Below are 72089 nucleotides of genomic sequence, written 5' to 3' on the forward strand. Positions count from 1 at the left end.
TTTCAAAACTCTCATGGACACTTTAAATCACAGGATATTACACCTGCGGTGAGCGGCGGCAGCCACACATACAGTGATACCTCAGTTCACAAACTTAATTTGTTCCCAGAAAGTGCGTGAAAGATGGAAAGTTTGTCTGCCCAACATTTATTTCCCATAAGAAACCATTATAAAATGAGAATAATTCGTTCCCAGGTCCCAATAAAACATAATTTTCTACTAAATAAGCCTTAGAACTACAGAAAATATACGTTATTTATTTATGTATCATAAATGTGCTATCGGATTGTAATCAAAGAAATAAACTGTACTGTATAATAGTCGTTTTATTTATGATGGTCGTTGATGTCGTTACCTCATGATGTTATCCCAGTGATGTGGCCGTGCTTTCTTGGCGAAAGTACCCTCACTCACACGGTCCCCTGCTAGCTGATTTTCGTTAATCCAAATCAACACAAGTTTTTCAACCTCTTCTGTTGCCTGAGACCACACTGAAACACCCTTAGCATACTGTTACTGGGACAATAAATCACACAAATGCACACCTCGTTCGTGTTTTTCAATGATCTCCTTCTCCTGCTCTTTTCTGATGTCAGTTAGGAAACAAAAAAGTGATGTCGGTTGTCCTTTAAGCGATAATGTTTCAGTCTAATAATAAATATTCATGATTATATCTAGCAGATGATAGGTCCTCTCCAAAGTGACATCACTCCTGTTGTCTATATCTGCTTGGGACGTGCTCTGCCTCAGGCTCTTGTCTCTCTCTTTTGGCTTTGTTCCCTCTACCCTGAAGAACATTCTCTAGCTGCCTGATAAATATTTTGTTTATCACCTTGCTTCCTGCTGATTGAACAAATGAAGAACTGAACCAGGAGAAAAGAACAAGATTTAACCCAACACAATCCCACACTTGCGTACATTATTGGCAGAGGTCTAACACGTGATATTCTAGATAAAGATTGGCTATGCGGTTGCTTGACAAACAAAACTTGTAATTGTCTTTTGTTGTTGTTTAATTTAACAAGGCCACTATTGTGGTTGTGATGAGAATTTGGGGGTTTGGCCTCTCCAAACCGCCATCACAGAGTAACTTTGGTGTACTCTGAAACCACCTCCCTGGCCATCGAAGTATATTCCGGGAATGGATTTTGGTTCAAATGACAGTTTCCAGAAATATTGTGTTCGTATGGATGTTTTTTATGTATTGTGTTCTGTTCTATTGTTGTGATTTTATGTTAAATGTTCTATGAAGTGCTTTGTTACAGCTGCAGCTGTTGTGAAAGCGCTATATAAATGAAGATATATTGTATCGCATTGCATAAACCACTTTGAAACAGCAGGATAAAGCAACATATTAAAAGAAGGCAGTAGCATAATAATAATTAAAAAGGAATATGAGTTTCCTTTTTTTAAAATGATCTCAGCGGTACTTGATGATCGTGACGGATTTTCTGGCAGGCGCAATGAAAAGGCAAAAAATGTCTGTAAACTCGCGCGCTTCTGCGCACATGGCATCCATCCGTCGCGAGAAATGTGATTACAAATGAGATTGTGAGTGAGTGAGCCGAGTGCCACAGCTGGCATGGCATCTGGCTTGGCATATCACTGCTTGGCCTCGCCCACCGCCTGCACGACGTTCTAATGTGGATGTCGACAAGCACATTAAGAAGCCATTACTAAATGCTCCATCTCTGCTAAGCCTTCCAGCGTAGGCCCGCGGGAGTCCCAGCGGCATAGACAGTGTGGGAAGACCCAAAAGGGAGAAAATATGCATGGGTATTATTGTACATGTATTGTACTTTTGTCAACACACAAATTGCACTTAAGGTAAAAATGAGAATTATTGTCTGTCAGTCTTGTGTGAGATGCACCATGTTAATCATTGTTGTAGATAATGAAAACGCAAAGTCAACTCATTTACTGCCATTCCCGAATTTATTCGGGAATTTAAAATATAACGTAGATCTTTATTACCAAGTATGTAGAACACATAAGGAATTTGTCTCCGGTAGAACACGCTGCACTAGTATCATCCCCCCCCAAAAAAGTTCGGTTCTGGTTCTTTTTGGTTGGGTGAGCATAAAGCGCTGGCCATACCTCTGGCAATGTTTTTCCGTTTCCACGAGGGGTCAACATTTTCGTTTTTGTTCATCTTAGCACTTTATTTTCCTGCTTCAGCAGTTGTTAAAGTGCTATATAAACCAATATGTATTTATAGCATTGTATTTTGGACATCTACCCTCATTTCAAGCTCATATAACTCCAGACCCATATAATTTAAGAATTAGCTTTTTTTTTTCCTGATGCAAGAACGAAGTCTAAGATTTCTTACATTGAATGTTTATGTCATCCTAAAACTCAATATTCTGTGGGTCCTGGAATTGGAGTGAAAATGACAAAAACCCTGGCACTGGAGTGGACACATTTTTGCACATCTGGCAGTGAATGAGTTAATTCATACCACTCATATTTGGTCATATTTTTTTTTCTCCGTCCCTTTAATTGTCCTTAACGGTGTTAAGCATGTGGTGTCAGGAGATGAAATAACTAAACCAGAGTGGAGCCAAACTGCGTCGACAGACATCCAAAAAGCTGAGTGTATTGCACTATGTCTCTCAGTACCCACCCACCATGCTGATGGCGAGCACATTTAAACATTTGTATTCTTCTTATTTTATTCTATCATAGTATATATTTTTGTGTTGTGAAATACTCATGTTTAGTTGCTTATCATTGAGACATTAAATTAATGTCTCATAAATAAAACATTATTTTGTTTAAATAGTGGAGAATTTTATCGGTAGTGCTATGTGAATGTCGGTCAGGTATTAATCCCGTCCATCCATGCAATGCCTCTCCCAGGTTCTTGTACGTATGTTTTTTTTTTCGGGGGGGGTCCGGCACAGAAGCACTTTAAAAGGACAAGGACGGACGGGGACAGAGGACAATTATATGAATAAGGATGGAGAAACTATGACGGAAGGGTACCCAGGTCGCAGACGGATGCCCGACAGGCAAAATAGTGTAAAGTGCTCATCTCTGGTTCTAACATTAGATTTTATGACCGTATTCAGTTCCTTTCTCATCCATCTCTGCAAATACCCGGTGAGTTTGAATGTGAACCCCGACATAGCAACACAATATGAAGACACCAGGAAGGCAAACAAAACAGATGTAAATAAAATTGGATGAGTTTTGTACTCTTTTGAGCTCTGATTTTTTTTATTGCTTTTGGTAAAGTGTTGAGTGCTGAATCTGTTGCATGGTATCTGGATGCTCCTGTAGCTCTGTGAACGTGACAAGTGAGGCTGGATCGTGATCTACAATAATAGCTCTCCTGTATGATATCATCATGCAACAGTCGTTGTTGAGGCCATTGAGGGTTGGTGATAGCTGATCCTGCTGTGCCATCTGTGAAGAAAGTTGAATTTATTGGATTGGATTAGCCTTTATTAGTCTCATAGTGGAGATATTTACATTTCACAGCTGCAAAGTGATGAAAGTAAGAGGAAAGGAAAGGAGTAGAAAAACAAAATACAGGAGCACTCTCATACAGCACTCTCACAGTGCCATCTCGAAGTCAAAAAAACAACAAAAAACTAAAATAATGTGACACAACACGGAAGACACAGACAGCAGTTCAATAATAAGCACTTTCTGCACCTTCTTTGTTGCATGAAGCAGTTCTAGATGAAAAAAGAGAGGATCAAAGCGTTCTTTTCAACAGTGAATCAGAGACGTCATGGTGAAATGTGTACGTCTGCTACAAGCTAAATAAATGTTGAAAGCAAACACGAAGCTGTTGCATACATTGATGAAAACAGATTGTATCACATCTCCTGACCCACGTAAATTCGCTTCAATTCCAAGCCGCGACAAAGAAAAAAACCAATCAAACCCCATCAACCCTATCTCATTTCCTTCCTATTATGGTGAAACTGCAGAATAGCATATGGTGGACATAACCCAGCCCCACATCCATCCATCCGAATCCGTACTGTGCCCATTTTACAGGACGTCAGGGTGGGAATGTTGAAAATGGGGCATTGTAAAGGGTTACCTGAACATCTTATGTTCTATATTCGGCTGTTCATTTGTCATAATAATAATAATAATAATAATAACAATAATAATGATAATACGTTTCATTTATAAGCGCCTTTAAAAACTGTCATAGTCATTGTGTTTCTGTTTTACCCGAAGATTATGTTTGTTCGATTTTGTTGCGACCTATGGCACGACAATGTTGTTGTTTTGATCCTGAGGTGAAAATATCAGTCGGGCTTAAACTCTATACTATGACTGGTGGCACAGATTGCAAAGCAGACATCACTGTTTTGAGTCTTCGGAAGCTCATGTTGATGATTCTGTCAGTGTGTGTGTGTGTGTGTGTGTGTGTGTGTGTGTGTGTGTGTGTGTGTGTGTGTGTGTGTGTGTGTGTGTGTGTGTGTGTGTGTGCGCGCGCGTTTCTTAGCATGCGTGTGTAAATGAGAGACACCAGAGTTGCTACTGGAACTAAGCGAGGCTCTTCATCGTGGCTGTAATGGGCAACATTACCACCAGATCGATGTCAAGGTTTCTTCAGCCGTCATCTGTACTTCTTTGAAGGTGTCGGACATTTCGCTTCTCATCCAAGAGGCTTCATCAGCGAACTAACATTTTTTCTGGTAGCTCTGCAGTATATATGCACCTAAAATGAAGCAACCACTCATTTGACGACAGTGAGGTTAAAATCTTAGCAAAAGAAAATCGATGGTTTAAAATGGTAGTAAAATAAGCTATTTTTGTAAAACAGCAAAACCCTTCACTAAATTGCCATGGTGGTGTGAGGTTTACTTTGGATTGTGCTTACAACACACTTCTGAGATCGTTACCACACAGGCTTAGTTATGCTGATGAGGTGATACTAGAGTAAATGGGGTAATCAGGCCAGTCATAAACCATAATCTCAGGGAATAGTCCTCTGCTCCCCCCAACCTTAGAGCAGGGACCTATCATAGCAGAAGTCTGGCACCGCCATATATATATATATATATATATATATATATATATATATATATATATATATATATATATATATATATATATATATACACACACACTCAAAGAGAAGGCTCCAACGGATGATGTACTCAGAGAATGTCTCAGACAATGGGGAACAGAGGATGAGGTGCTGGAAGACAGACAATCATGGGAGGAAAAGCCCCTACACGGGATGTACCACCGAACCATAACAGAAGTGGCTGATCTCAAGAAGTCCTATCAGTGGCTAGAGAGGGCTGGCCTAAAGGACAGCACAGAGGCACTCATCCTGGCTGCCCAAGAGCAGGCCCTGAACACCAGAGCCATAGAGGCAGGGATATACCACACCAGACAAGACCCAAGGTGTAGGTTGTGCAAAGAGGCACCTGAGACAATCCAACACATAACTGCAGGCTGTAAGATGCTGGCAGGGAAAGCCTACATGGAGCGCCATAACCAGGTGGCTGGCATAGTCTACCGAAACATCTGTGCGGAGTATGGACTGGAAACCCCAAGGTCAAAATGGGAAAAACCTCCCAAGGTGGTGGAGAATGACCGAGCAAAGATCCTGTGGGACTTCCAGATACAGACCGACAAGATGGTAATGGCCAACCAACCAGATATCGTGGTCATAGATAAAGGGGAAAGGAAAGCCGTTGTCGTGGATGTAGCGGTCCCGAGTGATGGAAACATCAGAAAGAAGGAACATGAGAAAATCGAGAAATACCAAGGGCTCAGAGAGGAGCTGGAGAGAGCCTGGAAGGTAAAGGTGACAGTCGTGCCTGTGGTGGTCGGAGCACTCGGGGCAGTGACCCCCAAACTCGACGAGTGGTTGCAACAGATCCCGGGAACAACATCGGATATCTCGGTCCAGAAAAGCGCAGTGCTGGGAACAGCACGGATACTGCGCAGAACCCTCAAGCTTCCTGGCCTCTGGTAGAGGACCCGAGCTGAAATGGTGGACAGACACCACCCATGGTGGGTGAGACGAGGATTTTTTTTTTATATATGTGTGTGTGTATATGTATATATATATATGTATATATATATAGAGAGAGAGAGAGATAGAGAGAGAGAGTCAGAGCTCCCAGCAAAAATGTTAGTTCGCTGACAAAGCCTCTTGGATGAGAAGCGAAACATCCGACACCTTCAAAGAAGTACAGATGACGGCTGAAGAAACCTTTTCATCGATGGACCACTCCTGTATGACTAAGAGCTTACACAGACGTATTACCACCAAATGAATGATGAATTCCTGAAACTGTTAAAAATTAAATACATGAATTTACCTCCTTTTTTTACGGTGTTACACAAAAAAAAACAATAACAAAAGTACACACAAAACCATAACCAGACATAAAGGCACCAAATGGTGGTAGCGTGAGGATTACCATATGCTCTCCGAACCGATCTTATACAGTAACAAGACTTGTGATGCCAGGAATAAAAATATCAAACATGTTCCTTGGCGTGTAAAGAGCTACAGACTTGTAGCTCAGATCGCAATACGGTAAGCACAGATAGTTTCCAAATGACAAAAAAAAATTGCAACGTGAGTGTTCCTTGTAAACGATTGCAAAGTTTTGATGAAGGACAAACTAATGTCAGAGACTGAGGCTGTTGGAATTTACTGCTCCGCGGCTAGCACATGCGATCCCGCCTGTCACTCACACTCCACGGCCGTGACAATCATCATAGCGCCGATGCCCGAGGGCGGAGACAAGCCTGTCCTTGGAACAAACAGTGGCCCTCCGTGATCTGACGTCCACAACTTCCATGAATGGAACCAGTACAAATAAATAGACAAACCTAACAAAAAATGAACTACGATCACATGAATCATTTTGGGAACCTACCCAAAACTTTGATAGATCACCCATCTTAATATTATAGGCCTTTTCTTCCTTGGTCTTTATTTTAACATAGACCAAAGCATTAGAAGCATGTCATAGACATATACGGGTGTATCCATGCATACATACACGTCTTCATTACATTTAATGGATGCAAGTGTGTGAGTGGTGGGCTCACATATCATTATACTGTATGAGCGGCAGAGAAGTGAGAGTGGCATAGGGGCACTTGACATTTTTTTTTTTTGGGGTATGTGTATGTGCCGCCGTGTGTGCCACAGGGCAGGGAGCAGGGACTTGTCAAGCTGTAGAAGAGATGGCAAAGTAGATGGTGATGTCAGCCCACTGTGACAGCTCTTTCAACGCACACACATGACCAAAAAAAAAAAAAGCAAGCTTAAACCCCACCCTCAAACCTACCCTCGTGCGCATTCTATAGCTGTGAAAATTGGGATGTAGCAAGAAAACAAGACTGGTGGAATCTGCCTCGAACTGGAAGCCGATCTGTGTGTGTGTGTGTGTGTGTGTGTGTGCGGAGACTGGAAGGGGATGAGGTGGGCTTCCGGGGGAGGGAAGGCAGGGGTTCAAAATGTCACATCAATTTGTGGCTGTGCTGTTTCTGAAAGAGGCTAACCCCCCCTGCCACTTAAGTTTAGCACAACAGCACAAGGCATACTGGCAGACAGCGCGCATAGTTTACACATACACACACGAACAGTTTAATTGTATATCGGCCATTAACTGTTTCAGTGTTACAGAGACAAAAAAAGGACTAAGACATTGGTCCAAATGTTTTGCACCAACACTGATTGGGATTCTGAGCTGTTCCAAATTCCTTTCAATGTGTTGAAGTTCGAACTGAAGAAGAAACGTATCATGTTGACACCACCGTGCGTCACTGTAGCCATGTTGATCTTATGGTTAAAAGTGGCATTGACTTTTTTTGAGGTGGCGGAATGATGGCAAAACACCTCAACCATTGATGAAAAGGTTTCTTCAGCCGTCATCTGTACTTGTAAAGGTGTCGGATGTTTCGCTCCTCATCCAAAGAGGTTCGTCAGCGAACTAAAGTTGTGCTGGTAACTCTGGCCCTATATACAGTGATATCTCATCTTACGAACTTAATTGGTTTCCAGAAAGTGTAAGGCGAAAAGTTCATCTGCCAAACATTTATTTCCCATGAGAAACCATTAAAAATGAGAATAATCCGTTCTCAGGTCCCCATAAAATATAATTTTCTACTAAATAAGACTTAAAACTACACAAAATGTACCTTATTTTATGTATAATAAATGTGCTATTGTATTGTAATTAAAGAAATAAACTGTACTATATAATAAAGTCGTTTTATTTACATTTATGATAGTAGTTGTCAATGGATGGTAGCAATGGTCGACTTAGCGTAATGGTACTGGGACAGCTAAGTCACACAAACGCACACCTCATTCGTGATGATCTCCTCCTTCTGTGTGAGCGTAATTTTCTTTTGTCTTCTTCAGTTTAACACTAGCCTGTGGTGGGGTCTTTTTCAGTCCCATAATAGCAAATGTACTCCACTCGACAGCAAACCACATCTGCACTCAAAGGATGCGTGGAAAACTAGTCCGCCAGCACTTTTCGACCGTGTGGTTTGGTGTTCTTCCGCCGAAAACTAGTCCGCCATCCACTGTGTCGCTCCGTGTGGTTTGGTCCGTTTGCCGAAAATGAGTTGGTATGCCAAGATTATATTCTCACGAATTAAATGTTCGTAAGGCAAAAAGTTCATAAACTAAAGCATTCGTAAGCCGAGGTATCACTGTATATAGCTCTAAGAGCACGGACCTATCAGAGCAGAGGTCTGGCACCGCCATCTCTGCCCGTTAGGGATATATATGTACGGCCAGAGTTACAATTTTAGTTCACTGACGAAGAAGCTCTTCGGATGAGGAGCGAAACGTCCGACACCTTCAAAGAAGTACAGATTGAAGAAACCTTTTCATTGACGGACCACCCCTGTATGACTGAGAAACGACACAGACGAACCTCAACCATTATTTTATCAGACCAAATCATATTTTCCCAGGAGGTAGTGTCAACACACACATAAGTAGCCAATTTAAAAAAAAAAAACTTTCACATCCTCTCCTGATAAAGATTTAGAAAAAAGAGAGTGGTTGGCTTGACAGCAAGTCCTGTATTTTGTTTTTCTACTTCTTCCTTTCCTCTTACTTTTATCACTTTGCTGCTGTTAAATGTAAATTTCTCCAGTGCGAGACTAATCCAATCCAATCAAAAAAATGTTTGGTGCTAATGGTTATGTTGATGTGAAAAAGTTATTTTGGTCTCATTTTTATTTTCAATCAGAAGATATTTGCATTTGAACAATTCTTTGTCGAAGAAGTATAGCTTTTAGAAATTATATAATTATAATAACATATAATAATATATATAATGATAATAAAATAATAATAAGAATTTCTGCAAATCTATGGAAGGATCTTCAGGTTGGCTGCTGGAAAGCAACCTCAGGGGTGACCTGCAAGGCCTCCACAGCACTTCAACAACTCGTCTCCATTAACAGGCTCCTGGTTATCATATCATGGGGGGGGGAGGGTATGTGAGCGTCAACCGAGTATTAACCCTCATGTTTCTTTTTATCTCCTTCAACTTTGCCACACGTTGCTCCTCAGCAAAAAAAAAAAAAAAATATGCTGTGAAGAAAATATGGCATCGATTTATTTGTTTCAGTGTTCTCTGGTACGGACTCCTCTCCCTCTTTTTCGCCTGCTTTTTCGCTCCCTCCTTCTCGGCAAACTGAAACCAATTAGAGAGCAGAGCACTTGTAACGGAGAATGTAGGGCAAGCGCGGAGTAATAAAAAAGTATTGACTTTTCAGCGACTGTACGCGGCGTGAAAGGGGTGCCGCGGCCTTGTCCGACATGAAAGGAGCTCCATTAATTTCACTTATTTCACTCGGGCCCCTGTCAGGAGGTCCTAATGCGTCCCATGCACGCTTTTTACATGCAGACACCGCTCCGAAAATGCGACGCAGTAGCTTAGCCAGTTTACCAAATGAGCTTGACATTAAATATCCGGGCAAGATAGTTCATCTGAAAGAGAAAAGAGTAATTTAGAATCACCTGCTTGAGACGCAAAGCGAGGCCTTTCATAAGAAGCTAATTTTTCACCTCCTCCTATTGATTTCTATTCTCGCGGGAAGGCCTGCTTTGGTGGAAATTGACCTACAGTACCCAAACAATGACACTTTTGCTTTGGCTTTTCCTCATTAGGAGCCAATGAACACTACCTACTATTGGTCTAACACTTTCCAGACGACTGCTCCAGGATAGTTTAGGAAAGCATTCAAATGCTTACAGCTGCGAACAACTGTTGGTTAGACTCCTGAAGTATGTTTGCACAACAGATTTTAACAGAAAACAACTATATTAAATATTAGATTACGAGTCACTTGAAATGGAAGCGATTGCTGATTAACACGTTACTCAGAAAATGCATTGTTACTTGGTAACCCGACAATATGGTGGGACATGCGTGATTGTTTGCATCCATTCAGAGACAATGGCTATATATGTGTGAGCGCCTGTCTTGGTGTACTTACAGGAAGGAGTGAAGAGTGAGAGGCTATCTTCAGACAGAAACTAATCAGTGTGTGTGAGATAAGAAAGCAGCTTTTATGGTGTATGGTAATCACCACGACGACCACCACCACACCACCACCCTTCTTGGCCTGCCACCACCATGCATAATCACAGCGACTTATTCACATGATTGATGAAATATGCGTCTGTGAAATCTGAGCTGCTTTTGTTATCATCTTGTTTTTTCTTATATCACCCCCAACACCTCCCCTCCTCCGTCCATTGCATCCCTTCCCTCGTGTCTTTCCATTTCTACCAATCTCACTAGTCTTGCTCAACCTCTCTACATATATTCTCGTCCCGTACAGGGCACAAAGAGAGCTAGAAATATGTACAAACAAGATATTACACACACAGCATGGGGTTCACTTCAAGCCATGTTCATGTGCACGTGCACACACACACACACACACACACACACACACACACACACACACACACACACACACACACACACACACACACACACACACACACACACACACACACACACACAATGCAGTGTTACCATGTATTAGGAAAAAAAGGAAACATGAACTTAAAAAGGGGAAAGATAAGTCAGAAACTCAGTCAACACATTGACTAACAGGACGTGTTGGTCAAAGTGAAGGTGGGGGCGAAATGAGATGGAGAAAGAGCCAGCCTTTGTCATTGAAACTTAATCATATCAATACAAGAACAGACAAATAGTCACACATTGTATGATTCAACACACAGAAACAAAGAGGCAGAAACCACTTGAACACTAAGGAACAGTTAGCCCAATCGAGAAAACTGAGTGACTATTTGCAGCGACAGACACACAAAGAAAAACTTCTCTCAGATTGATTTGATATTTTATAGAGTTCTGATGGAAAATTTTATCAGAAAAGCAACCAGTCAAACAAATGTGGAATCAGCAGTACATTTTGCCGGTATGCAATTCATCAGTAGCCTGGGACCCGTCGGTTCGTCACTATTTTATGCCAAACCGAAGTGTAAATATCAGACCGTCATCATGATTTTAACAGTGTTTGCATCATCCCAGGCTGTCAAATGTCAGTCCATTATTCCATTAAAAAAAGAATGGAGTGCCCTATCGTATCTACATCATAAGGTGGAATATTTATTTACCGTATTTTACGGTGTATAAAGTGCACCCAAAAGCCTTGATTTTCTTTTTCTCATGGTTGGTATGATGCAAAATCTCCACAAGGGAGAAGTGAATCAAACACACTATTTTGAAAACTACTGACTGCTTCACTGCAAGACGGGAAGGGTTGCATGTGGCATAAAACCCCAAGTAAATATAATTTATATTACCATATTTTTCAGTGTATAAGGTGCAAAAGCCTTGATTTTTTTTCCTCTGCGCCTTATACGTAATATTGAGCCACAAGTCTCGCAACTACTGTCAGCAGCCACCGACTCCATTTCCTCCTGTAGAACTAGTGCTTAACCCCAATGTAGAACACACAAGGAATTTGTTTCCAGTAGAACACGCTTCACTAGTATAATCATCAAAAAAAGTGCAAAGAGACACTATACAGTTCTATTTGGGTTACTGTTTAAAGAGTTAATGGCTTGGTGGAAGAAGCTGTTTAAATGTCTGCTGGATTTGGTGCGCATGGATCAGTAGCGCCTGCCTGAGGGGAGTAGCTGGAAAAGGTGGTGGGCAGGGTGCGGAGGGTCCAGTAGGATTTTCCGCAACCTTGTTTGGATTCTTGCAGTGTGCAAGTCCTCGAGAGTGGGTAGGGCGGTGCCAATGATTTTTTTCCGCTGTCCTAACTGCAGTGTAGAAATGTTGGCAGCCGTGGCAGGCCATGCTTCTTTAGCAGCCTCAGGAAGTACATCCTCTGTTGGGCCTTTCTTATGATGGAGTTGGTGTTGACCTCCCACTTCATGTCCTGGGAGACTGATACCCAGGAACTTGAAGGTCTTGACGGTTGACACGAGGCAGTTGGATAGTGTGAGGGGCACCTGTGGTGTGGTGTGTTGTTTTTTTTCTTTCCATTATTCATTTTTTAAATAATTAGTCACACAATTGGAACAATAGTCATTTGAGACTGGACAGATTAAAAAAAGTCAAACCAACCTCAAGTTCTGTCACAGATGAATCGGAGATGTGAGTACTCTTAGAATGAAGGTTGCAAGAAGGATTTTGAAGAGACTGCACATTGGGGGGGAAAGATCGAGGGGCAGAGACTGACGTTTAGATTAAGATTGGGGTTGGTGAATTAAGGACCCTAGCCTCCAAGGTGTTGTTACACATCAATAATGAGAAACTAGAAAAAAGAGGAGGGGTGTGGGGATCTTGCTTTAGATTAAATATCCACAATTCCAATGCAAAATGGGATTGGAACGCGCCAGGCCCGAGTGTACGTCTAATCCCCCTGCGCTGGAGTTGTTTCAGGCAGGGTTAACAGGCTCATCAGTCAACACAGACTGCTTAACACAGGACATCAATGCCATTTGCACATTTAAGTGTTTGTGATTGCGTCGCTTTGCAGGTCCCATTGTCGCCGTTACTATGCCACCCCCCGAAAACACCCGGTGCTGACTGGCAATAACTCACGTGTGCACATGCATGAACGTACACTTACTGTATAAAACATTTATATACTTGCCAATGTAAAAATGCAATCTTCCCATCAATAGTTTGACCACCAAGTATAAAAAAAGCAAAATGAATACATAATCAAACAGATATTTCAAAGAAAGATACATTACTTTGTTGAAAATGAAACGAGCCATCTGTCTGCCTAAAGCGAGCGAGAGGCATTTGACAGCACATACTGTAACATGTGCTACACAAAGGGGATGTCAACTCAAAAATGTTCTTCAAAAATATGTTCTCTGTAGCCCCGGTAATCTAAACAGATTTGAAAATTAGAAATGCATTTTTGGAATATGAATTAAGTGGAAAAATGCAGTGGCAATATTTATATCCAAGCTCAAAAAACAGCTGAGCCGTGATGGTCATTTCATGTGTCCTTTGGCATTGTGATGTCATTTTCAACCGAGAGCAAGTGGCAAAATGGCAAGCTGGTTAAGAATGTCTACACTGCGAAAAGTTAAATGTTATTAAGATAACATTTCTTAAATATCTGCAATGAATACTTGTCTTTCTTTTGTTTGACAAGACAATATTTCTTATTAGGAATTACATACGTAAGAATCTATGACTTATTTCAAGACAATGTGTCCTTACTCATCTTACAAAGTCATGTCAGCTAGCTTTTTTTGTTGCTCGTTTTAAGTAATTCATGCCTAAAACCAGAAACACTGCAGGTATATTGGTTTTACTACTACTACTAATAATAATAAAAAAAAAATACAAATAATGAAACCATAAATAAAATGATAAATAATAAAATAGTTTTTTTTGTTTGAAGTAGTTCAGATAGATAGGGGGGGCAAGGTTATGGATGGCTTATTTTGAAATCAATTGTAATCAATACCGAGGAGTATAAAGTTGCTTGGTCAAGGATTAGATGTCTTGTTTTCAGCATGCTACTTTCGTACGCCTCCTCTAATATTAAGAACATGTGCTTTTGCTCGAATACATGATGTGTTTTACCAGAAGGGAATTGACTTGAGTTGACAATTTCATATTGAGACTCCTGCGGCTATGTAGAGCATATTAGCGCTCATGTGAAGCACATTTTCGCTTCCTTTGTAAGGCACAAAAATGCTTACTTGCCAGCCGAAGGAAAGTTCATAGTTACAAATCTCTTCAAATAGGTTGCTTTTAGCAAAACAAAAAAAAATGTGTGAAGAGAACCCTAAGACTGATGTGATCAAACGGCAAACTTTTTCACACTTGGGTACCCTTATTTTATTTTTTTTAGATCAAAAAGTTGTCATAAATGGGCCATCATTTACTGTAATGTAATTATCGATTGGGTGCGACCATCATGTGCTGCAATGTAATCACAAAGTGGAGACTGGACGGGGTTGCGTGTGCGCGGCCATAGTGGAAATCGGCCCTTCGGAAAAATTCACATATTTTCCTGAACTTCCTGCACGGCACCCGACCCCGAGTTACAGTTATGACCCAACCTAATATGTCCTTGCTATGGTCAACAGCCTCAAGCATAACTTCAGAACTGAACTCTTATTATGTCATCCATTTGACAAGAATGCATCACTCTTAATCAATTAATCGATATGGCATACTCATGAAAACCCACACATGCATGCTTGGCTGTGATCGTTCTTCTGCGTGCTGAAAGGCCTCTCAGAGTAAAACGCGCCATAATGGAGGCAAAGTGTGGGCTAATTGAAAAACACAGAGTCCTGAGTGGGACGGAAAATGGCAGGGGGAATGTTTTATGACTGTGCAAATGAAGGGGCTGCAGAGTTTTACGCATGCTGTAAAATTGTTATGGAGAATTAACGTTCTTTTTTTTCCCACCACCGTAACCTATACACTTATGCGGCATAACGGATGATAGATAACAGGAACTGCATACAGTTCCAGATACGTTGAGAACTTCAAGCATTAGGTGCCCCTTCCTGTCCTCCCAGTGTATATTATATGCACTTGTATATCATTTCCAGGGATTAATTGCACAGGAATATTGCTCACATTAAACGTAACCTGCGTGCATTAGTTGCGGTGAATATAATTCTGGCAAGAAGCTGGGAGGAAAAGGGTGTTCCACCTATTCGTAACATGCAGACTACCGCCTCAATAATAAACTTTTTACATTAATAGAGCTTCCTCAAACAAAAGTGACCATTATTAAGGTTGTAGCGACAGACATTTCTGACTACACTTTGCAGGATTACCATATGGTAGCCGATCAGGGTAGCTGTAACAAAGCACTTAACATGGACAACTCACAGGAAATAATGCAGTCACAAGGATAGTAGAAAGCACGAGGGAGTAATGCTAAGATGAAGTCTGAATCATTCTGAATCAAATGCTAAAGAGTGAAAGTGAGTTTTGAGGCGGGCTTTAAAGATGGGCAGCAAGGGGCCTTGCCGAATGTTAAGTGGCAGGTCAGTCCAGAGAGTGGAACCTGTAACGGAAAAGGCTTGATCCCCTCTGAAGATAAGATCGAATAATATCTGGTCAGCAGACCTGAGGCGTCGGGAAGGTGTGTAGGGGTGGATGAGCTCGGAGAGGTAACAAAGAGCGAGGCCGTTTAAAGATTTGAAAACAATCTTGAAAATAACTCAAAAATGTATAGGGAGCCAGTGAAGGGATGCCAGAGTGGGAGTTATGTGCTCCCTCTTACGAGTTCCAGTCAAATAGTGTATAAGCTGGTACATGTAAGCTAGCAAAGATTTGCTCTCGGATGCTCCAGAGATTGCATTTCTTAACAGTGCATGTGTTTAGATTTGCATTACAGCCACGGTCCTGGTCCGACGTTTATGTTTCAAAGTTGTGATGAGTGGCAGTCTAATATGAGGGGAAAGATACGCTGGGAGCGCAAGCAAACACAGACGTGACCACTCAGTCTAGTGTATGTGATTTGCACGTGGCCTCCTAATTAGCTATCTTTTATGGTTAAAGGCAGTACCGCTGGTGACGTGGCTAATAACGCAGCTACAAAATTAGCCTGGACAGCAAAGGCTTTCCCATAACTGCATTTGAAATTATTCATTATTCATAGGAGTTGCAACCACAAATAAAACAACTAGCATGCAATGCTATCTATCAGAAGTCCAGTATTTGTTGCTTGTCCTCATTTTAACTCAGCTTACTTTTGTCTTGAATTCCAAAATGTAGCAATGTTCCTTACAAATAATAATAAAAGCCGGTTTTGACTTTGGATATATAATTTCCAGACCAGAGTACACCTTGCAATTAAATTGAAGGAGGCCCTATCCATTACATTGAGCAATACAAAATGTCGCTCAATTATGTTATTGTTTTTATGTTTTCTAAATGGGAGGAATGTTGGGAAAGTAGTGTTGGGTAGACTGTAGCCACTGCAGATAACTACAGTCCAGATGAGTGGACAATAATCCTTGGAAAACCAGTTTGAATTTGATGTTCCATCCACCCAGCAAAGGCTGAGGTCATAATTTTCGCCCGTGATTGCAATTTGCATTTGAGGTCATAAAATAGAAGAGTGCCGACTAACAAGAAGGTGATCGTTAGAGTGGGACCCGTGTAATGAGGGCAAGGTCACATGGACGATAGATGAAGGGCGAGCACCCCTCGGCCTAAGATGGTGAGGGGGTGGGCATTGAATTCCTGGAGAGGTGGGCACTGTCATCAGTGTGATTATGTGTGGATGGCTGTAAGTCGCGACATGGCACACCATATTAACACTGACAGCCTTTCTTGCTGTGACACAGATGGGTATGGTAAATAAAGGTCCAGGAGTCATGAGCTATTTCCAGAGCTGTGATGGCCAAGCCAGGGAGGCAGAGTATGCAGCTAGCAAAAAAAATTGGGATATGCTAATGATGGGACTTGAGGCTACAAAGCAAGGCTTAAGGTGATGATTACAAGCAGAGCAGGGTAACGTGGCAGGGTGGGTGATAGGGCTTCGGCTGGGATTTGAAAATAATTAGGAGCGTGGCTGGATACCATAGCCAAATAATGTGGCTGCGGGGGAAGCATGGCCCCGGCACAGTATGAAGATGATGAGTATCAAGGCTGAGCTGTCCACTCCATCGGCCCTCTGAGCTGTGACAAAGCTCTCCTGGCTGCTGCTGTAGCTGGGGGTGCTTCCAACGATAGGCCTTACGCGCTAATTACCACACAGGCGCAGAAGAGAGCGCAAATAGAGGTAGAGAGGCACACAAGGATGAAGCAACAGACTGAAATGTGCTCAGAAGGGTTGTGACGGCCAGCAATATAACAGAAATGGGCCAAGCATGGGATAACAGTATACTGCCGTCGAGGGAGGGATGTTTAGGTATAGGATGGGGATGCTTGTTTCATGACATCACGTTTGCTAATCAGCTACTAGCTTCGCAATTAGCAAACATCGCATGAGTTAGAATCCTTCACATACTTTCAATATTTCCCATTGTGTTCAGGTCACATGTTGTGCGCCACGTCCAGTCACGTCATAAATCGGGAGGCACCTTCTTTCTATTGGCCTATCGATCAAAGAACAGACTCACTATAAGTATCACACAATATGTAGGACTACACAAGCTACTGCGCATCAAGACATTTTAAAAGTGGATATCAAAATGTCTGTCAAAACATCAATCAATCGGCTGCTGGGTCCGCCTAATCTTAGCCTTTGTCTCGTTTTACACAAAACCAAATGGATTCATTGAGCAAGTGTGCACAAAGCGACTTTGGTCCAGTCAGTCTTCCAAATGGTGATGTTAAAATTGCAGTTAACATTGGAATGTAGACATATGTACGTATATAGTCCCATAAATATTTGGACATCAGAACAATTTTTATCATTTGAGCTCTCAACACTATGACAATGGATTTAAAATGAAATGAAGATGTGCTTTATGTATATCCAAATAGATTTTGTATCAATGAATACAATAGAAGCCCGGATAAATACAGAGGGTTGTGTCAGGAAGGGCATGCGACGTAAAAGCTTGGCCAAAACACATATGTGGATCAAACCTCTGAAGATGGAGGACACTGATTCGCTGTGGCAACCCCTTGAAGGGAAAAGCCGAAAAGAAAAGAAGAAGAATACAATAAATATAATCTTGTAATAAATTAATATCATCAATACAACACTCACTTTTTTCACATAAATCGTTTTTATATTTTAGAGAGGACTGAGCCTTTTTTTCCGTGCATCACTTTAATTTCAGGATGGTGTCTTAAACGATGCATTCCAGAGGTGATTTTTTTCCCCTTCTGAATTTTATGAAGCCTGTGTAGACCACCTAATCAAAACAGACCGTACTCGTCCAGCCCTAGTTTTCAGCGGCAACAGACCCCATTCACCCACCCACTCAATCACCATTCTTATTTATCTCCACTTCCTGGGGCCATGTTAGTTCATTCCCGTGACGCTGCTCTCTCTCCTTCTCTTGCTCTTCTCTCTTTCTCCACGCTTGTTTCAATCCTTGTTTCTGGGCAATTGGGTTTTGGCGCTGCTGGTAGTGGGGGGTAAGAGGTTGAGCTGGAACTGCTGGGAACTTTGTGTGTGTGCATTCACATATATGTATGCGTGTGCTTGCTGGGAAGTGAGCTCATAAAGGACGGTGATCCATGAAAGGCCTTGAGCAAAGACACAGTCAATTACCTAATGCCTGGACCACACCGCAGGGCCCACACGCTCACTATGCGACATGAAGATACACACACGCACACACACACAGCCATGCATACACCTCATTTACGTATACATAGAGAGGGGGCAATGGAGGGCATAACTGGGAATTGTGTTGGCATGTGTAGGTGGGTGTACATATCCATGTGATAGAGAGCTGCGATTTATTAAATTGCTGTCACTTTTGACAAATTTGTGCAACTCAAATTGAAAGGGCTTGACTGCACCAAGTGTCTGTTTTTTCCATCTTTTATGTGAAGGAAGAATGTTGTTTTACACCTGAGGCAGGAGCCCTGGCAACCCCTCAGTCAACCGCAGACAGAGACGAACAACCATCCACGCTCAGACTCACACCTAGGGACAATTTAGAGTGTTCAATCAGCCTACCATGCATGTTTTCAGAATGTGTGAGGAAACTGGAGTACCCAGAGAAAGCCCACGCAGTCCCGGGGAGAACATATAAACTCCACACAGGGAGGCCGGAGCTCGAATTGAATCCAGTACCTCTGCACTGTGAGATAGACCAACCACTGTTCTACAGGGCCGTACACTTTTCGAAATACAGTAAAGTCTCGTTATATCTATATCGATAGTCCCGGTTATATCGATACTATTTCTATGCACGCACGGAGAAAATTACATGCAAACAGGGTCGGATATATTGATAGTCCCGGTTATATCGATATTTTTTCGGACTCCCTTGAATATCGATATAACGAGACTTTACTGTACATATATCTAATACACCTTCATGTATTTATTTAAAATGACTAACTTACCCTTTAATGGTGTCAGGCATTTAGTAGTTGAGCGCTATCAAAAGGTCCTAACATTGTTGGGATGAGGGATGCTGTTGAGTTCCAAAAGCTGGTACATACTTTCTGGTTCGCTGGTTAAGCTACAGTCAGGCAGAGCAAAAATTAAAAAAAAATAATATTTATACAGTATATGACTTGAGATGAATCAATATAGAGCATAATGTATGTGGGCCATTCCACCAAATCAGTAGTGACATTTAATCCTCTATTTTCATAGAAAGACAAAGGCCCGCTGAGCGTAGAAACTATCACATCTTCGTTTACATGCTAATACAAGTGTATTTTACCATTTTTGGGGGGAATTTGACAGACAACACCATGCCATGTTGGGATTTCAGTTTGTCGCAGAAAGTGGTTTCTAATTACCGTATTTCCCGGTACATAAGACACACCCAAAAGCCTTCATTTTCTTCAAGAGATGACCCGGCACCTTATACGCAGATGTGCCTTATATATGAGGTAATATTGAGCCTTAACAGGTCTTGCAACAACTGTCAGCAGCCACTGACTCCATTTCCCCCTGTGGAAGTCGTGCGTAACCCAAGCTTAACCTGCCGTGCCTTATAATGTGGTGTGCCTTATATTTGGAAAACTTTTATATATTTCTTTATTATATTTGTAAAACTTTTGTCATTCATTGAAGGTGTGCCTTATACTCCGATAGGAAAAGAAGAAGAAGATTTTCCCTCTCAAAAATAGACTAGGATCAGATTTAAATCACTGGCTGTTATTACACTTGGCCTAACTACAAGTCACTCATTCTCCATGTTCTCGCATCTTTATCTGCGCAGCTTCAGTTTTGTAATTGAAGCGGTGCTAACTAGCAAAGAGGAGTACAGCGGTGAGAAAACTGGGCGGTCTTTTGTTCTGTTGCCAGGGAAATTACATCGTGCGCGAGATCAAGCCGAGGGTTAATGCGAGCACTTCACATACAGCAGAGTAGATTAGTCCGGGAGTAGTAATGAGGTTCTAATCAGGTGTTTAACAAAGTCACAAATACACCGCAGCGACACTTGTTACATACATAGGCACACACACGATCTTAATTACATAGAAAATTCTGTGACATTGTTAATAAGAAATGAGCACTAAAGCAGTCTTAATATAATCACGCGGCATATCCTCATGACGTTTCATAAGGATGTGTTCATTTGTGACTTAATATGGAACGAATGTAGAGACATTTTCACAAGTCAGCGCCCACAAAATTACACACTCCTACACATTTTTTTCCTTTGTTTCAAAGCTAATACTCCATATGTTAATGATATAATCATGGATTTATTTACAAAATTCATCTTGAAGTGGCAGTTTGCAGGTGTGGTACTCAAGTGCAACATACTGAGGTGTGTTTCTAATCAACTCAAACTGAGTGGTATCAGAGGGTCTCTGCTAGATTCAGATCAATCTGACTATTTTGAAGGCTATGTCAAATTTGACGTAGGATCAAAATTAATGACTCAACATTTTCTAATTTTATATACAATTTATGGAAAACTGGATTTCAGACATAATCTAATTATACATTCTTTACATTTTCTCAAGAAAATAAATCTGTTCACGGCTGTGGCATTATTCAGACCTGTTGAATGGCACATATAAAAATTACATGTAAACGGTCAAACTAAATAAGGCCTTGATTTTGGAAAATTAAATTTAAGACTTTTTGTTAAGGATCTGCAGATCCCTAATGTTATCGTTGAATGAATCGATCATTTCGACACATCTTTTGTTGCCTCGCATTACACAGAGCAATCCATCTTATGCCAAAGATTTAAACCTCACCGCAGGCCGCCCTGATTAGAATTTTCATGTTCTTCCACTAAAAAAACATGTTGTTTTTGCACTTTGGCTTCCTCACCTTGTGCCGCTGTAGGCTCGCAAATCATTCTGAACTTTGTCCAAGTGTGTGCACGAGTTCTGCAGACCCGCAAAGAGCTCAGCAAAACGTACACTTGGCTCCCACGTCTCTCCAGGGTCTCTGACAGGATCTCTGATCTGGACCTGAAATAAACAGAACGTTCAAGTATCAATTAATGATAACTACTTCTTTCTGTCATTGTCGGATCTCGCTGTCACAGGTGGTGATGGTTTTAAAGCTAAAACCGGAAGCCAATCTCTCCTCCTTTTTGCGACAGATGCCGCAGGAGAGGCAGAGCGGGGGGAAAAAAGGAAGGGGCACATGTAAGGTAGTCTTAAAAATAAGCGAGCGATGAAAGAAACAGAAAGTAGTGCAAACGTGGGAGCTAGATAAGAAAAACAAATGCTGAGTTGTATGTATGCTGAGCTTCAACATTTGTCATCATTTAATGACAATTGTTGCATCATCATACCCTCAAAACCTAATTGCCAAGCAAATTAATACGGTCATTTAGAAATGTTGATTTTCCATAGCCTACATTTTGTCAAGACTACAGATGACTTCAAAAGAACTAAATATGCTATAAAATGACATAATCATGTTTGAGTAACTGATCAAGCTCCAAATCCAAAATTCACCAGCGAAAATGAATGTGCTTCTTGCACACCCCTGCAGCTTGTGCAAATGTTCAAATCATCAGTATACCACATTTCAAGGAGCTGGTGCATATTGTTGCTTTGCCGAGGTGACCTTGTTTGCTTTGAAAAAGGCGATTTTGGGAGGCGATGGGTGGGGAGTCAGAGGAAGGGACACGTGTGGGTCAACATGTCCTTGCTCCTATCGCCATAGGATCAGTGGCTTGGCCTGACCACTTGCATAGCCTCCACCTCAACCTTATCAATCACGACCAGATAGTTATCACGGTAGTTAGGGGTGAACAGGGTAAAAGGAAAATAAAATCTGAATTGTTTTTGATGATCCATGAATATTTTGTACATCTTTTCAAATTGGCCTTCAAGAGCCAAATGATTATCTTTGGTTGAATCACAACAAAGCATTTGCTTAGACAGTGACCCAAAAATTTTGCACACTTTACGACACGTTACGGACGACACGATGAACTGTGTCATAGTTACATCATGTTTGTGCACTGTCAATTAGAAATAATTTCATAATCTTTGAAAAACAATTTACCATTTAATTGACAGTGATTGATTGATGAATATAAATGTAATCTCATCATTAGTTGCAGCCCAAATTCAAATTTAGAACGAGCCCCAAAAAATGATTTGTATGGACAATGTGGCTAAACGTGGAGGGAGGAATTTATGCAGATACGCATTTGGGTACAGGGGGTTTTGGTGGAGGACATCTTACCTGCTGTTTTGTGCTAGGAATGTGTGGAGGTATGGACCTAGGGGTACAGGAGGCTCTTGTTTTGCTCCTCTGGGATTCAATAGTTGTTTTGCTCCTCGGGGATTCAACAGTCTCATGAAAAGTGGGGAGTGTAGCAGCTGCAGGTGTGAGATGAGCGCAGTCCCTCGGGACAAGCTTGGTGGGGGCCTGGCACTTGACCTGCCTCAGTAGTGACTCCATCTCATGGGGGGCCAGCCTGAATGGAGAGTTGAAGACCCCTGGGCACTAAGGATAGAGTAAGAACAAGAGATTGGAAATGAAAGACATCATCATTACATGACTTTATGAGTTAATGACAATGATTCACATCCGGTCTTCTCAATTTCACATAAATACATTAAGATTAACCTTCAAAATGAACACGTTTTAAAATAACATTATACACAAGCATAACCACACATATATAGACAAGACCTGCAGTGGATGTCTTCCAGAAGGCCTGAGTAAGAATGATTCACATTACAGTGAATCCTTGTGCATTAATGTTAATTAACAGATCAAATATTTCAGTTGTCGGACTCTACTTTATCTGCCATAACGCCACGAGCTTTTGAAGACACTCCGAAATTTTCAAAAGGGTTTAAGTGGGAAATAAAGACAACCATGTCTCGGCGCTTTTCAAAATAACATTTAGAGACAAGTTGATTAGTAAAGGTTTCTTTAATATTGCCGGGATTTAGTCTGCATTTCTAAAACAAAGTCCATTATGTTCAGGTAATACAGAGCTTGGCAATCGAATCCGAGAATCCGTTTCCCTTACGTGAGTAAAAGTATCTTTAGCAAATATACTGTGACTTCATCAAATTACAATGGAATTAATGAATATTAATCCTACAAACAGAATTTCCAAACAGAATCCACCCATACACACCTTCCCAGCGCCTCAGGTCTGCTGACCAGACATTATTAGATGTTCCAAAAACTAATCAGAATCAGAATCAGAATCGCAGGCTCAGAGGGGATCGAGCCTTTTCCGTTGCTGGTCCCACTCTCTGAAATGACCTGCAACAAAAGCCTCGCTGCCCATCTTTAAAACCTGTCTCAAAACCCACTTAATAATAATAATAATAATACATTTCATTTATAAGCGCCTTTCAAAACTCTCAAGGTCACTTTTCAGTCACAGGGTAAGTCTTTCGCTGTTGAGCAGCGGCAGACATACGCACCAGTGTTCACTCAACTCAGGAGTAACTCAAATAGATAGAAAGCTAGCTAACTAATAGATATCCAATAGATAGCTAATAGATAGCCAGCGAGACAGCTATCTAGATGGCTATATAGCTAATAGATAACCAGCTAGATAGCTAGATAGCCATCCAGATAGCTAATACTGTAGATAGCAAATAGCTAGCTAGCTAGGTAGCTAGCTCGATCGGTAGCTAGATAGCATTTTTATAACAGTTCTATTTTTAGATCAATTAAAGTTGAACAGGTCAGATTGTCTTGCGGAATTTGTCGCATTTCCTGATGTTTGTTGACCTCTTTGGCCTTCGATTCAGCGTGATTCTGACTTGATCTTGATTTTACTCCTCAATGCTTTCTATTATCTTTGTGACTGTTTTATTTACTGTATATAATAGCTGTCCATGTTAAGCACTTTGTCACGGCTTCAGCTGTTGTTAAAGCGCTATATAAATCAATATGTATTGTATAATTTGAATATTGACGGAAAACCATAAAACTGTAGTAATCCCCCCCAAAATAATCCCAAAATTCGTCATTGACTGTGGTCATATCAGACACGATCCAATAGCGTGTGCGACATGTTATACAGACAGACAAAAACAAACCCCAAAAAGCTCACAGACGTTGTCACACACCACAAACAGACACACAAGCGCGGACGCACTTGATCCCACAGTAGGAACAAGCGAGCTATGGGAAGAGCAATGACGTTGACCTCTAGAATACAGCATCTCTGTCTCTGTCAGAGGGACTTGGGGCCTTTTGGTAAGATGTGAGAGGGAGAATGTGTGTTCGGGAGGGGGGGGGGGGGGGGTCATGGGTCGGAGAAGTGCAGAAGAATGAACTGTGTGGGAGAGCCATCCATTCATTGCTGACAAGGTCAAAGCTATGAAGGGAAAGAGTTCGTCTACCTTATGCAGAAAACAATGAGAAAATATACTGTATAAAGTATGTATATATGTTTTTGTAATGTTTTTAGAATTTGGTCTGCAATGGAGTACATAAATGCCCATTTGGTCCATTCATGGTCAAATTGGCTCACGGTCAAGGTGCGCACATGTGTCTCTGACAAACCTGCCTGGTGCTGAGTAGATGGTGCCACCTGTATGCTTGATAGATTTTGGCTTTCTGATCCTTCACTTTTTTCAGACAGATTCTTTCTTTTTTCTGGAGCTCTTCAAGTTCATCCATCTCTCCCCTATAAACAAATGGATTGGGTTTCAAAACTCATTTCAAACCAGCATGTCCTTCCTCAGATTTGAATTAAATCACATTCAATTTGTCCAAGTCATCATTTTTTTCATATGACTTACAACAGACCCATATGATTTAAAAATTAACAGTCTAAGATTTCTTACGTTGCATTGAATAGAATATAATACAATACATCCTAATTTATTTGCTTTCACAACAGCTGCAGCTTTAACAAAGCGCTTCACATAATAATCAACACAAAGCAAAACAATAAACAAAAACATGGACAGTTGCGCAATCTTAACAACTTACTCTGTCATTGAATGTTTATGTATTCCTAAAACTCAATATTCTGTGAGTCCTGAAATTTCACTGAAAATGACAAAACCCTGGCACTGGAGTGGACACATTTTTGCACATTACTTGAGCACATACAGTATAGTACTATGAACGCGAAGCCGTGTCTGTGTTTTTATCATGCAGCCTTTGGTGGTAATTCCCTCAAGTGTCCTTCAGATGAATGAAAAAGCGGTTGATAATAAGAAGCCAGGACAGCAGAGGCACCGTGGGAGAAAAACATGAGAACAGGGAGGGGGAAGGGGTGGATTTGGGGAAGGGGTGGGGGGAGGGGGTTAACGTGAACCAGTGTGAGGGCATAAGTGGGAAGATGATGAATATATTTCATCACAACAGCCAGGATAGGTCTGTCTGTGACATCTGTTAAGCCGAGCTGCTTAAATGGGATGCATTAAAAGCCCATACACAGCAATTTCATCCGGCAATCACCAAGCCTTATTGTTACAAGGGGGTAATAACTTAAAAGAGGGAATTGGAAACAATTACTAAAACGCTCATATTGTGGTAATGTGAAAACACGCACACAGGCGCCAAAAGCCAATCTATTTCCTCAAGAGCAATCCCAGTACAGGTTGGCTCTTTACTCATCAACGATTCGGCCATTTTCACCGCTTCCACTCCAACGTTGTCGCCGACTTCTACTTTCTATTACGGATGAATCAGAATATTCTTAGTGGATGTGTAATGGCGGGTTAATACATTCATCGGCTATTGTAGCCTTTAAAAAGAAATTGCAACATGGTTCCCACCATCTTTGCATTTTCATTTCTTTCTCGGCATCGGATTAAATTACCAAATAAATGAAATATGCAGAACATTACCCACCTGCAAGTGTGTGTGTGTGTCTTGGTGTTAAACGCAGTAGTTTAAGAAATTGCACATGTTTATGTATGATAGTGCCTATATGCATAAATATTGAGGTTGCTTGGCCTTCATTTGTCACCCTGGTTCACTGGAATATGACTTATTAATGTGAAATATATATTTGCGATTTACTCCGGGACAAAGCGCTTCGTAGAATAATTCAATGTGTATATATAACAAGGTACTTTATGAAAGAGTTGATGTTCATCTACTGCTTTTTGAAAATGAATATGGTCCAATATTTCTGTCATTTGACTGCCAAACTAGATAATAACTTGGGATAATATTCTCACAGAGTGTCCAAAGAGCTTCCCGAATTTGCATTCGGCGTTGAACATTATTATGGGGATGAGCCCTTGCGACTAAGTTTGTGCGTATTTATGCAAGTGTGTGTGTGTGTGTGTGTGTGTGTGTGTGTGTGTGTGTGTGTGTGTGTGTGTGTGTGTGTGTGTGTGTTGGGCTGAATGGGTGACCTTTGTTTCCCTGCCCCCAGCTCCAGCATTATTAATTGCTGTGTAGTGGACAAAAGCCAAACAGATTTGTAACGGCTGAAGGCACCTCGATCTGTGTCGACCCTACCAGCCGACACAACATACAACCCTCATTAGCCCTGTTCGGCACGCTGCACATGCACTTGGTGTGTGTATGCGTGTGTGTGTGTGTGTGTGTGTGTATGTGCGTGTGCGTAGGGGTGTGTACAAATGAATGAATGAGTAATGAATGTAAAAAATAGGAAAAATGGTCAAACTTGAACATGCAGAAATATGCCATGTTAGTCCTTATTTTTGCACATGCAGTATTTACCAGAGGAACTTTTTCATTGACTTCTGATTTCAATTCAGCAATTTGTTGTGTACATATAAATACCAGTCTGTGATTATGCAATGATATGCATTCATATCATCATTGAAACAAGATACTGATCAGATTGAAAGAACAGAGAAAACCTCATTGAGTATGGAGACGGCGAAGGCAGGAACTCATCAAGCTTACTTAAGGCAGTTTCAAATCACTGACACCCAAACCGACATGACCCAGGTCTGTTCACTTATTCAATGGCTAATATGGTACAGATAAATTTCCCACATCTCTCTCAATAATTTAGCTCCTGGTTCAGAATGAAGAGTCAAAGGCCTCAAGGGATATCAGAGACTGAGGTAGTGCGGGACAGCGGTCCACACTTGCGGTCATCAAGGGCCAGCAACAGTGCAACTAATTGGCCACGTTTTAAATATTTAATGGCGACGTGACCTGATTGGCTTTTTTAATTGCTACAATTAAATGATTCAATAGCAGGCAAGGAGGGGAAAGGGGGATGTCAGACAGTCGATTGAGACCACGAACAGGTCAATATATTGAGCTTCTTGCGCTGACTTTCCATGCAGGTAAGTGACTCACAAATTAATCAGTTCCTTCTGTGAAGTACGAAAAAATAAAATTTTATGATTCATATTTTTTTCCTCTTGAAAAAAAAGGCAAAACATCCTCAGACCGTCCTCATGTCCCTCTTTTGTTTCCTCCTCAAAAGTAATTTTCTTAAGAGTCAAGGAGAGCACAGCAGCCAGATTATACAACGCCGCACATACACCAACCACACACACACCCACATACTGAATATACAAATCCAATCAAACCGAGGGAGTGAACTTGTCTCCAGCAAACTGGATCAGAAAGAAGCGGCAAAAGAAAGAGTGACGCGTCGAAATGGAGAATGTTGCCAGTGCAGGTCCCACTCCAGTGTAGCGGCTCGCCTTTCATCAATGTCCTTGGGAGGGACATGAGAAAGGGAGCGATGAAGAAGGCTGGAGAAAAGAGAGACAGGAAAAGAAGTCGCTGGAGGATGTGAGACGCCACAGAAAAGGGAGAATAAATAACCCCGGCCACACTGCCTGCGCGTTTCTTTAAGAGAAAAGCGAAATAAGTTTGTGTTGTTGCGGCATCATAGGCGAGAATATTTATCAGATGATGGCTGTAATAATTACCCAGCTGTTTGTGGCAGATAGAGGAATAATTCATGCAGCCAACAGCCCGTGTTGGTGGCTGCGACGATGACTCCAGCACATTTAGTAAATATGCAAAACAGCCTTACTCTGCTTACCTAATTGCCCCCATTGTCCCACCGCGTGCCCTTATTAAAGCCTGAGAACTTTAAGTGTCTCACTGACAAAGTGATAAATTGTTGGGGTGCCCAGGAAAACTGTGGCAGAGTGGGAACTGCGCTGGGGTCTTGACTTCATTAGGCTATGCAGAAGAAGAGGGAGGATGAATGAGGATGTGCGCGGAAGTGCGGTGAACCGATGGCAATGGCGGGGGGGGGGGGGATACAAACAGAGCAAAAGTAGAAAAAGAAGAGTAGATGATTGTGACGAGGTACAGAAGTTAAAATCAAGTGGTGGAATAAGGTCAAACTGACTGAGCGAAGAAAAAGACCAAAATTAAAATTGTTTGCTCTCATTAAAATGACCTACAAACTTTCAAACTCTATTTCAAAACCAAAGGGGATTATAAAAAGAATAACAGAGCACACTCAAACTCAAGTAGAAACAAAGTCGGCACACATCCAATCGTAGCAGCTTTTCATAATTTTTTTGGGTTGTCTGTCTGTCTGTCCGTCCGCCCGTCCAGATCTATCTTGCTAGCTATCAAGCTATCCATCTATCATTTATCTATATTTATCTATCCAGCTAGCTAGCTAGCTAGCTTTATCTAGTTACTTATTTAAGAAACCAAAGTTGAAATATTACTGACACTTATCGCTTTGGCAAATTCTTGACCGACTGTATGATAAAGATCATACAATGTAATGCTTTTTTAAATAACAAGTCATGTTTTTTTTCAATTCCACTTTAAAATCAACCGCCACATCAAATGTAAATAAAAATAAGACCGAGAAACAGCCTTAATTCCCCAATATAATTACCATTGCACAGGCAGGCGATCAGCCTGCGCTAAACGGGGACCATTAGTCCGATTTTGAACAATTCATTCCAAGTGCTGGACAGACATACGGTTTTACAGAGGAAGGGAGTACACTGCCGGATTAAAAACCGGACCTTTGTGGGATGACTGATCTGACAAGCGTGAGGCTCAGCAGCTCACAGGATGTTTCAAATAAACACCCGTGAAGCATTAATTGATTGTGACCTCAGTGGCATTTAATAAATATGTGATTAACTGAAGAGTAAATGACCTAAAGACCCCCAAACACAACAGAAGAGCGTCTTTGGAGATGCATGCTTACTACATAGGTTGTCACAATTTACTGAATTCTATGAAATTATATGATTCGAGTTTGATTTATTTGCAATATTGAAATCAATCTCACACTCACCATCTTATTTTGTTTCTTTCATTTTTGTTTCGTAACGGCATGAAAGGACAACCGACGCCTCTGGAAAAGTTCTGTTCATAATTTGTAAAATCACTTCAAATGACTTCTACTGAGCGTATTTTCCAAAGATTTCACCGCATATAGCTATATTTTACATTTTAAGACTTGCGCTGAATATTCAGGAAGTCTTGTTTTCGAGTTGGTGACGATTCCTGACGTGACATCACGTCAGGAACGCCCCTGACGGAGAAAGCGACACACAATGCATTTTGGGTACTTTGTTTGGTCTGAAAAGTTCGTGTTGATCCGTGTTGATGGAGAAATTAAAAGGAAAACATATAAATAATGCGATGGTGAATCGTTGTGTGTTGCACCAACACTACTATTTGATACTAGTTGACAGACACTCCCAGCAGACAAATCAGCCCATTTCCAACAGAGCTTTGGCACCATCTTGTGCATATTCTGGGACGCTACATTGGAGTCCTGACGGCTCGAACTGATACAGAAGGACTTCTTTAATCAATTGCAAACATTTATGCTTTCCTCTTCAGAACTATTTGAATCATATTCATAAGTGGATGGGTAATAAGAACGCATCTTCTCCCAATCTGAAGCCATTGTTTTGATTCTAGAGCAAGGCAAGGCATCCTGTTGTGACATCACGAACAAGGGGATGGGACCTTCTGAAACTCGACATTTTCCAGGGCAATTTTGAAGTAGTTTTGGGACACTTTAACTCATTTATATTGGTGTTTTGCATTTGACTAAAAATATAAGAGTGTGTATTTTGGGTATTTTAGATGCTATAAAACGTTTTTCTGATGTCAGTTAGGAAACACAAAAAATGGTGTCGGTTGTCCTTTAAGTGTTCGTATAAATTTTAGGAAACTAACATGAGGGGACTCATAGAAAAGTTAAAATGAAGTAATCAAAACGTATCAGAATACTTGATGAGGTTGCACGTGTATACATCTATTTTCATTTGTTATTGTCGTGAATTAGAAACACTTCTCCAACAGGCTTTTAAAGTCTGCTTCGCTTTCACCTCTATGAAAAGATGAAAATGCTGGTGGGAAGCGAGGAGGCGGGGGTTGGTGGTGAAGTCAGTGATCCAAGACATTGTAACAAATTTACATTTAATTTTAGCAAAAGCCTAAAGATATTTTGTGCTAAAATATATTAAGTTAAAATGACTTATTAACTCAGTGTTTTTTTATTTTTGTCAAAAGTAAAAAATGGTGTCGATCGAGCAGTAAGCCCCGGAGCGTGGGGTCTTAGATTAATGCAGCAGCTTGGGTTCACATCGGAGGCTAATTTTTAATTTCTTCACATCGTTCACTTCTCTCTTCGCTTAGCCTCCAGCCTTACTAGCAGTTTTCTCCTTCACTCCTCTGAGCGCTCCCTTTATCTCCTGTCACTTTCACCCCCTTACATTTTTTCTGTGGTAACTTGTAATCTGCCAGGACGGATCTTAACACGGCCGTCTCGCTTGCTTGGTGCCTGATAAAACATCAGTTTGAGCTACGTCTGTGTAAGCTCTCAGTCGTACAGGAGTGGTCCATCGATGAAAAGGTTTCTTCAGCTGTCATCTGTACTTCTTTGAAGGTGTTGGACGTTTCCCTTCTTATCCAAGAAGCTTCGTCAGCGAACTAAAGTCTTACTGGTAGTTTCGGATAAGAAGCGAAACTAATCCCTGCTGCTCCACTGATTACTTCTATTGTCCTGACTGACGACTGGCCTGATTGCCCAATTTTCCCTGGTATCACCTCATCAGCATAACTAAGCCTGTTGCCTAAGCTGACTATTGTACGAACGATCCAAATTGAACTTCACCCCACCATGGCAGTCAAGGGAAGGATTTTGCTGTCTTATATTTTACCCCCCTTTCAAACCATCTATTTTCTTTCGCGATGATTTTTACCTCATTGTCGTCAAATGAGTGGTTGCTAGCTTTTAGGTGCATATGTACTGCCGAATGAGGCAGTACATATCAGTTTGTTTTAAATGTCCTAGTAGGTTTTTGGCAATTGTTTTTGCATCCTAGCAGAAGTCTAATGGTTCATAATTCCTTCCATTTCTGTGATAAATTTTCCCGAAAATGTGATTCCTCAATGTGTGTATGTTGTTCTGATGAACAGTGTTGTCATTTTTGGAATTAGAGTTTAAACGTTAAAATAAAAATCGAAACACAATCCTGTTAAAAGATGAGCAGCGTTGATGTTCTCGGTAAGTTACGTTGATATTTGTGAAGTTATTTCTAATGTTTACATACCAAATTCCAAGCCCGGATAAATACAGACGTAAAAGCTTGGCTAAAACAAACATGCGTATCATACCTCTGAAGATGGAGGTTACTGATTCGCTGTGGCGACCACTTGAAGGGAAAAGCCGAAAGGAAAAGAAGAAGAAGACTAAATTTATATTTGGATGAGTTTGGAAAATTTCTATCATTAGTTTTTCGACGAATGGGCTGATGATTCCAATTTGATTAAACTTTAAGAAAAAGAACTGACAATGAATGGGTGCCCAAAATGCTTTTGGTTGACGAATGGCCGCCCATCAACATTTTCAAAATTGTCAGGTTTTATCATCACAATGATAGTTTGCAAATTTCGTTTTTACCTTATTAATTCGTTTGTTTTGGATATTCTTTCCAGATAGCTCTTGCGTGAATAGAAGCTATGGATGTACTTTCGCACGTAGAATCCTCGCCACGTACGCTGAATCTGTAGTATGAAATAAAACACATTACAAAAACGGATGACAGTATTGATGGCCTTAACAACAGCCTTAAATAACATATGATTTCATAATGCAATTTTATTTTCAATGTGGTGATGAAGGGACAAGCCAAGGTGGGATGGACAGCTGTCACGGCTTCATACGTTTTACTACGTTGTCGCAGATTGATTGTAGAGGCTGCAGATTAGCCTCGCCTCACATTCACACCCACTCATGAGAGCGTAGACGTGTGAGGCAGAAGGCTGGGTGTCCTTCAAACTAATTAGGAGATTAAAACAACGTCGAGTAAAAGAATCATCACACCATCAAGACGAAGGAATAGAAGAAATGACGGATAGAGGGTGGGCCGAAAAACAAAGAGCAAAATGAGAATTAGCATTGATCTTCTAGTCAATAGATAATTTTAAATAAAGTAATTGCCGTCTCTTGAGTTCTTGCTGACCTTTGTTGACAAGTGAAATCGATGCTGTTGAATCTGATAACAAATCCGAGGTGCAGCATGTAAACAGTGGTTTCTATTACGGCATTAATACATTATCCTCCCGTTAGCTAGCACGGCGCCATAAACTGGAGGGGAGCGACAAAGGAAGTGTGGTAGGGGATTTGCGGATGATTGTTTCTCCCATTGTGTTTTCATTTCCATTCCCACGCTATCAAATATTTCTTTGGTAAGAAAGGCTTGGCAAGCACAGTCGCCCGTCACTGATTTGTTCTTGAAAAGGGTCACCGGGCACTGGATTTCAGCTTTGTTAGCATGTGCGCACACTCTTGCAGAGAATGCAAGTGATAAGCCACACACATTCCAAAGTTTTGCGCTGGAGTTCTTATACTTTAATGTAAGCTCACTTTGGGATACCACGAAAAATCAAATAAACAAACAAAAAAAAAAAAAACACATTACAAAAGAGTTGTCCTGACCCGCGAGAATAAAGGTCTGAGTGCATTGACAATCAGAAGAAACGAACCACACGTTTCCTATCCCCAAAGGGAGTAAAATAAAAAAAATGAAGTGCAGAAAGTATTAACGTACTAAAGATTGAATGACTGTCAGTGTCTTATGTGTTGTGCCACATTATTTATTTATTGTTTTGACTTCATGATGGCGCCGGGAGAGTTACTGCATTGACAGCAGCTCTGTATTTTTTTTCTACTTATTCCTTTGCTTTTGTTTTCCTTTTGTAACTTTGCTGCTGTGAAATGTAAATTTCACCACTGTGAGACTAATAAAGGCCAATCCAATGTAATAACACAACCCGATTGATATATTTCGTATAATAACGCAGTAGAGCAAGCATTGCATTTCATTGTGGGGAAAAGTGAAGCATCGTCGCAAGCTTACATGACCAACCAAAAAAATTAATTTTTCATAAAAAAAAAAAAAAACCCTGGATCTCCATTGAGAAAAAAAATGTGTGGCAGGGAGAAAGAAACTTCCAAAAATGGAGAAGCAGTAATGCAAAACAACATTTCTTTTTTTATTCTATTGATTAAAATACACATTTTATTTGTGTTTTTTATTCTATTGATTATAATACACATTTTATTTGTGTACTGCCGATTGAGGCCCACTAGTATTATCCCTGCGATGTTGATAAAGTCTTTTTTTGAGAATTTGTTGAGTCTCCCCAATGTACTGCTCTTTACAATTTTCATTCTTACAATGTATGGAATAAACTACATTACTTTGTTTTTCATTTGGTAGCCTATCTTTTGGATGCACTAATTTTTGCACTAATTGGAGCCTCAGGTTCCAATATGAGGTCTTTGATCCTCTCTACAAACCCTGTGGTGTTCTCTACGTGGTATTCTGTGTTACCAACCAACGGAGCTAAAATAGTTTTTAAATATTTGGCTACATTGTATGTAGAGGAGTCAATGCTACAAACAATGGGTCGGAGGGGGAACCCTTCTTTATGTATTTTTGGCAGGCCATAGATACATGGCGTGGCCTCTCCCGGGTATAATCTAAAATACATCTGTTTATCTATATGTTTTCCTTTCTCTAGCTTTTGGAGACAGTCAATCATTTCTTTCTTGTATCTATTGGAAGGGTCCCTTTTTAGTTGCTCATACGTGTTAGAATAGGCAAGGCAAAAATTAGTGCATCCAAAAGATAGGCTACCAAATGAAAAACAAAGTAATGTAGTTTATTCCATACATTGTAAGAATGAAAATTGTAAAGAGCAGTACATTGGGGAGACTCAACAAATTCTCAAAAAAAGACTTTATCAACATCGCAGGGATAATACTAGTGGGCCTCAATCGGCAGTACATTTGCACCTAAAAGCTACTACGTCTGTGTAAGCTCTCAGTCGTACAGGAGTGGTCCATCGATGAGAAGGTTTCTTCAGCCGTCATCTGTACAAAAGTGAAGGTTTCGGACGTTTCGCCTCCTATCCAAGAGGCTTCGTCAGCGAACTAAAGTCTGACTGGTCGTATCGGCCCCATTTATATATCCCTAATGTCCAGACCTGGTGGCGCCGGACACAGCTATGATAGGTCCCTACTCTCAGGTTGGGGGGGGGGCGCGGGACCCCCCCCCTGTGGCCCCACTGATTGTTCCTACATTCCTGACTAACGATTGGCCTATTACACCCACTCCCCCCGGTATCACCTCATCAGCATAACGACCCTCATCAGCATTGCGAAAGTTGCCTAACCTGTTTTGCCTGAGCAGGCTATTGTATGAACGATCCAAATTGAACCTCACACCACCAGACCGGTTTAATGAAGGATTTTGTTGTTTTATAAGAATCGCCTCTTTCACCCCCCTTTCAAACCATCTATGTTCTTTCGCTAAGATTTTAACCTCATTGTCGTCAAATGAGTGGTTGCTAGCTTTTAGGTGCAAATGTACTGCCGATTGAGGCCCACTAGTATTATCCCTGCGATGTTGATAAAGTCTTTTTTTGAGAATTTGTTGAGTCTCCCCAATGTACTGCTATTTACAATTTTCATTCTTACAATGTATGGAATAAACTACATTACTTTGTTTTTCATTTGGTAGCCTATCTTTTGGATGCACTAATTTTTGCCTTAACGTGTTTATCGGTTTGAAATAAGTAGGAATTTTATGTTGCCAAAGGACTCTTTGTAATTTTTCAGAAACTCCTGCAATGTACGGTACTGCTACTCCTCTCCTTTTAGAATCTTGAGAATTATTGGTTTCGTTCGCTATTCTTTCTTTCTGACATTTGTTGAATGACCACTGAGGGTACCCACAGTTAGTGAGTGCTCTCCTGATATGTTTTGACTCCTTTTCTCTACCTTCAGTGCTAGTTGGTATTAGTTTAGCCCTATGCTGGAGGGTTCTGATAACTCCTAGTTTATGTTGTAAAGGGTGGTTAGAGTCAAAAAGTAAGTATTGGTCAGTGTGCGTAGCCTTCCTAAAGACTTCTGTTTTTAGCGCTCTGTCCTCTTTTATAATTACTTTACAATCCAAGAAGGCTAGTTGGTTCTCTTGAATGTCCTCACGAGTAAATTTAATGTTGAAGTCTACAGAGTTGAGATGATCTGTGAAGGATTGAATTTCTTGTTTCTTAATTATGACAAAAGTATCGTCCACATATCTAAACCAGTGTCTAGGTTTTGTCCCTGGGAAGGATGTGAGGGCCTGTTTCTCCATCTCTTCCATGTAAAGATTAGCCACTATGGGTGAAACTGGTGAGCCCATAGCACAACCATGGATTTGTTTATAAAATTTTTCCCGAAATTGAAAATACGTAGTATTAAGGCAGATTTCTAATAATTGGCAGATGTGATCCGGTTTCAGTTTGGTTCTTTCATGCAGAGAAACATCCGCCAGCAGCCTCGTCCTCACCACTGAGACTGCTGCTGGGGTTGGGACAGATGTAAAGAGAGAAGTCACATCGTACGATGCCAAAGTTTCCTCAGGTTCCAATATGAGGTCTTTGATCCTCTCTACAAACCCTGTGGTGTTCTCTACGTGGTATTCTGTGTTACCAACCAACGGAGCTAAAATAGTTTTTAAATATTTGGCTACATTGTATGTAGAGGAGTCAATGCTACAAACAATGGGTCGGAGGGGGAACCCTTCTTTATGTATTTTTGGCAGGCCATAGATACATGGCGTGGCCTCTCCCGGGTATAATCTAAAATACATCTGTTTATCTATATGTTTTCCTTTCTCTAGCTTTTGGAGACAGTCAATCATTTCTTTCTTGTATCTATTGGAAGGGTCCCTTTTTAGTTGCTCATATGTGTTAGAATCACTGATTAACCTATTTATTTTGTCTTCATAATCCAATGTGTTGAGCAGCACTGTGCATCTGCCCTTGTCTGCTGGCAAAATAGTAATATTTTTGTCTTTTTGTAGAGTAGTTAACGCCTTTCTCTCTTCTAATGTTATGTTGGACGGAGGAAGTTTGGCACTACTGAGAAGAGCTGATATTTTAATGCGTAGATCATCTGCCTCTGCATACGAAAGTTTGTTATTTTTAATAGCCGATTCAGTAGCTGTGATATAATCTATTGTAGGTATAGTTTTAGGAGTCACTGAGAAATTTAAACCTTTGGTAAGTACCGCCTTTTCTGTCTCTGAGAGATCTCTGTCTGACAAATTTTTGATCCAATTCTCCCTTGCAAACTGTTCATACCTAATTTTACGCGTGTTTACCAGTAGCTGAGATTGTTTCAGTAAAAGTAATTTTTGAAATTTACCCTTTTGTCTCTCTTTGGTTTTGCTGTGGTGCCTCATATAACCGGATTTAGTAAATTCACACACTTCCTGATAGATTTTGTGGGTAAGATTAGTTTGTAATCGCTGATAATAAGTTTCTATTTCTGACTGTTTGTTTTTTATCTCTATGTTAAGTCTCCTAATTCGCAAATTTAGAATTTTCCTAGTATAATTTTGTTGCATTTTATCGGCTAAGTATCCGGGTTCCAGGGGTGCTTGCTTCAAGCATTTAGGAATTAACCGGCTCTGTCTACATCTAAGATTGAATCTGAGGTGGTTCTTTAAATCAGCTAATTTAAAGGTGGCCTTTTCTAAGTTACGTACCAGCAGAAGGATGTCTCTCCCAAAGTTGGCAGCAATACGTCTGTGTAAGCTCTCAGTCGTACAGGAGTGGTCCATCGATGAGAAGGTTTCTTCAGCCGTCATCTGTACAAAAGTGAAGGTTTCGGACGTTTCGCCTCCTATCCAAGAGGCTTCGTCAGCGAACTAAAGTCTGACTGGTCGTATCGGCCCCATTTATATATCCCTAATGTCCAGACCTGAACGATCCAAATTGAACCTCACACCACCAGACCGGTTTAATGAAGGATTTTGTTGTTTTATAAGAATCGCCTCTTTCACCCCCCTTTCAAACCATCTATGTTCTTTCGCTAAGATTTTAACCTCATTGTCGTCAAATGAGTGGTTGCTAGCTTTTAGGTGCAAATGTACTGCCGATTGAGGCCCACTAGTATTATCCCTGCGATGTTGATAAAGTCTTTTTTTGAGAAAGCTACTAACCACTCATTTGACGACAATGAGGTTAAAATCTTAGCGAAAGAACATAGATGGTTTGAAAGGGGGGTAAAAAATGCTGATGAGGGTCGTTATGCTGATGAGGTGATACCGGGGGGAGTGGGGGTAATAGGCCAATCGTTAGTCAGGAATGTAGGAACAATCAGTGGGGCCACAGGGGGGGGTCCCGCGCCCCCCCCAACCTGAGAGTAGGGACCTATCATAGCTGTGTCCGGCGCCACTAGGTCTGGACATTAGGGATATATAAATGGGGCCGTTGATTAAATATAGTTTTACAGAAGTATACGGAAGCACTGGCCACAACTACCATATTTGATTCCAAAAACAGATCACTCAACAAACCATTTCTAATATTATTTTAAGATACACATGTTAGATTTTGGGTTTATTTTTCAACAGCTATAAGTAACTCCTCTTCAGGGGCCATTTGACTTTTGTGTTGGCATGACATGACGAAAACCACACCAAATTCTCATTAATCTCAAAAAGCCAAACAGTAATTTAGCAATGCAAAGTCTTATTTGGCCTCTGTGGGGTTCAAACTCCCTTCTTCCATCACTGAGCGCGGAGTCTATTCCCTGCTCCATTCGCGTTTATTTCCTTTCTATTAAAATCGCTATTGTGCTGTAAAGGAGGAAGCTGTGATATTTTATAAGGGTCATAAAGGGGCTTTTTCTCCACGTTAAGTACCTTGTTCTCCGCTCCACATGGTGCCAGCAACCTCTGACCTTTCATCCCAATAAGTTACAGCAGCAGAGTCTCATCCTGGATTTATGTCTTTCTTATTGTGACATTTATTAAAATAATTGGCTGGTCACTTTTAGTTGTTTCATTTTCCAATAAAAGTGCAAAACTTGAAAGCATTCAATTTCCGAGCTGTTCAGACAACTATTTGTGCAGCTGGCCATCAACACAACTTCTTCCATAAAAGCTGGTCGACTTTGTTTATGTTGGCCAATAAACCAATAAATGCCTGACATAGAATAAAGCTGTTAGCCAGAAAAAAGGAGCCCGTATGGAATCGTGAAAATGATAAAGTGTATGTGCAAATGTATTGTGTAAAAATGCCATCAAAGCTTGAAGGTGATAATAAATGGGCAACCCCCACCCCAAATAAATAAATAAATAAATAAATAAATAAATAAAATAAAGACACACTTCTCAAAGTTACTTTACTACACTCGTGAGTTACTTTACTACACTCGTGAGTTACTTTACTACACTTGTGAGGTTAAAATATTAGCGAAAGAACATGGATGGTTTGATAGGGGAGTAAAAGAAGCAGTTTTCAACAACTAAATCCTTCATTAAACTGGTTTGGTGCGGTGAGGTTCAATTTGGATCGTTCGTACAACAGCCTACTTAGGCAAAATAGGATTAGGAATACTGATGAGGTGATACCGGTGGAAGTGGGGACTTCAGGCCAGTCGTTCGTCAGTACAATAGGAACAATCAGCGGAGTGGCAGGGAGTAGTCCTCTGCTCCCCCCAACCTGAGAGCAGGGACCTATCATAGCAGAGTCCGGCACCGCCATGTCTGGACAGTAGGGATATATATATATAGGGCCTAAACTACCAGTAAGACTTTAGTTTGCTGACAAAGTTTCTTGGATAAGAAGCGAAACGTCCGAAACCTTCAAAGAAGTACAGATGACGGCTGAAGAAACCTTTTCATCGATGGACCACTCCCGTACGACTGAGAGCTTACACAGATGTAGATCTAGCACACTGTATCGGTAGCAAACTGCATAAGCAAATATATTGCGTTGATTTAATAGCAGTTTATTCAAATGCACAATGGCTGTAGGAGAAGAAATGGATTTGGTTGTAGATTTACTGTTCAAGCCATTTTCAAGACTGACTTTTCAAGAAAAAAATGGGCATCATTCGGAAAGGTCGGCAGTTATTTCCTGGCTAATGGTACCCTCTAGTGGACTTGTCGTAAATCATACCTCACTTTTTTCAGTCTGGATTGTTTGAAACGGGGCACTACTGAAGGCCTAGCGATGAAAACCACGCCCCACCACTGGTTTCAAATAAGATGAAAATTACTTTTGGAATATTTTTCCCCCCAACATTTAACTACTATATGTTTTAGTGAACTTCAAGATGTTGTGACACTAAGAAAAACGACATTATATTTTATACAAGATTAAATTCACTGTTGATAATTATTGCATTGACCCTTCACATGCAGAGGACTGCCAGCAGAGGGCGATAGTGCCCCCCCATGCCTCCCATCTGATTGCGGGTCACTTTTTGAAAACTAACAAACATAAAATATATGGATTCCAAGGATTCATAGAATGCTTTTCTATGTAAATGATGAAATGACAAAAGGCAACAACTCTCTGTGTCTCATCACCATATAGCGTGTCCCGCCATCGCCATAAAAGAAAGCACAGCAGTGATATTTACCGTGATCGCCATCTCATTGTAGAAATTCATCTTCATGATAAAATATGCTTCCTGTGAACACAAAAGGGAAAGATGTCGTTACACACTGCCTTACAGCCCTCTGATCTGTCCGCAGCGGGCATCAAAGATAAACAGCTCTTTATACATAATACATTTCACACAGGCAGCACAGATAGGGCCACTCCGGACGAGAAGAGAGAGAGGAAGGGAAAGCAACAGTGGAGAAAGAGAGAGAGAGGGAGTGATTAGGGGACTTTGTATTGAGGGGAGGACAGTGGTCTTTTAATACACCAACACACGCAAGGGCCAGAAAAATCTATGGCACTGAAGCAGCAACCTAATGGAGATGTATGACGGCCAAACGCTCTCCTCTGGATTTCATAATCAATGACAGAGGTGCCAGAAGAGACTCACAAAATGCCCCGAGAATATGCAGCGGCACACTCACACCAAACACACCAAGCCGAGCACTGCGGGTATGTTTCGGGAACAAAATGGAGTTGTTCATAAAGGGGATCCATATCTCAATGTATCTTTTTGATCACGACAGGGGAGACACGGAGACTTGAAAGGGGGGTTGTGAATTCGATGTTTTGAGATGGGGCTTTTGTAGAACGGCCATTATTCATCGTAGTATTTGGAGGCAGTGAGAAAGAATTGAGATCTTCTGAAGGTACACTAATACAAATTTGATAACATTGCACAACCTCTGGGATGACAATAACACAAAAAATACACAAGCTGAGGGCATGTTTGTAACTCCTCCCATATGATGTTACTGAGTGGACACGTGCGAGGCAGGTATGCAGCAAGGAGAGCAGTCCATGATACAGAGGACACAGCCCAGCTGTCTTTGGGCGAGTCAGTGGTGGGCCGTGGATTTCATCGCTAGGCCTTCAGTAGTGCTACGTCTGAATCAATCCAGATTGAAAAAAAGTGTAGTGTGATTTACTACAAGTCCACTAGAGGGTATCATTAGCCAGGAAATAACTGACCAAGCTTTCTTAAGAATGTCATTTTTTTTTTTCATGAAAAGTCTGTCTTGAAAATGGCTTTCACAGTAAATCTCCAACGAAATCCATTTCTTCTCCTTCAGCCATTGCGGGTTGACAAAACTGCAATGAAATCAACACAATATATTTGCTGATGCAGCTTACTACCAATCCAGTGTGCGAGCTCTATCGAGTATGCTGTTGTCACTAGCGTCTTGTGATGAGAGCAGTTTTCACAAACTATGACAGGCTAGTGAGCAGCCAATAGTTCGTAAAAAGTCTGATGTTGACCAGCGCATTCAAGAAGGAGTTGGTACCCCTTCTGGGTTGCCAACGGGAAATCTGATTGGTTAGAGCAACAGTTTGATTGACACATTTGATGCGACAGAACTGATTGTGAAGGCGTACAGGTAGATTTCGGACCCTGGGAACAAATGATGGCTGAAATGTGATTGGTGAAATGCTTAAATATGAAAACACACATCTGAAAAGCAGCGCAACAGGGGAAAAGGTATGAAAGAGAACTGGAAGACAACTTTGAATTATTTAATAATAATTTATGGTCAAAAAATATAATTAACATCAGTCCATGATTCTGATATTTTTAGGCCAGCGCAGAAGGCTTTGCAGGCCTTGACTGTCCACCACTGTGGCAAGTGGTGGTTTGGAATGTTTTGGAATGGAAATTAGAGTGGAGACCCTGAGCTGGACCTTTTTAACTTTTAATGGCAGATAGAGTGGAAGAAGGAAGCCTCAGTAGGCTAATTCCAAATTGTGAAAAGTGTTCGTGATTTAAACGAGCGTTCATCTGTTCCCAAACTGCCAGATTTTTGTGTGCCCATATGTGCATTGTGACACATCCTTCATCGTTTATTTCAGTGCCCCTCACCGCGGTTTCCCCCGTTCGTTTTTGAACTGCTCCCAAATGACGGCTGGCAGTTTTGCTTTAGCAAACAGTCAATTTAGGGGCATGATAAATAGCTTGTTGTGATACGTTTACAAAACTCAATCCAGGGGAAAATTATACTTGAGTGCGCTGGGTATTGGATCCGGTATCAACAATCTGTTCAATTAAGAAGCAGTTGGAGGCAATATGCCGAAAAGGCGGCCTTGTTTTACTAAAGCGCACACCTACACACATACACAAGACACACACCCACATGGGAACACTTGTACACTTCCATTCCCACCATTTACTTTACCACACTTGGTCTAAATGCATGCCAGGAAAGGCAAAACAGATAAAATTCCATCAACGGATGACATCATATTTCCTAAGTGCTAATTTTCCAATGTGTAATGAGTGAATTATATTTCGTAAGGTCACATGCAGGGACTTAGGCATATAGAAATTGAATTCTAATGCATGCTATAATAACCAAATCAATACATCTATAGCCGTTTCTCGTTCTGGCTTACCATCACCATTTGTCTGCAACGTGCCCTTGCTTTGAAGCCTCGCCATATCTTCTGTATAATGACCGCCTTCTCGTGCAGATGCCTGTCATGAAGTTATATTGGGGAGAGGATTAGATGGGTATTTTGTGCTGCGGAAATGGGGCGGAGAACTGAAATTAAATTGTGAATATCTTTGTTAAGGTGTCAAATAAAACTTAAAATGCAAAACCTTCAGCAAGAGCTGCAAATGAAGATGGGGGGTGAAAAAAAGCCTTAAAAATGGAAATCCTGCATGAAATTCATTTAAATTACCGCTAGGTGTTGACTGAAATGGAAAATCAATTCTGAACTAATGTTACTTTTCCTTTTAAAAGAAATGAAAACAGTGATTTTGTTTTCTACTCACAAATGTTATGATGTAAATAAAATGAATTCAAAGGTCACGGGATCATTAATGTTACACTCACACAAAATTGCTGCTCCTCCAGGCCTTTTTATCATGCCAGATGAGCTTTTCTCCCCCTTTATGCAGCAACAGACATTTGTATTCATCTTCAAACATACCCTAAATGCAAGTCCATTGCAAATCTCCAGCTCCAATGAGGCCATCAATTTCCAAAAGGCCATTTATACACCTGAAAAATCAATGCTTATAGTGGGATAGCACAACCTCAGAGTTGCACTTAGGCAGCTAAAATTGTTGCTAATTATCCACTTAACGTATTGATCAATTAACTAAAGTAATCTGAATTAACCTACTGTCTGGAAGTTTGTCTGCTGACCCTGCAAAATGGCGCTGGGGTCGTAGTACAGAACAGGCTCTCAAGGCCATTTACAAAGATCCAGCAGTTCTACAATTACGGGACGGAGCCAGTATCATGGTATTCCCTGTAAATTAACATACCCATGCCAGACTAGATGTTTTATAAGGCCTAAAGGCTATGGAAGAGTGCTAAAATGGCTGTGGTTGTATGAAATTAAGGACAGTAATCTGTCACAGGACAAATGAAAACTTGATACTTCAGCATTACCTGATGTAAAAGCGCACCCTGTAACCTCGGAACCAGCTCTGAATCCTGAGAGCAGCTCTATATTCCTGCTGTTTAGTTGCTTCCTCTAACCTGAAGTAGAGAAAAAAAACCCACAAACTTTAATTGTATTTGTTTTCTCTCTTAAAAATGAAAATACATATTTGTTTACGTTTCACAAGCGCTGCTATACATCACTGTCTGGAGACAACCTTTATTTTGTTTTGCGGTGACACCAGCGTATAGTGGTAACCTGCCTAAATATTTCGTACGTCGATCTTATAATAATAATACCTCGATTTGTAGAATCGTAGTTTTCGGAACTCTTCGAGTACGGATTGAATTTGCACGAGCTCGGCCATGTTTCCTCAGGCGCTCGTTTGCGGTTGCCAGGCAACACAGCTGACAAAATAAACTGCTGCTATAAAAATATTTTTGATGTAAACTTTTTTAAACACTTTTTTGATGTCGCCCCTCTGACTAATAATGCCTTCACATGAAAAATATCGGAATTACTTTCAGTATTCTGGTTTTGAACACAGTGACGAGAACACCCCCTCAACGCAAAATGGCAGCCAGCTCATTGTTTTAAAGCAATTACGCACATATCGACCATCGTCAGTAAGTGCAAAACGTGCGCTGCTTGTCCAGAAGGTTAGTCACAATGTGTTATGTATTTGTTTCTGACTCCATGAATGCATTTGTTTGAAGCATCGAGCTCCTCACTTTAGGTTACTTTTTGCTATCTGCAATGTAAATTCATACAATTCCGTACACTGAAACATATTGTTTGGAGTCAGATATGAGAGTAAATATGTATAAATCCACCGATGAAAATGTGTTGAATTGACGCGAGTTGTGAATCAATTCCTGAAACTTGTTAAACGCCTTAAACATGTTTTTTTTTTCATTCAGAATAAAGGTGAACAAACACCCAACCCAAAAGCTAACCACATTTCGGTGCACCCACGCACACACAAATAAAATCAAAATGCAAATGATTTGACAATTCAATAACAAATGCAAATAGAAATCACCACTATATATAAGGTTAAAACAGTTGAAATTACTTTCGAAATGTAGCAACTATTTCTAAGTAGGTTGAAATTTCTCTTCTGTGAATGCAGATTGTGTGTATTGATTGCTCTGTCATGCCACAGCTCCTCCATTGCCTTCTATCTTCCATTTCGACTCTTTCCTGGCAGTATCTTCATCTTTTCCTCTTCATCATCACTTATCAGTTTATTTCTTCCTCCACTTCATTCCTCATTCCCCCAACATCTCATCTTCTGCCATATTCACCTGTCGAAATGATCCCCTCAGCGTGGCTGTCCGTGTGCAAGCAAAGATATAGTGAGCCTCGATACGACGGATTAATCCTTTGATTAGGGTTTCTGTAAAGTTTTCACAAGATCTACATTTTTTGGTTCGCCCAAAGTACTAAAGTTACTGAAATACGTTGTAGTTTTGTATCATACAATTTGTATAATGACGAAGAAAACATCTATTCGAATAAAAACTTCTGAAAACTATTTTGTAGAGAAATTGTGTGCCTCTTTGATTCATAACATATTCTTTTAGCATCCCAATCTGGCAATTGCTGATCTGATAACGAATGACTTCCACCCCAGGTTTTGTTTTGACTCTAAATTGAGATTTAGAATGTTGCAAGTCATTGACATTGTTTGTCTCCATGTCTGTTGTATAGACGATAGACATGCTGCGTGTGCAGCGAGTCGACTGTCATTTTCTCTCTCCTTTGTTTTTCTTTCAGGCTAATTTGCTGTCCGGAGGTCACAGCAGATGTCCCACGTAGAGTTATGACTCCAGAGTGAACCCTCTCCACTTCGGGCTATCCATCGTTGAAGAGGATGGCCGGTCCAGTAATTACTGAAGGTACATGGGTGCGACAAGATGGCTTGTACACCGAATGCGAAGGATCATTTTCTGATGAGAGTGTGATGACAGAAAAAAACAATTTGTCCTGCCGGCGTCCTGATTAGGTGTCACAAGGTGAGGGGGCGATTAAAAAAATAGAGAATGAACGGACTTCATGGAAAGATGTTATGTTTACACATTAATCACTCACTTTAGACAAATTATGTTCTTCAGTGGTCTTGAAATATGGTGTTACTGGAATTATTTAAAAGTACAATTATTATTATTATTATTATTATTATTATTATTATTATTATTTTGGAAATTACCAGGAAAATATGATTTGAAACTCCGACTTTTTATGATGGGGAGGAGAAAAAGTGTCATGCTCATCCTTCAAGGCATTTTCTATGTACCACGCTTCAGTGCAGGTGAGTTTGAGCGAATCCTAGTTGACTTTGTGTGAGAGATGTGCTACATCCTGGATTGGTTGACAGCCAATCGCAGGGCATCAACACTGACAATGTAGTTTTCTACATTAAACTAACACCCTCGTGCTTTCTACTATTTTTGTGACTGCTTTTTTTTTATATGATAGTTGTCTGTGTTAAGCGCTTTTTACAGCTTCAGCGGTTGTTAAAGCGCGATATAAACCAATATGTATTGTATTGCATTGTGCATTTTTGAGAAATTTGTAACTGAAGTACCAAAAGACAACATGCAAACATAGCAAGAATGTGCGGACTCTACTTAAGCAAAGATTGAATTCATATTTATTCCATCCCAAAGATCATTTCGTTAATTTACTAAAACTTTACAATTTTGCATACAAATGTATTGTAATATTGTATGTATAATAACAATTTATTTTAGTGATCATTTCATCCACCACTAGAGGGAGCCTGCACCCCATTATTTAATAATAATAATAATAATAATAATAATAATAATAATATACTCCATTTTATCTTAGAGCACCTTTCAAAACTCTCAAGGACACTTTACAGTCAAGGGATATTATTTTGTGTAACTCGCACCACACTTTGAGAACTACTGATTGAGGTGATGCTTAAATAACGCAACATGTATGTTTTGGACGTGTTAGGAAGATAGCCACTGCAAGAAAATGTCCAAACTCTGCAGAAACACTGAAGCGGACATGCGAACTGTTGGTTCACGAAGCAGTCGTAAGTCTATGCAAATAAGATTGGATTGGATTTACCTTTATTAGTCTTGCAGTGGAGAAATTTACATTTCACAGCAGCAAATTTATGAAAGGAAGAGGAAAGGAAAGAAAGAAGTAGAAAAATAATATACAGGAGCTGCTGGAAAGGCAGCCACTCTTGCGGCGCCATCTTGAAGTCAAAAGAACAAAAAAATGATACGATATACAGGCACATAAAATTGGCCAAGAAAACGCTATTTAGTGCATTTTATCCATTGAATAATTAATTGAACAATGCATATAAAATGCCACTAGGTGGCAGAATCACTCTTTCCTTGACCTTTTGCATTCCTTCAATCAGGCATCAACCAGTGAGTGGTTTTACTTTATTTTAGTCCACTAGACAGCGATTTTCTCCTCTTCTTACTTTTATAACAGTGCAGTTGAAATGCTCCTTTAGTATCATCCTGGCATTCTGTTGACTTTCTTTGTCCAATTGCCTCATCCGCTATCCCGATGATGATGCCACAAGAAAATATTTTGCGCTTCCAAAGGGAGATGGTCATTATCCAGCTTCACCCATCTTCACCCTCACCCCTTTGCTCTTTCTGCCTCGTGCTACATCACTCCGTACGGGACATGCTATTTAACACGCCTCCAGTCACCTCTTTGCAGTCAGGATGCTCATCCAAACAGTCATGCCCATTGTGCCTAAATGAGAGCCATATGCACTGTGGCCAGCACTGGTCATAAAAACAGACACGCACACACGCTTACTTGATATCGTAACGCTGTGCGTCTATAGATGAGTATATGTGTGAGTAAAACTGTCACACTCCGTTTTCCACAGTGCGTAAATCATTATTGTGCATGGCAGCGAGTGTATGAGTGATTAGAATTGAGTGTCCGTGCATGTGTTTGTGCGTGTGTCCCTCAGCAGGATGCGGTGGGTGGAATGTGTGTTTCTCGGCAGGGCCGGTTCGGCCATTATTATTAAACATCTGTCCGAAGCACAATCACTCTTTCCTGCGCTAAACCAAACCGGACGATATTTTCTCGATTGGAACTCAGTCTATCAAGTATTGCGATAGATTTTAGCATATATAAGGAGATACTTTTATTGAATTAAAACACAGTTATTGTTTTAACTTTCAGTCGACTGAACACGCCTGATAAATACAGACATTCGTTATTTCTTGAAAGTGCCAGACTATTGAAAGTGTATCCCATTTTTTTTATGAAAATGGAGTCTTTTCGACTTGATCATGGTTATTAGCATTTATTTTTGCTTGTATTTGTCGTCATGCAGTGCGATTGTTATAGCACTCTTTATTTTTCCATCACTGGGAAATTTATGAGTGGAATATTAAGCGATTAAATGGCGCAATGAGTTGAGTGTTATGTATTGCATACAAATGACACATTAAAAAAATACTCCTGAATTAAGTTGGGAATTTAAAAAAAAGTGAGATGAAAAAAAAGGGTGATGTGGAGCACCATTCCTGAATATTTTCGGAATTTATTTTTTTCTTGCTTAGGGTGCCGATAAAGCGCTGGTCAGACCTCTGGTGATGTTTTTTTTCTTTTCCACAAGGGGGCAGCATTTCTACATTTCCATGTTAGCGCTTTGTTCCAGCTTCAGCTGTTGTCAAAGCGCTATATAACCCAATATGTATGTATTGCATTGTATTATGGACAGCCGCCCTCATTTCAAGCTCAGATAACTCCAGATCCATATTATTTCGGAATTGAGTCTTTTTTTCTGAAGAGAGTCTAAGGTTCTTACGCTGAATTGAATGTTTATGTAGTCCTAAAACTCAATATTCTGTGGGTCCTGGAATTTGAGTGAAAATGATAAAAACCCAGGCACAGGAGTGGACACATTTTTGCAGATCATCTGGCAGTGAATGAGTTAATTACAATTGAATGCCTGTTGAGTAAAAAAAAATAGTTAAAATTCCAGTCATCTTTGAACGCTTTTCATTCGAACCAAAAAAACTCACCATTGGAGCAGTTTGGCATTTCTGCTCTTCATCGAGGATAATGCTTTTCTTTTTTAAAAATGCCTCAGGCATCTGTTGCTTTTAAACCAATTCGAAGCCACCTTTCTTCATCCCCCACCTTTCCTCATTTCCCCTCCTAATATGCTACTAACGGATAAAAAGTACGACTCTGCCGATAGAGGAGAAATATCATACCTTTTATTAGCTCACCTCTCTACACAAAAGAGGGCAGGGAAGAGGGAGCGAGAAGTAATGAATTGAGTATTGTGTAAAATAGTTAAATGCAGGGGTGGTTCATCATTATTTGTGGCGGATTGTGTGCAGACAGTGGTGATCCATTAGTGTGGACGTTTCCGTCTGTGTGTGCGTGTGTGTGTGTGTGTCCCATCCAGAAGGACATTCACTGCTGCCGGGCCCCGCTGTCACGATGAGAGATTCATCGGCACACATGCTCACACACTGGCTACAGTACACATGTGGCATTATTGTCCATCATTATTCCTCTCATTCCTCCTTTCAGCAATTTGTCACCGCACTGTCTTGTGTTGACGTACAATCACACAAATAGATTCATATGCCAATGTGTTTACTGTTTGTAGTGTGTGTGTGTGTGTGTGTGTGTGTGTGTGTGCGTACAGCCAATAATTAGAAATGTGATTGAATTTTTTCAAGCAATAGAGGCATTTTCAAGTACCACAAATGTGCCCACAATGTTTTTGACAACTCCATATATTAAAGGTAAGGCGTCTAGTTGTTCTAAATATTGTAGTTTTGGAATGTTTTGTATGTATGATAAGCTGTTGTTTAAGCGCTATATGAATCAAAATGTATGTATTATGTGTATATGTATGTCATTTTGTTTGGATGAACTGCTGTTCTGTCTCAAAGCATAGAAAAATGGATTCAGATGTGATGGCTAGTGTTTTATATTTTTGGTTGAACATTTAATTCTTCAGCTTTGTATGTCTAGTCTTTTTTTCCTCACTGATGCATGTACTATTGCTGTCACTCTGTAATTTAGAATCCTATGCACACACACTTTAACTTATCCAAGTGCTCTATGCATGGAGGCAAAGAAAGAGATTCAAATGTGGACTTATGGAAGGCAGGTTTCTAAACTACCGCTACTATGTTTTAACATTAGCAACTGTTTCTTGAAATGCTGTCACTCATAATACTGTACACGTTTGAGGCTGTGCCACCAGACCATTTTGAAAATCTTGGTGACAATAAGGATCCATGCAGCACGCTTTGATAAACACTAAAATTTGACCAGAAATAACTTGGCTCAACACTTTCAAACAATCAATTTACCATATTTTCCGGTGTATAAGGCACACCCAAAAGCCTTGAATTTTTCAAAAGATGACCCTGCGCCTTATACGCAGTCACATTGAGCCACAACATGGGTCTTGCAACTACTGTCAGCAGTAACTGACACCATTTCCCACTGTAGAAGAAGTTGGGATAAATAAAACGTAATCCGATCCTCTACTGTAGCGCCTTATGATGTGTTGTCTTATATTTGGAAAATTTTAATATATTCACATATTTGGAAAACTTTAATTTCATTCAAAAATATTTCATTCATTGAAGGTGCACCTTATAGTCCGGTGCACCTTATACAGTACACTGGTACCTTGGGTTACGAACTTAATTGGTTCCCAGACAGAGTGTGTGAGGCGACAAGTGTATATCCCAAAAATTAATTCCCCCTAGGAAACCATTAAACTGAGAATAATACGTTCCCAGGTCCCCATAAAACATAATTTTCTACTTTCTAATTTCCTAAACCTTAAAACTACACACAATATACCTTATTTTATGTATAATAAATGTGCTATGGTATTATGATTAAAGAAATAAACTGTACTTTATAATAAGGGCGTTTTATTGACCTTTGTGATGGTCGTTGATGGCTTGATGGAATGGAGTGGCCGGTTTCATCAGCATTAAACACTTGATGAGGAACGTAGCCTTCTTTCACCATCTTGAGGAATGATCCCTTGGAGGGGCTTTCTCTGCGATGGGATATTTTAACCTTCCACTCTGCTTTTGAACTATCAAAGTTGAAACGAGTCCAAATTTCACGGTTTTCTATCTATTTTCTCACCATTTCACTTTCGTGTGTGCGTGTATTTTTTTTCTCACTGTCTGTCGTCTGCATGTCTCTTTAATGTTGACCCCCCCCCCCCCACTGCTGCGTTCTTGACCAATCATGTGGCTTTAACCGAAGACACTATTTTGTTTTTGTGAGAACGGCCTCACTCTCTCTCTGTCTGTAACCCCCACCCCCCCCCACTGCTGCGTTTTTGAACAATCACGTGGCTTTAACCGAAAACTGGGGGCGGGGAATAGAGGACAAAACTGTCGGCCACCATTATCTTGTTAGGAGAATGGGCTCGTTCGCGAACGACATATCACTCAGCTCCGTGTGTATCCCGAAAAATAGTTCGTATGCCAAGGTACAATTTTGAAAAATGTAACGTTCTTAAACCGAAAAGTTCGTAAGCCAAGAGGTTCGTAAACCGAGGTATCACTGTATATTGAAAAACTTTGAAGATACACCATTCATTGTAAAGTAAAAATGTCACTGTGGATGTCCCTTATATTCCACCACCACCATTTTGCTCCCATATAATTGGTCAGAGTGTGAGAGAGGTAGGCTTGAGAGGAGGCCAGACCTGACTATGTCCTCTGGCGTTCCTCACTGAGCTAATCATAACCACACTGCAGAGATTAATGAAGTCAAGAGCAATCAGCTCTGACACACAAACATGAGCATCCACACAATACAGGAAAAAAAGCAGTCCTGGCTCAGATAGACTGATGCTTTTTTTCCAGATTAATTTTAGGTGGTAATGACAGTTTTTGGGAGTTCATTGAATGTATTGCGGTTTTAGCCAGACAAAAGATCTACTGTTTGTCACATCTAGAAAATATAGTATTAGCCTTTGTAAACACCCTCAGTTCAGTGAGTGGACTGTACAAAAAAATTAACCAACCTACTATTCAGTCAGTCAGTCAGGCATACAAATCACATCTCCTCGTTTCTATTTGTAAGCCTGATGCAGGAAGTAATGGCAATGCAGTCATGTAGCTCGGGGTGCACCTGCCTTCAGGCCTCTGTTCCCTAGTCAATGTCTCTCTACCCCAAACCTATTACACAGTCTCCTGTGGCCTTTGATTGTGAGTGTACACTGTGCAAATGCACTACCTCTGTAAGGCAGAATGATGACATCATGGTGAGAGAGGGAGAGAAAGTCAGATGGGGCGGAGAGAGAGAAAAGAAGGTCAATGGCAAAGGTTCAAGCCACCTGTATAGTTTGAACTGAGAGTCAAACATCCAAACCTAGACCTTTGAGCACAATGGATCTATGGGCAGTATACACAGGCCACAGAGGCATCAGATGCCATTTATCTATTTGTCTATGTGGGTCTTATGTTTTCATCTACAGGGACAAAGGACATGACTATGACTGGAAGTGAAAGATTTTGCTTTATGTCTGTGTATTCCTGGAATAATTTTTCCATTTCTTCGTGAACCTTCCTGAGGAGTGAGGTCACTGATATTGGACCTGATTGATTGTCTGGCCCACAATCTCTGCCCCAGTGGAAACTCTTTTTGGATTGGATTGGATTGGATTGGATATGCCTTTATTAGTCTCACAGTGGAGAAATTTACATTTCACAGCAGCAAAGTGATGAAAGGAATGAAAGTAGAAAAACGAAATACATGAGCTGCTGGAAAGGCACAGGTTTTGGTCACAGGATGAAGTACTTACTGGTTGTTGGTGGTCACCACACGATAACACGGATCAGCAGCCTCCCATTTGTGCTTCGCAGTCTGTGTCCCAAAGAACTTTGCCTGGCTTTAGCCAGTTTGGCCAATATCCTCGCATGTATATTTGTTTTTCCACTCCCATATTCACAGCTGAACGACTACCATGATTGAACTTTTACTTGAAATGCACATGGGAGCCTTTTTGTGTAAATGCAAAGGCAAACCTCCTCTTTTCTTTTGTTTTTGTTTTTGTTTAAAAATAAGAAAACCAACTTCTGTTTAATATTTATTAAAAAGAACATTTGTCTAGAATCTAAATCACATTACTTCTTATGAAATTTGTCTACCATTTAGTGTGCACGCCCACACACAGAAAAGCCCATTCATTACAAAGGCAATCCAAAATTCAAGTAAACAAAATCAACCTTGTCCACAGGTGACCGGGCCTGGCTAAATAGCCTTTCATCATACAGGTGTGTATAGGTTGGCTTGCACATTCGACTGTGAATTCAGATAGAGGGCTGTCTAATAAACAGATCAGGGAGTTCACTTTCGTGTGACTCCTGAAGTAAGTAGGTTCATGATGGGAGTCAGAAGTTAAATGTGTAACTTTCAAGTTATTCAAGTGAAACGGTATAATAAAGATCATCAGGATTTGGCCAATTGTTGCATTATATATTTTCATAAATTTAATATGGCGCTCATATGGCTTTATTAACTCATTCACTGCCAGAGATGTGCAAAAATGTCTCCACTCCAGTGCCAAGGTTTTTGTTATTGTCACTCGAATTACAGGACCCACAGAATATTGACTTTAAGGACTGTATAAAAATTCAATGCAGCGTAAGAAACCTTAAACTTTCTTCTCTCATCAGAAAAAAAAGTTAATTCCCAAGTCATATGGGTCTGGAGTAATATGAGGTGCAATTGGGGGCGGCTACACAAAATACAATGCAATACATTCAGATCGGTTTATATAGCGCTTTAACAACAGCTGAAGCTGGAACAAAGCGCTAACAAGAAAAAAAGGAAATGCTTGTGGAAGGGAAAAAACATTGCCAGAGCTTTATCGGAACCAAAACAAAAAAAAACAAAACCCAAACAGATTCGGGAATGATGGCACTCTACGTCATATTTTCAATTCCCCAATAAATTATTGAATGGCAGTGAATGAGTTAAAATGAATGGCCCCTGATATAAACATTTCAACGCTTGCTCAGAAAATGGCTGTCACAAAAACAAAAAAACTCATAATCAACCAACTAAAATGTACCAAAAGAGAGTAACACATCCATAGTGAGTTGCAGACTGATTGGCAAGTGAGACATTTACACGAAGGCAAACAGTACATCATTTTACAGGCACTGCCGTATCAAGTGGAAGCAGAGTGAAAGCGTATGTCGGATGATGATGATGGGCTTGTCTCTTCACATGTCAGAGGCAGCAGCAAAGGTCACTGAGCAGCGAGGAAGTATGAGGCTTTTAGGGAGGAGGAAACCACTAAATACTCCTAATCCCCGTTTATTTCCCGCATGGATGGTTAAATGCTACTCTCAGCCTCGTAAAATTAACAGCAAATGTGTACTGAACTGTGGCCAAGAGGTATGGATAGCGAACGGGGAAGGAATGGAAGTGCTTTGGGGTGGGGGAGGGGAGTGAAGATGATGAAGCAGGAAGGGGTGATGTCAAAAGAGGACGACAGAGAAAGTGTAAAGAAGGAAGTGGAATAGAGAAGCGGTGATGTGTAGCCCCAAAACAGTCTTCCCCCGAATGAGCTGTCACCTGTGCCTCCTTGGCGTGGCGATCTATGGTTCACACAAGCTGCCTTTGATTAATACATCCCACCTAAATCATTGAAAGTTCCCCTTTGCTTCTTACCCATAAAATGCAACACACAACACAAATCAGCCCCTTAAACAGCGGAGCCGCATTACAATTGGAAAATAATGCATCTTACCTGGGCCATCCCAATAAATTGCTCTTTTGCACACCCGCCCTTAAACCAAAATCAATTCACCCGCCTCCAACTTTTATTAAAATTCCCAGTAATAAATCTTCCCCCAATGTTTGTTCATCTGTTTTTTGATGCATTTATATCACTTTCAGTTCTGCTCCAGTGTTTCCCCCTGCCTCGACAGTGTAAAATGGGAAAATCTATTTGGGGGTGAAGGGGGCCAATAGAATTGTTCGAGGGGTGTTATGGGTGCCTGTTCTTGTGGAGAAAATGGGTGTCAATTTGTGTGCGTGCGTGTGCGTGCGCGTGCACACCTGAGCGCAAGTGTATTTGTGTGTAAATGGAATCGATAAATGTGGCAGTGTGGGGAGTAGATAGCACCCTTCCCCTTGCCTCTCTGATTAACCCACGCCACTGCCAAGCTGACAGCTATATAACAATATTCGGTGCGTTTGAGTGGGAAAGTGTGTGTGTGTGTGTGTGTGTGTGTGTGTGTGTGTGTGTGTTTGTTTGTGTGTAAATACTAGTTGACATGGAACCCGCAGGGATTGTGTGTAAAATTTGTCTACATGTGTGTTAGTTGTGAATAGTCAGTCCTTGTTTTCACCTGCCTACTGCTGCCTTGCATTGGGAAAAATGAGTGCGCTGTATTGACTCAATTTTATTTTGTCAAGTTGTTGGACGAAATCTGATACAAAAGCACATCTCGTGCGTGTTTTTCGATGATCTCCTTCTTCTTCTCGACCATAATTTAATTTTGTGTCTTCTTCGGCTTAACACTAGCCTGTGGTGGGGTCTTTTTCGGTCCCATAATAGCAAAAGCACTACACTCAATAACATATCCGCACTCAAAGAAAGGTGGTGACGAAAACTAGTCAGCCAGCCGCCGTGGCGCTGTTCGACCGTGTGGTTTGGTGTTGATCCGCCGAAAACTAGTCCGCCAACCACCGTAGCTCCGTGTGGTTTGGTTCGTCAGCCGAGACTATATGCTTGTGAATTCAATGTTCGTGAGGCGAAAAGTTCGTGAGCTGAAGCGTTCGTATCCAGAGGTGTCACAGTATAAGGATTAAAAATAAATAAATTAATAAATAAGATGCAGATGATTCAATCTATTGTGTGCAGCTACTGATGAAATAAAATTAAGTAAATTCAATGCATCTTTTTTTTTCACCATTCTTGTGTTCGGATTTGGATTGGATTTGGATTTGCCTTTATTAGTCTCGCAGTGGAGAAATTTACATTTCACAGCAGCAAAGTTATGAAAGGAATGAAAATTTGTCGCAAACAATTAATTTTGATAGACAGAAAAAAAGATAATATAATCCGACACTAGCAGAACAAAAAGGCATGTTTTTCCCAACTATATAAAAAATGTTTAATTTGATTTTCCCTGTTGTTGCTGCTCGCCTATGGTAATGATCAAGTGTACATAAAAGTATTAGGGCTTTAAAAGTCAGAATTCTGACTTTATTCTCAGAATTCTGACTTTTACCATAATTCTGATTCCGAATTTAAAGTCAGAATTCTGACTTTAAAGTGAGAATTTTGAGATTAAAGTGAGAATTTTGAGATTAAAGTCATATTTCTGAGATTAAAGTAAGAATCTTGCCACCGTTATTTTTTTTCCTTCGTTGGCCCGAATCTTCTTCCATTATTTCAGTTATTTCTATTTTATCACCAATGGTTTGTCTTCACCATTAGATCTTTATACCTATGTCGAAATAATTTTCAAACTTTTACTCTGAAATTAATACATGCAGTATAAGAAACATGCGATCAAGCAGAGGGGCTGCTGTATTTTTCGTGTGTGTGCGGTCCTCACATCGAGCAGGTGTGCAAGTGTTTTCGCAAGGATGGGTCAGGAGGCTGCTGCGCTCTGGGCCGCATGGATTTGCTGCTAAAGTTTGAACAGCTTTAAATTAAAATGTATTGCCCATTCTCGATGTATTGATCCGAGAGCCAGCTGTGTCAATATACCACCACGGCTATTTTTCCAATAACTTATAAAGATCTGCCATGCAGGCATAAATCCATTTGGTAGTGTGGCTTAACATTCACAATACCCAATCATCTTTGCTTTATCTCTTTTGTTGTAGTATTCGTCACAGTGACAAAAAATGGGAACCCATTATTTTAAGTTTGGTTGGTTGCTTTCAGACCAAAAACAATTGTTGAATTAAGACTTTGACTGCCAGCCTATTTATTCCAATGTGTTGGGTGCATAATATGGTGCTTGAATATCCTGCTTTTAACGTCAAACTGGCTTTATTACGCCAACAACAAAAATAATACAGTAGATATACAGTAAAGTCTCGTTATATCGATATTCTCTGGAGTTGGAAAACATAGATATAACCGGACTATCGATATATCCGATCCTGCGGCATGTAAATTTTCATAGAAATAGTATCGTAATAAGCAATACTATCGATATAACCGATATCGATATAACGAGACTTTACTGTATATAAAAAAAAGTTGTGTTCCGCATATCCTCTCGGGTTGCATGTGATTTTAACCACGACAGCGGACTTTGCCCGAAACACAGGGTACACCCTAGATTGGTCGCCACCAAATCATATACACACAGAAAATGAAATGACAAACATTTCTAGCAGGACTGCGACACTCGGCTCCTCACCCCCTCCTCCTTCCTCATCTTTCCATCTCTTCCCCCTTTAATCTCCCTCCACCTCCTCTCATTGTCAATACCTATCTAATTCCACTTTAGCACCAGTAATTGGCTGATGGGTAGAAGCTATGGATTGGTCTCTTCCTGATGACTGCATGACATTTTTTTTCTCCCCTACCCCATAGTTGGTAATACTAATAGAATTCCAAATCCGCAGCACAGTGATTCTGTCATGAGTAGGTCAACTGCTGTGTCAAGGTCCTATTGGAAAGCCGGCATCCAACATCTTAATTTAGATTTAGGCTGTTTTTTTTACTCCCCCCATCTTTCTGTCTCTCCTTGCTTTGCCGGGCGAGCTGTAACCCGGTGTTTCCACTCCTGCGTAGCCTGATACATATCCTGTTGAACTCTCCCCATGCTATTTTACCATGAGATCAACAAATGGCACAGCTTTGGTAATGATAAGGAATGCGAACTGTATATTGGGACTTTAAAAATCACCACGATGGAAACATTTAGAAAAAGAGAAAAGAAGTGAGGGAGATGAGGTAGCATAAACATGGACATACATTACGTTGTGGAGTGATCACACGAAAGGCCACTGGAACGCTTGGTCACTGGAAAAGATAGTCTGTAAATAATGCATGTCCTTCTGAAATACTGTGCCTTGAATTTGTTTTCAAGGCAAAATCTCCACTTTATGGTGCTGATTTTTTTGCCTCGTCAGATGGGTTTATTGGTTTACGACACTAATCAACAAAGTTAATATCTTTTAATCAGAGATGCAAGTAAGATTCTTTCCAATATTTACATGCTGAATCTGCACTCCTTTTTTCTAGAGAACAGCAGCTTTACTTAATAATAATTAAAGGACAACCAACGTCTTCGGACAAGTTGTGTCCATAATTTGTAAAATGGCTTCAAATAACTTCTACTGAGCGTATTTTAAAAAGATTCCACTGCATATAGCAATATTTTACGTTTTAGGACTCGCTCTGAATATTCAGGAAGTCTTGTTTCTGAGTTGGTGACGAGTCCGTACGTGACGTCACTAAAGGAACGCCCCCTGACCGAAAAAATGACACATTGTAGCAGTCCTTCCATCACGTCAATGTATTTTGATGTATTGTTTGGTCTGAAAACCTTGTGTTGCACCCAAAAGCCGCCAACAGAGGGTGTCCAAGCTCCATATAAGGAATTTATCAGCCTGTGGAACCGGAGGTGGCCACAGGAGGTCGCCATTTTGTGCCTCTTTTCTGGTGATCGTTTCTCCCCAACGTTGCCTCAAAATGGCATGGAATAAATTCTTTAATCGATTGCAAACATGTATGCTTTCCTCTTCAGAACTATTTGAATCATATCCATAACTGGAGGTGTACTGGGGGCGGGACTTTCTGAAAATGCCCAATTCGCAGCTCAATTTTTTGCAGATTTTGGACACTAAGTCATTTTTATTGGTGTTTTGCATTTGAATAAAAATATCATACTGCGTGTTTTGGGTATTTTAGATGCTATAAAACATTTTTCGGATGTCAGTTAAGAAACAAAAAAGTGACGTCGGTTGTCCTTTAAAACAGATTACCATATTTTTTCCAGTGTAAAAGGCGCACCAGACTATAAGGCGCACCCCCAATAAATGGTGTATTTTCAAACTTTCGCCATATATAAGGTGCACTGGAGTATAAAGCGCACCTTCAACGAATGACAAAAGTTTTCCAAAGACAATATACAGTAAAGTCTCGTTATATCGATATTCAAGGGAGTCCGAAAAAATATCGATATAACCGGGACTATCGATATATCCGACCCTGTTTGCATGTAATTTTCTCCGTGCGTGCATAGAAATAGTATCGATATAACCGGGACTATCGATATATCCGATATCGATATAACGAGACTTTACTGTATAAATATAAAAGTTTTCCACATTATAAGGCGCTGCAGTAGAGGCTCAGGTTAGCACAACTTCTTCTACAGGGTGCAAATGGAGTCAGTAGCTGCTGACAGTCGCTGTAAGACGTCTTGTGGATCAATATTACTTCACATCTATAGCGCACCTCCATATAAGGCGCAGGTTCATCTTTTGAAGAAAATCAAGGCTTCTGACTGACTTTGACTTCTGGGTGCGCCTTATACAACGTAAAATAGGGTAATAATAATTATCCGAGCATGATAACTAACACAAAAAAATTGTCATATATTCAATAATATTTTGGAAATCAAAGTAAGGATCTGGTGGAATATTTGGTTTGTGCAAGTTTACAGGACAAACGTGTTAATATCTCTAAAACCCGACTTGCTTGAAAAGAGAGTAAACATGCTCATTTCAAAAAAATCCAACATCAAAACTATCATTTACAACATGTCTTAGATTGAAATTTGCTGTTGACCAGCACTTTTTAAGGTCCAACTGAACAATTGTGTCTGTCAACTGCACTGGTTATTTCAGACCTATCCCCCCCCCTAAACCATAAAATGTATTTGTCTTGAAAGACAAACTCAAAAAAGACAAATTCAAAGTCAGCTTTATTGTCAAATATGCTAAGATGCATGACATACAGCACAGAAGAAATTACTGTCCTCTCGGACCCAGCATGCAAGGCATTTATAATGACTTTAACAAACATAATAAACATGAAAACGCCAATTTGCCGGGAGAGGGAAGCCGCTGTGTGTTCACGCGCCGCCATCTTGGGAAAAAACAAAACAAAACAAAACAAAACAAAACAAAACAAATAATATGACAACACAAAGACACAGAGAGTCATTCATTCTTCAGGACTTGCTGTACCCTCTTTGTGATGACATGAAGCAGTTCTAGATGAAAGAGGAGAGGATCAAAGCATCCATTTCAGCAGTGGATCAGGCACGTCATGGTGGAATTTGCACATCTACTACAAGCTAAATGTCGAAAGCAAACACGCAGCTGTAGCATCCATTGACGAAAAGAGATTGTCTCACATCTCCTGTTCCACATAAATCCGCTTCAATTCCAAGCCGCGACAGTTCAACATACGCATCGGCCGCTGCTTTCCTCAAGCCATGCATCCATCCAACCGCAGACTGTCCAACAGCACTGATCTTCCCGCTAAACAAAGCGGCGTTGTGAAGATGCTGCCCATTACAGGCGCAAAAAAGCACAATGGCCCCAGAGCTGCCCAGCGATGACAGTCAAATGGCACCGACATTCCTCCCATTCAAAAACAGTACTGGCATATTCATGCTGCCGAAAGGCGCAACCGCTCAGCACAGTTTCCTCCTTGATGATTGCCGTGGTCAAAAATGCTGAAAAACAATCCGTATTCGTTCCACACGACGCACAACAACACAGTGACAAAAAAAAAGAATAACAAGACAAAAACAACAAAAAAAGCAAGGCTCATGAGAGCACTTGCTGACGGCTGCCTACCCAGGCGCCATATTGGATGAAAAAAAAACAACATTTAACAGACATTTAACAAATTTACAACATGTTACTTTAATTCTTGAATGCATTTTGAAGACTTGTTTATAAATAATGTGTCTAATCCGAACCTTGGTGAATGTGCGCATGTCTTATTGTGATGAATCTGCAAAAATTAGGTTGGCCAAATCGGGTTGTCATGCTAATTCCCTCCCCCCCGACTGCATAATGCAGTGCAGCAGGGAGAGCGACTGAACTTGACCGTGTTAAACCTGACCTTGGCCTTTCACCCATCTCACACGAACGCAAGTGCAGGTGTCAACAAATTACGATAATAAATCTTTCCATCAACAGCTGCCACACACATATGTTTAAGGCCGGAGCAGGCTTGCTGAAAGGTGCTCTTGTTTTAGGCTCATTGTGTGGAATTTGTATGTTGAATGAACAGCCAAATAACTTTAGGTAAGCAGTGGACCTGTCACACTTTTTGCTGTCTTCCAATTTTCTGGGAGGAAGTACGCTAGAATGTTGAGTTTGATGGATGATCTGTATTTTTTTTGTTGAGCTCACATTTCATTAATTGCGTGACTGACGAGTGAAATGAAGCTCATCATTGGGTTGCAATTTAGTTGATGTTTTGTGAGCGGCGATTGTGTCTGTTAACTTTGATGGCCTTTCTTAAAATAGTTTTCGAGTTGGGTGGGTACTGACAGAGTTATTTGCTTGAGCACATGAAGTTGCCTTGTTTTTGAAATTTGCTAGAGGAAATTTGCTTTTCCATCTCATTTTTTTTGTTTTAGTGTTTTGTAATTAATCCGTACTAAAAGTGTGTTTCACTATTCCAGTTTTTCTCACATTTTGAGATTTAATGGAATGTAAAAGTATTTGTTCTGTATCAGTATTTGTGTCCAAAATAAAATGGTAAAGGGGTAGCAAAATGCATTAAAAAATAGAAAGTGTAAAATGACAAACACCCCATCAAATAAATTGTTCTTGTTTTGTGTTTTTTTTCCTGAAAGGGCAGTTTTACTTTATTTCAATTTTTTTGTCTCCTAAAATTAGCTGTCTCAAAATTTAGCCCTCAAATGGCAAATTTATTTTCCTATTTCTACATCTTTATAGCACATCACATTTCTTTATTCATTGGCCGACTTCTCATCGTTGGTGCTGTTGACACATTAACTCCCACTTTTTCTGTGACCTTCAATTGTCAAGATTGTGATTAAAAAATGCCATAATTTTGTTGAATGCATGATATTTCAGATAAAAACTCTTTCATGTATAAAATCCGGATTAAATAATGAATAAGAACAAATGCGAGTTTAGGGAAATGTTTCAGCGGAAGCTCAAGCTCAGTCATTCATCTGAAGTCAAGAGTAACATTTGTTTATTTTAGCAGGGTGTCCGAGGGTGGGGTTACAAGACAGTGCGGAATGTCCCTTTAAATTATTCAAAGCCCAATCAGGTATCTCTTTCTCCACTGATCTAAAGATGGCTATCAGAGGTCATTCATTCTTCCTATACTGGGTCACCTTTCCCACTCTTCCTTTCAACCCCTTCCACTTACCGTTTCCCCTTATGTTAAATAGGACAATATGCTGGTCATCGTACGGATGGCAGCGTGCATGCGTGTGGCGGTCATTGAGAAATAACACAGCTGTGTGTACACGCGCACACTTGGATGCACTCTTCGAAATCACATACTCACACGTATTGTATGTTGGCGAGGACGTTGAGCTCCATGTGTGTGTGTGTGTCTGTGTGTGTGTGTGTCTCATTCCGCTCCTGTGTTACCATGTATCTGAATAGCTACTGACCTTCTCACGCAGGACAAGGATGCGCACAGCATTATTGCTCTTCCTGCAACTATCATTGGTGTGCTCACAACAAAAGGTGACAAAGGTGCTCTGTAGTTTAAAGCGGAAGGAAGTAAGAATAGGTGGAAGAATTGATTGGTTGATCGCCCTTGGATCTTTTGAGATAAATATGTTGGTAAACTCTCTCATTTTGCACCCATGTGCACAATTTCAGTGGCCCGCTTACTTCAGAGTGGAGTGTGTGCGCCCGTTCCGCCGGTGATTATCGGCTGGTGTGTTTTGTGCCGTGTCCGTGTGCGGTTTGCGTATGCACGCTCGCCGCCAGGGGCTTGTTGTCAGAGCTTCTCTCGACTGGCCAATTAATTATGATGGCCTACTTATGATGCGTAATAAGATGATTTATTAGTAAATACACAAACAGAGCACAGGTCGCAGCACGGTGTTCTCCGTGGTTGAGGATGATGCACTGGGCCAAGCTCACAAATCCACCCCTGGCTGTGTCCTCGTGCATCTGAAAAGTTAGATATGTTAGCTGACAAGCTAGCTTACTCAATGCATAAAGTTGAGCATAGAGCCTATAAAATACAATTTTTCTACAAATAACCTTGGAAACCTGACCTCAACAATTTTAATCCCACAAGAATTTCAGATGCTATGGACAAGGCCCATGTCAAGTCTCACTGCAACAAACTGCCACATAAAGCATCAATACTAATGTAGTGATGATTTTATCGTCATCCATGTACAAAATAACCTGTTTGCCGTGAGCAAAAAAATTGAGATACTTTCAGGAACCCCAACTTTGATTAATGGCAACATTTCAATACAATACATATTGCGTACATGGTAAGTCTCACGATTTGGTCGGGAGACTTTACGATTTTGACCACAATACTCACAATATTCACTTTATAAAGCAACCATTGACACAATGCAGACAGTTCATTTGTAAGGTGAAACAAAATAAAATGAAAAAAACAAAATACATGTTTATACTATTTGAATGTATAAATAAACAATGAAAGCATTTTTGCGTTTTATTCACTTCTAATCTACACTTTTGTAACACTCACATTATTTTAACACACACTACAGTTGCGAGTACGAAAATTTTCCACTTTATGATTTCTGAAACTTAACATGTCTGATATTGATTTAGATTGCGCTTTAACAACAGCTGAAGCTGTAACAAAGCATTTAACATGGACAGCTTATCATATACAGTAAATAAAGCAGTCACAAATATAGTAGAAAGGTTGCAGGTAACAGGTTGATTGTTCCGTCTACCATTGAATGAAAGACCATTTTTTTTTGTTAAATATGTGACCAAAATAATGTAAACATTTTCAAGAAGGGAGAGGGTGAGATAAGGAGAAGAGGTACAATAAGAATAAATTCCTGCATGTCCATCTTTTTAGATTGTTACCAAATTTAAAATGGTTATCTCTCAAAATTACTGTTATATCATATTTACTACATCCAAAACATTGATTATTAAAAATGGTGACTAAATATTATTTTTTTGAATTTACAGTTTATTACAATTTCACAGGTCCATACAGTCAACAAAAAGAAAAAAAGCATACAGCTCACAAGCATACAGTAGTTCCATTTTAAAATAACCAAAACTATGTGAGTAATAAAAAACATGGAAGGACTAATGTATTATATAATACAACTGTGTAACCATTTTATAATATCATCAAACGAAAACAAAAAAAGAAAAGAGGAGAAAAAATAGACAAAAACATGTTTTTAATATATATTTTTAAACATTACATGTAATAAAAATAAATGCAACCAAAAGCAACCTCATACATATTTGGTGCTTAAAACAGATGCCAGTTGACATATGTATACATAATAATGCAATCTTCATTGTCTTGCTGCCATTTGTGAGATGAATGATTGACTCCTGCCTGATGCTGTATTTTTGATCAGTTATTCTGTTGTATGAATATCATTGTGCGTGTGTGTGTATGTGGGCAGCACATTGTAAAATGGAGGCGCAGGTGTAAGGAAAGCCATTTGTTTTCTTTGGCTATCTGTCCAACTAGCTGTGTGGGTGTCCTATTTCTGGATGACATACACATACACAGCAAACCTCATGCCCCTTTCACCATACGTTGCGGGACATAATTTATGATGCCCCTGTAACATATAGACTTTTCATCACTCAGTGGCAACTTTGTCCACTCATTGTTACAGCATATGTCTATCTCCTACTTTTGTGCCTTTTCATTGTTATTCTGACATGGCCATTTCAGTTAATTTAATCTTAATTTTCTGTGTGTATCATTATTTGATTTAGGAATATATATACATTCTTCTTTTTTGAGGAATCTTCCCATCTCTGAAGCCGCAGTCCACACACTGACTATTGGAATGTCAGAAAAAAATATTATTTTGGGGGGAATAAGCCGAGCTTGCTAACTAGCTAGCTAATTAGCTGCATGTTACAATACGCTGGATATCCGCTGATGCAAAAAAAAGGAAAGCTTATGTAGCATAGGAGCGTTTTTATTCAATTATCTTTAAATAAATAGAACATATTAAGAAACAAATCTATGAATTCACTTTGTAAGGTATTTTAGAGCTGAATTAGAAGATCAAAATCTATATATTATGGTACTCAACTGGTTAAAATGTCAAATTTTATCCTATTTAAGGTTCTTAGCATTCCTTGGGTCACATGGGATCACACTGTACATTTCTACTCGGTCGACTTAGCTTTTTGTCATCTCGAATGAAATTAAGCTACATGTGTCCTCGCAGAAATCACTTAGAACGCGACCTATGTCCCATGTACACCCTGCTCTATACTTCAGTCATATTCTGCTACTCTCGCTGTAACTATTGATGCTACTTTGTCCTCGTGATGAAGCAAGTGGGCTGTTGTTGGGTCGATGTGTGTCATTGTTTTATTGATGTCAGAAGAGACCCTTGAGGCCCGCAGCCTTCTACTCGCCTGTAAGCAATAAATCTATGGCCTGCTGTTCTCTCTGCTGCGCCCAACGTTGTCTTTTTCACACACATGTGCATACACTAAAACAGCATTAAAATGTCAGGTGCTATAAAAATAAATAATAAAGTAAATACATTGTAAAATAAGTAGTGTCGATGCTAGGAAAATAAATACTTAGAATAACATATTTTGAAATACAACCTTTAATGTCTTAATTTAAGCCGACAAGCATAACCCATTTTGATGTTTTTTCACTTTATTTATTTTTCTAATTATGTATGTATTTATCTATTTTGCAAAAACAATCCATAATGTCAGCTCAACTCGCATCTGGGTTCAAGTTGAATTTCTAGCTCAGGGTAGACCTTCTTAGTTAATTTGTTCACAGTTATTGAAATTTTATCTAGGTCCAAATTGATTTGAATTCAGTGGCATTCTGTCCGGTTTGCTGACTGGTAACCAGTTTGAATAACTGTTTTATAGCTTTGAATAACTGAATATATGAAATGACAGTAGCTCTGCCAGAATCCTTGTGTATTCAGTATACTTTCAAATTGTTGAACTTCTATACGCACTGTGCAGTTCTGCACGTTTCTTCGATTATATCTTTTTAATGTTTTGGAGAAGCCAAAATCCAAATCATAATTCAATGTTAATTAATCGTCCAGACCCGGGAATGTTGCCATGTTTAGAATTAACCTGCTACATATAAATTAATATTGAATGGGTGTTAAGATGGCTGTTGATTGATGTTAAGACCCAACTTCCAGCTGAAGAAAACACGTCTACTGCAGTCCTCTCCTTGGCAGCCCACACCTGTCCATTTTTCTCCTCTCCTTTTGTCATCATTATTCATTAGTATTGGATGTCACGATCTTTGTAATGTCACTGCTGTGCCATATTTTCTCCACTTGATGAATGTCTCCATGATATTTGTATGCCTTCAAAATTATTTTGTTCGTTTCTCCTCACAGATACCTTTTGAACAATGAGATCCCTCTGGTGCACCAAGTCTTGTTTTATAAAATTTGATGACAAAAAAGACAGGGCTGAGGGGATAGTTAAGAGCCTCCTAGAACTTCTAAACTTTATTTGGGGTTAATCGAAGGCTTTTTAGAGGGCAAATGCGCGCTGACTCCCCTTTAACATGAGCTTGAGTGTGACTGGTTCACTCTGAAAACGGTCAAACCTGCTTAGAAAAGGGCATGCACATTTCCAATGGAGTTGCAGTGATCATAGATAACATTAATGGTGCATACACCTTTTAAATTGGGTGTTATGATCATTTAGTCATTTTTTTCTACCCTAATAACAGGTGTATGTAGAGTGTAGACATTTCATAGGGACTGCATGTGTATGACTCAAGTTATAAGTCATGCATTCCTTTTGCTTTTTGCTTATGTTCATTTGATCATAGAATCATTTTATTTCCCTTCAATCTGCCAGTAGAGGCCACTCACAGCATTCAGTACAGGCGGTTCACTCACACACACTTGCACACAGGCGACAGCTGCCCATTGCAAAATGTGAGCACAGGAGGTGGGGATAGAAAAAGGAGACGGAAGGAGTCAAAAGCAGGCATGAGAATGAAACATGAGAGCTAATGCGATGTGATAGATCGAGACACATCACAGCTGATGATTTGCCTTGTTTTGTTTGTTCCTATTTATTCCTCAACTCAGCCCTGTTCACACTCTTGCCAGTGACGGGTGGAATGGCTGAAAAATTGGAAATGGCAACCGTTCTGCTTGTACGTAGTGAACAAAAGATTTCCTAAGGTCTCACAGCACATACTTAGTATGGTTCATCAACATGACATCCCCTGGAAACGCAATTGAAACAATCACCAACGTCAACGTTAGAATCCGAGTCATCTTTATTGGCCATGTATGTAGTACAAGCAAAACCAGTATCATCATAAAAAAGACATGACAAATAGTGCTAAGTTTCAAACAGAACTAACGTGATCAGTGATAGAATACACTACCACAACAGTTGTACAGTTGGTGCACCATTTAAGTGACCAGTGACCAGTAAGGTATTTACGGTACAATTATGCAGATGTCCTTGAGTGCTTTAAAGTGTCTGGTGCCTTGGAATAAAGATCAGTACGGTGGTTCAAGTGAGTACAGAGCTGGAGCTACAATGACTATAAAGGGATACCGTTCCCTAGGGGTTGTGCAAAATTGCAAAGAACCGCTATACAGGTAGCTTTGGGTTACTGTTTAGGGACTTAATGCCTGGAGGGATTAAGCTGTTTAAGTGATTGCTGGGTTTGGTGTGCATGGATCGGTAGCGCTTGCCTAAGGGGAGCAGCTGGAAAAGGTGGTGGGCAAGATGCAAGGGGTAGCGCAAGATTTTCCGTTCTCTTCTCTTGGTTCTTGCTGTGTTCAAGCGGTTCTACTTTTTGTCTGTATGAAGACTCATTGCTGTCTTTTATGAGATCGGTGACTCTAGTGTCATTTGAAAACTTTGAGTTTGACGGCCGTGTGTGTTGAGATGCAATCGTTTGTATAGAGGGAAAAGACCAGTGGAGATACTGGACACATCCAAGTGATGCTCCAGTGCGAGTGATACATGTTGATGATGATGTTCTTCCAAGCCTCAGCGGTTGTGTATGTTGCATTAGGAAATTGAGGCAGAATTTGCAGATTTTTAGAGACACATAAATCTGGACAAATTTCAGGGTGAGAAATTCCGGAATAATGGTGTTGAATATCGAACTGAAATCCACAAACAGGATCCTTGCTTAGCTCCCTGTGCTATTGAAGTGCTCGAGGACGTAGTGCAGCCCAGTATCGATTGCATCCTCCACAGACCTGTTTGCCAAACTGAAAAGGGTTGAGTCACGGTCCGGTTATGTTCTTTAGGTGGTTCACTCGGCTTTCGAAGGATTTCATGACCAGGGACGTCAGTTCTACAGGCCTGTAGTGATCCAATTCCAATGTTGCTGCTTTCTTGGGAACTGGGATGATGGTAGACTGAAGCAGTACAGCTCCCGATTCAATATAGTATCAATATGTCAATCAGTATAATGTATAGTAATCCTGCATTTACAATAATCAGAATCAGAATCATCTTTATTGCCAAGTTATGTAAAACACACAAGGAATTTGTTTCCGGTAGAACATACTGCACTAGTATTACCAGCAAAAATTGCAAAGAGGCACTATACAGTTCTATTTGGGTTACTGTTTAAAGAGTTGATGGCTTGGGGTAGCGCCTGCCTGAGGGGAGTAGCTGGAAAAGGTGGTTTGCAGGGTCAGGAGGGTCCAGTAAGATTTTCCGCACCCTTGTTTGGATTCTTGCAGTGTGCAAGAGTGGGTAGGGCGGTGGCAATGATTTTTTTCCGCCGTTCTAACTGACTGTTGAAGTCGGATTTTGTCCATTTTTGTGGCAACTCCGAACCAAACGGTGATGTAAGAACACAGGATGGATTTGATGACAGCCGTGTAGAACTGTTGTAGCACCTCCTGTGGCAGGCCATGCTTCTTTAGCAGCCTCAGGAAGTACATCCTTTGTTGGGCGCTTCTCAGGATGTAGTTTAGATCAAAATGAATTTACAAGAATCAGAATGCTCAGATTTGACTGCCACTTTCCAAGAGGTATTGATTTTATTTTCATGATGTTGATTGCAGTTTCAAGGGATGTACGACTCTACTTCTAAATAAATGTTAAACATCTTTTCATCTTGTGGTAAACGCACTGACACTCGTTTGCCCTCTTCGCATTTGAATCTGTGCACACAACCAATGACGAGTTGAAAAAAAGTGAATGTAATCTGTAGCTTTAAAGAAGTCACTGAGGGAAGCGAATGCCATCTTTATAATCCTACTTTGCTCCTTAGTTCTCTCCCAAAGTTGGAATCTTTTTTTTCTCTTTACAGTCTATGTCTCGCCTCTATTGTCTCTCCTTTCCCCCTTTCTCTGCCCTATGTTCACTGATTGTTTCATCTTGAGCACGGAAAGTCCAAAAATGAATCAATACGTCTCTTATGTAGAAGCCAAGCGGAGGAAGATGGGCGGCAAAGGGGAGGGTAAAGGGAAGGATGTTGCGTGAAAGACGCCTTCTTAACACTGGAAGCCCTCGGGGCTGATTTACTGGCCTCCAAACATTATTTCAGTTGGTCCTGTGTATGCATCTTTGCTCATTCTAAGTCATCATTCAGTGACCAGTCAATTTGACTTCCATCACGTTAGCGTCATCTAAAATACAGACGCTCCCCAACTTATGAACGAGACACGTTCCAAACAGTTGTTCATAAGGTGAATTTGTTCGTAAGTTGCATCAGTGCTATAGTTTGTATGGAATGTATGTTTAAGGATTTATAAGTATGTTTAAGGTTTATATAAGTATGTTTAAGGCTTTTATGAGGAACCTGTATTGGTTTGTACTGAAAAATAAACATTTAATAACATATATGCTGTATAAAAATATGTACATGTACATGGAGAGAATACTACATATGTTTTAGAGAGAGAGAAGAAAGAGATTGGATTGGATTGGATTGGATATGCCTTTATTAGTCTCACAGTGGAGAAATTTACATTTCACAGCAGCAAAGTGATGAAAGGAATGAAATGATGGTCAAATGATATTTAACAATAAAAATGTCAAAGTTCTTAGCATGCTGAAGATATGTTTACACACTCGGGCACTGCGATGAACTAGGCAGAGGAAGCCGGATGGAAGCGGGGTGGATGCTGGGCACTACCTGCAAAAAGACCCACAAAATCTAACTTACGGCATCTCTGTCCGTACATTTTTCGATATACCCGCAAATATGTTCGTATGTACCGTTGTTCGTATCTGGAATGTTCATAAGTAGGCGATGTCTGTAATTTGAAGTCATACAACCTGAATCGTTCCATCTATCCATTCATTTTATATTATGTTTGTGAGGGTGTGTGTTGGTTGAAGCTTTCTCGAGCTGCCTCCGGCTGGGAAAGATATGCTGAAAATCCAGCGAATCGCAGGGCATACCCAGTGCTAGCTGATAACTGTGGAGACCTGTTGGACCGCATAGACATAGATTGTGCATTCCATTAGGATCGCTCACAGTTGACCAGTCCCCTTCATTTTGTTGTGCAGATCAGCGAAAACAATGCTCTCGGAGATACAGAGTACTGCTCCAAAATTGAATTGACCTTTGTAAGGCAGAAAGGACACTGAGATTTGGGGGGGATTAAAATGTCAATATTCTTTTCGTCGTATTTCTTTCCAAGTAGGGGAGACGGTGCAAAATTCCTGACTGTGACTAAAATTGAGTTTTTTCCTCAACTCAAACTTTCTCCTACTGCCCACTTCCTGCTCACGACAGCCTTCAATTGGACAAGTTCTTTCTTCGATTACAGACTTTTGTTTTCTTATTGTACTTCTTCATCTTATTGTTTGTTTGCTACCTTTTTGGACCACCTTGAGGTGTGCACACACTTGTGTTCTTAAACCAGTGTGCGAGTGTGTGTGTGTGTGTGTGTGTGTGTGTGTGTGTTTTATGCGATCTGATCAGTGTTAAGATAAGAGTGTAAACCAGATTAATCGGGCGTGGAAGAGCCTGTCAGCAGGCCCACAGTGTGTGTTTGTGTAAGTGTACTGAGTGTGTGTGGATGCCTGCCCATCAGGTGAGTCATTGGTTCCTATATTGTGTGTGTGGGTGCATGCGTGCGTGTGTGTCTGTGTGTGTGTGTGTCCAGCGCTGCTTAATGTGATCATGGTTCCATGTAACACAGCATGACACCTGCTTGTGTGTTTGAGTGTGTCTATGTGTTTTGTGTGTGCGTATGAAACGCGGCAGGACAACATTCGCTCCACAACTCCATACTTGTGGAGCAAATGGATTATTCTGCTCAGCAACTCGAAATGCCAACAAAAGCACACATTGAATGATTCAGAAAAAAAACATCTCAAGTGTAGAAAATTAGGTTTCAAAATCATGAAAAATCAACCTCTTCTCTCAGCTCTTAAACGTTGTGGGACACTCAATGCGCTGTACTACACCCACCTTGTTAATCTGCTAATCAAATACCACTGCTAAAACATGGAAACATTTGATACTTTATCTAACATCGATCTTATACCTACACATAACTTCAAGTGTAAGATGCAAAAATATGTCAAATTAAAGCTTCTGTTACCCGAATACATCTCACGGGGTCATCAGCAGGATTTTCCAGATGAGGACAATGAGATTCTCTAAAGTGGCCTTGCCAGTGCAAAGCCAAAGTTTCTCCATCCATCCATCCATCCATCCATCCATCCATCCATCCATCCATCCATCCATCCATCCATCCATCCATCCATCCATCCATCCATCCATCCATCCATCCAGCCATCCATCCATCCAGCCATTAATTATCTGCCGCTTATCTGGGGTTGGGTCACAGGGGCAGCAGCTATAGTAGGGAAGCCCAGTCTTCTTTCTCCCCAGCCACTTCTTCCAGCTCTTCCCGGCGGATGCCAAGGCGCTTGTCTTATTTTATGAATTTTAAAGTCACACTCATGGACAATCCAATGTGGTTTATTCACATGGAAAATGCATTTTTTTGTATGTTGGAATAGCTTGGTCTCTCACGTTTGTATCGTAACTGATGATGCGAACTAATAGTCTGAAATTCTTATATAATCAGGTGACCCAGTCACAATCCAAAATAACCAGGAAAACTGAAATGAAG

At 40.4% G+C, this 72089-nt stretch overlaps 1 protein-coding gene across 1 annotated transcript; it reads right to left on the reverse strand.

Moving 5' to 3' along the window:
- Positions 1 to 3276: 3276 nt before the first annotated feature.
- spata17 (spermatogenesis associated 17) lies at positions 3277 to 44179 on the reverse strand. Its single transcript, XM_088991334.1, has 10 exons — positions 44112 to 44179; positions 43821 to 43910; positions 42811 to 42892; positions 40400 to 40450; positions 32369 to 32472; positions 25072 to 25195; positions 22774 to 23037; positions 21397 to 21539; positions 19497 to 19615; positions 3277 to 3411 (listed from the first exon to the last, which is right to left on the reverse strand). Exons 1-9 carry the CDS (start codon positions 44177 to 44179, stop codon positions 19534 to 19536), a joined length of 1008 nt encoding a protein of 335 aa, XP_088847460.1. The 3' UTR covers positions 3277 to 3411; positions 19497 to 19533.
- Between the last annotated feature and the right edge of the window lie 27910 nt (positions 44180 to 72089).

This window comes from Hippocampus bargibanti, linkage group LG03, assembly GCF_051943395.1.
Source record: "Hippocampus bargibanti isolate YZ-2025 linkage group LG03, ASM5194339v1, whole genome shotgun sequence".
Lineage (NCBI taxonomy): Eukaryota > Metazoa > Chordata > Actinopteri > Syngnathiformes > Syngnathidae > Hippocampus > Hippocampus bargibanti.

What these genes read in the sequence shown, in the direction of transcription:
- spata17 (XM_088991334.1), bottom strand. Translation starts at nt 44,179, where the DNA reads ATGGCCGAGCTCGTGCAAATTCAATCCGTACTCGAAGAGTTCCGAAAA. An exon ending in AGGGTGCGCTTTTACATCAG is followed by an intron (nt 42,893 to 43,820) that starts GTAATGCTGAAG and finishes ACTTCATGACAG; the next exon opens with GCATCTGCACGAGAAGGCGG. An exon ending in GTTGCAGACAAATGGTGATG is followed by an intron (nt 40,451 to 42,810) that starts GTAAGCCAGAAC and finishes TTGTGTTCACAG; the next exon opens with GAAGCATATTTTATCATGAA.